Source organism: Copadichromis virginalis, linkage group LG16 (assembly GCF_057382275.1).
Source record: "Copadichromis virginalis isolate Kocher_CV1m ecotype Utaka linkage group LG16, C_Virginalis_male_GT1.1, whole genome shotgun sequence".
NCBI classification, from domain to species: domain Eukaryota; kingdom Metazoa; phylum Chordata; class Actinopteri; order Cichliformes; family Cichlidae; genus Copadichromis; species Copadichromis virginalis.
This window is the reverse complement of record NC_140633.1, coordinates 11,796,466-11,868,554: the sequence shown is the minus strand read 5'-3', so window position 1 is coordinate 11,868,554 and position 72,089 is coordinate 11,796,466. Positions and strand designations below refer to the sequence as shown.

At 43.8% G+C, this 72,089-nt stretch overlaps 3 protein-coding genes and 1 pseudogene across 3 annotated transcripts; all 4 read right to left on the bottom strand.

Moving 5' to 3' along the window:
* Window positions 1-23,904: 23,904 nt before the first annotated feature.
* LOC146690334 (olfactory receptor 6N2-like) lies at window positions 23,905-24,834 on the bottom strand. The gene has a single exon (XM_085434925.1). It carries the CDS (start codon window positions 24,823-24,825, stop codon window positions 23,905-23,907), a length of 921 nt encoding a protein of 306 aa, XP_085291051.1. The 5' UTR covers window positions 24,826-24,834.
* Window positions 24,835-42,868: 18,034 nt separating this feature from the next.
* Window positions 42,869-43,816, bottom strand: LOC146690333 (olfactory receptor 13C2-like). The gene has a single exon (XM_085435077.1). The coding sequence runs from the start codon at window positions 43,814-43,816 to the stop codon at window positions 42,869-42,871; it is 948 nt and encodes a 315-aa protein (XP_085291203.1).
* Window positions 43,817-52,789: 8,973 nt separating this feature from the next.
* LOC146690332 (olfactory receptor 6N2-like) lies at window positions 52,790-53,678 on the bottom strand. The gene is made up of 2 exons (XM_085435076.1): window positions 53,671-53,678; window positions 52,790-53,594 (listed from the first exon to the last, which is right to left on the bottom strand). Exons 1-2 carry the CDS (start codon window positions 53,676-53,678, stop codon window positions 52,790-52,792), a joined length of 813 nt encoding a protein of 270 aa, XP_085291202.1.
* A 10,651-nt stretch (window positions 53,679-64,329) lies between these two features.
* LOC146690331 (olfactory receptor 11A1-like) lies at window positions 64,330-67,452 on the bottom strand (annotated as a pseudogene).
* Window positions 67,453-72,089: the final 4,637 nt, after the last annotated feature.

Below are 72,089 nucleotides of genomic sequence, written 5' to 3'. Positions count from 1 at the left end.
ATGGCCTACTTCCCGCCGGAGATAGAGGACTCGGTGATCGCCATGACCAACCTGGAAGCGGGCAGGCGCAGGCCCGCCATCGACGGATGGAAGCCCATGGGCCGCGGTCTCTCTCTCTCTCTCTCTCTCTCTCCATCTCTCTCTCTCTCTCTCCATCTCTCTCTCTCTCTCTCTCTCTCTCCATCTCCATCCCCATCTCCATCTCTCTCTCTCTCTCTCTCTCTCTCTCTCTCTCTCTCCATCCATCAGGACGGTGTCCGTTCAGACAGTACATGCCCAGCAAGCCGGCCAGGTACGGGATCAAGATATGGGTGGCGTGCGACGTGCGTTCCAGCTACGCGTGGAAGATGCAAGTCTACACCGGCAAGCCCGACAAGCGCGGCCCTCCCGAAAAGCACCTGGCCACTCGAGTGGTCATGGACCTCACCGAGGGACTGACTCCGGGACGCAACGTCACGTGCGACAACTTTTTCACCTCGCGCGAGCTCGCCGACAGGCTCTATCGCGAGAGAGGCCACACCGTGCTGGGCACTCTGCGGTCGAACAGACCCGAGATCCCCAGAGAGCTGCGCTGCGTCAAGGGCAGGGCCGTGGGCTCCGTGGAATCCGTGGTACTCGGCGGCTCCGCGGGACGAGGGGGAGGAAGAGGAGGACGACGAGAAGGAGGAGGAGGAAGAGGACGAGAAGGAGGAGGAGGAGGAGGAGGAGGGCCCGACACGATCATCCTCTCCTACGTGGCCAAGAAGAACAAGAACGTGCTGCTCCTCACCACAGCTCCTCGTTACCACCATCGCTCCGGCCCCGAGCCCCGGCCTAGCCGCCGCATCAGCAACAGCAGCGGCAGCGGCAGCAACAGAAGCGGCGCGAAACCGCCCTTGGTGCTGCATTACAACCGCACCAAGGGAGGAGTGGACAACCTGGACAAGGTTGTGAGCACGTACAGCTGCAGGAGAAAGACCCGCAGGTGGCCCGTGGCCCTTTTCCACAACATGGTCGACGTGGCGGCCTACAACGCGTTCGTGCTGTGGAGGGAAATTCACCCCGACTGGATGCCGGGCAAGCTCAACAGACGACGGCTCTTCCTCGAGCGACTGGGCAAAGCGCTCGCGCGCCCCATGCTCGAAGCCAGGGCGGCTTTAGCGCGAGGACCGGGAGGAGGAGGAGGAGGAGGAGGAGGACCAGGAGGAGGAGGAGGAGGAGGAGGAGGCAGAGTCGCGGCCCGAGGCGCTACCGCCGAGGCAGCCTCTAACAACGCTACGCCACGCGACTCCTCTCCGGTCAAGAGGAGAAGGTGCCGCGTGTGTCCCAGGAGCAAAGACGTCAAGACCAAGATCCTGTGCCGCGAGTGCCGAGCGCACGTGTGTACAAACTGCGCCGTCACGTACTGTCCCAACTGCGCCGCTTCTTCTTCTTCCCGCGCCGCCGCTCCCCGGACGCCACCGACGCCGTGATAACACAAGCGCCCCAACGGTGGTCCCCTAGCGACCCCCCCCACCCCACCCCACCCTATCATCATCATCATCATCATCCTGATCATCATCCTCATCATCATCATAACACAATATATGCCCCCCGGGGGGGTCCTAGCGACCCCAAACCTATCATCATCATCATCATCATCATCACATATGCCCCCCCGGGGGGGGTCCTAGTGACCCCAAACCTATCATCATCATCATCATCATCATCACCACATATGCCCCCCCGGGGGGGTCCTAGCGACCCCAAACCTATCATCATCATCATCATCATCATCACATATGCCCCCCCGGGGGGGGGTCCTAGTGACCCCAAACCTATCATCATCATCATCATCATCATCATCATCACCACATATGCCCCCCCGGGGGGGTCCTAGCGACCCCAAACCTATCATCATCATCATCATCACCATCACCATCATCATCATCATCACATATGCCCCGAGGGGGTCCTAGCGACCCCCCACCCTAATCATCATAAAACACACATATCCCCCCCCCCCCAGGGGGTTACCAAGACCCCCCATCGCCACCACCACCATCATCAGGATCATCATCATCATCAATACCATCCTAATAACAACACACACACACACACACACACTCATCATCATCATCATCACACACACACACACACACACACTCACACACACACACACACACACACACACTCATCATCATCATCATCAATACCATCCTAATAACAACACACACACACACACACACCTTGGGGGGTCACCACGACCCACGCCCCGAGAACAGGTGGGCGCACAAGGGTTAACAAAACTCCGGATTTGTAAGTAGCGAAAAAAGTGACTTTTTGGAAGGCCAAATTTCAATGAGAGCTGTTCAAAGGAGGCAAATGTATTCTGAATATACAGATCAGAAAAAGACCTGATACCCAAGGAGGCCCACAAATAAAAAGCACCATCAACTAACGAAGGCTGAAAAGAGGGATTTTTCAAAATGAGTGACTCAAGGGAAAAAAAGGTAAACTTAAAATAACGACAAACTTGATACCATATTTTCAAGGTAACTTTGCCAATAGAGTTATTATAAAAACCTGCACTCGAAGGCTGCGTTTGGGCATAAATCAGGGCCGGTAAAGAAGATAAGGCACAAGAAGAAATCTCCAAGCTCAGCCACGCCGGGGCATTATTCATGTCCCCCTCACCCCTGAAGCCAGTACCTGAGAATACGAATATTACATGCCCAATAATAGAACATAAGGTTTGGTAAAGGCATTCCCCCCATCTTTTTCGGTCTTTGAAGATATGTCTTGCGTATTCTAGGGTTTTTTTTTGTTCCAAATGAACCCAGAGAGAATCTTGTCTAATTTAACAAAAAAGGAAATTGGGATAAATACAGGGACACACTGAAAAATAACATAAAATCTTGGGAGGATGTTCATTTTAATTGTATTTATGCACCCTGCTACAGACAGATGGAGTAGAGACCATCTGTCCAAATCCTGCCTAACTTTCTCCACAAGTGGAGAAAATTAAGGTTGTGTTTTTACAAGAAACACACCGAAATTAAGCTTGAAAAGAGTATGAAATTGACTTGTAATTTTAACCCCTAAATATGTAAAGTTGTCCGATACAACTCGAAAAGGCAGTGCTGTACACTGATATTTCTGTGCAGCAGCATTCAGAGGGAACAGTTCACTCTTGGCGAGATTCAGCTTATAGCCAGAAATAAGGCTAAACTGTTCAAGTATTGAGAGCACCAAAGGAAATGAGGATGCTGGTTTTGAGATATAAAGAAGCAAATCATCTGCGTATAAGGAGACTCTTTGTTCCATAACATTTCTCGTAACCCTGGTGATACCTGGGTTTGATCTCAGCGATATGGCCAGGGGCTCAATTGCAATTGCAAAGAGCAACGGCGACATGGGACAGCCCTGCCTAGTCCCCCTAAACAGAGGAAAAAAGTCAGAACATGTGCCATTTGTTTTGACGGCGCCAAGTGGGGAAGTATAAAGAAGTTTCCAGAGGTGTGGACTCGAGTCACATGACTTGGACTCGAGTCAGACTCGAGTCATTAATTTTATGACTTTAGACTTGACTTGAAAAAATGTTCTAAGACTTGTGACTTGACTTGGACTTTTACACCAATGACCTGGGACTTGAATTGGACTTGAACCGGTTCACTTGAAAAGACTTGATATTTCACCCCAAATATAAAATTTAACATGCATATTATATAGAGATTGAAAATGTGACATCATTCACGGGTAGAACCGCAAAGGATTCTGGGAACTCGTGGCAAGCGGTACTAGCGCACGCAGGCTTTCAATTGAAATCAGTTATTAACTGCAATAGCCGGTCGCATGACAGCCACGGGAAGCCGACGGGTAAAGAGATCGGTTGTTATCGGATTACGTCGTTGAAGAGAAATTGTTCGAGCCATGTTTCCGAAGTAACAAAGAGGCGACGGGTGGCCTGGATTGCAGCCATTCAAAGATCAAATATAACGTCCCAGAACACTCCAGCTCACAGGTTAGTCTGCTCCAAGCATTTCCACAAAGGTCAGTCTGCTGTAGTAGTTAATACGTCATTTTCATAATATAATTGGTGATATAGGTTACAAGCAAGTCTGGCGCTGAACAGAAATTGTCGCGCTATGCTCCTTTGTTTATTGTGCATAAATAGTAAATTGTCCTGACACAATATTGTGTTTCGCTTCTGTTATTATGGTACATTGACAAAAACATATACTTTTATTCACAGGGTAAAACAGTTGTTTTGTATCACTAATTGCCCAGTACGATTACAGCATACAATATTATTGTCACTGCTACATTTCTGTGATGGGTACCAGAAATTATTTCCACTGCTAATTAATTACCCTTGAGCTCAAAGGTCCTATTAATAAACGGTTAACGAATGTGTATTTATGAAGACAATTTGTGAGACTGGTAAACTTATGATAGGTACGATGGTCTTTCGTTCTACACGGTGCATTTCAAGGTCCTGCACCCATCCGTCGGTAAACTGTACCTGGGCTTGTTGCAGTGGCCTGAAGTTACTAAACTTCACGAGTGTGTGCACTCACTCCAAGAACCGTATAATTATAAATATGCATATAAATATGCTACGATGAGATAGCTGACTTCATCTAACTAGCAAATGTTGTCCAGGCTACGTTGGTGATGCAGTTTTTTTTTTAATGTGTATGATATTTTTGTCATGCGATTTTAAAGCCGGTCCTACAAGCGCATCCAAGAATAACATGCAGCTTATCTCAGAACTGTCGGTGAAAATTATTCTTGGAGCTAGGTTTAATTGAGCTGCATTTTAAAGAGGTGCAATTTCACAATTTGTGTATATTTTCTAAGTTCACTATTTTGTCATGTGTTGAGAAAAACACAGATTTAAAAATTACATGGTCTAATATTTACATTTAGCATATAACTGCAACATGCTTTTTTTTCGTTTTTTTTTTTAATGACTCGAAAGGACTTGAAATTCAAAATTTCAGACTTGTGACTTTACTTGGACCTTTACACCAGTGACTTGAGACTCGACTCTGACTTGCCTGACATTACTTGAGACTTGACTTGAGACTTGAGGATAAAGACTTGAGACTTACTTGAGACTTGCAAAACAATGACTTGGTCCCACCTCTGGAAGTTTCAACCAGGAGATGATTATTTTACCAAAGCCAAATTTCTCCAAAACATAAAAAAGGTATCCCCACTCGACCCTGTCAAAAGCCTTCTCAGCATCTAAACTGATCACAAACTCAGGGCTGTTGGAGTCTGAGGGATTGTAAAGAACATTAAACAAACGTCTAAGGTTAGAGAAGGCATATCTCCCTTTAATAAATCCTGTTTGATCCGGGTTAATTACAGATGGCAAGACTGCTTCCACATGCATCGCTAAAAGTTTAGCATGGATTTTATAGTCCACATTTAACAAAGAAATGGGACGGTATGAGCCACATTGTAATGGATCCTTATCCTTTTTTAAGATCAAGGATATAGATGCCTGCAGTAGAGAGGGTGGGAGGGATCCAATTTCCAGTGAATGCTTATACATATTTATCATGAGCGGGGCCAGTTTAGGCATAAATTTACGATAGAACGCAGGAAACCCATCCTGTCCGGGAGACTTAGAACACTGCAATTTGCTGATAGCTTGCAGGATCTCTTCTACAGTTATTGGTCCCTCCAGCCGAAGACTGTGTGTTTGATCAATTGCTGGGAGCTTAAGATGATTGAAAAAGGAGTCCAAAGCCTCAGTGCTAAATGCACACTCAGACGCATAAAGAGATGAATAAAAGTCCAGAAATTGGTCATTAATTATTTTAGGATCCGTAGAAACACTGCTTGATGTCTGAATCCGAGGAATGGAATACAAAGCTGATGGGAAAGCAGTTTACTGGCCTTATCCCCATACTCATACTGGGAGTACTGACACTTCAGCAGCATCTCTTCAGCCCGAGCAGAGGACAGATGATCAAACTCAGACTGCAAAGACAGCCTGTCATAATAGACCTCTGGTGCCGGGCAGACAGCATACAACTCATCTAATTGTGATATGCGTGTTATGAGCTCGGGCAACTTTGCTTTCCTTTGATTTGCCTCAAAACCAGCATAAGATATAATATGTCCCCTGATAAAAGCCTTAAACGTTTCCCACAAAATGGAGGGTGATATTCCTGGTGTAATGTTTGTCTCTATAAATAAGTCTATCTTGGAAGTCACAAATGTGATAAACATATCGTGTGACAGCAAGCGTGTGTTCAAACGCCATGGAGCTGGTGGAGAACTTTGGCCCACTGCCAAATCTAGAGTCAACGGAGCATGATCTGAAATGACAATGGCACTATGAGAGCAAGAGCGAATCTGTGAAGTAAGTCGACTGTCCAATAGAAAGTAATCAATACGAGTGTACGTATGATGAACAGGGGAGAAAAAGGTGTACTCTTTACGCGTGGGGTTGAGAAAATGCCAGGCATTAATAACAGAAAATTCTTCAAGGAACATATTAATAATTTTGGAAGAGTTGGATTGCCTACCTGGCCTATTTGAGGATCAATCCAGCGGCCCGAGCCAACAATTAAAATCGCCACTAAGAACTAAATAGTGGGAAGACAAGTCAGGAATTTTAGTGAAAAAAGTGCAAAAAAAATTTTGATCGTCCCAATTGGGAGCATAGATGTTGGCAAAAATGAATTTAGTGTTCAAAATATGACAAATATGATTTGTGTATTAAAATAGCAGCTCCACGAGCTTTGGATTTAAATGTAGAGTAGAGCTGGGCGATATAAGATTTTTTCATATCACGATATGTTTTTTTCATTTCAGGCGATAACGATATCTATCACGATATAAGCCAAATAACTATATTTGTAAGATTTAAATGTGCCGTTGCTCACAAGTAAAATGTGAAATAATCAGCAGCTTGTTTTTATTTAAATATTTATTTCCCATAATAAGTTCATCCATTAAGCATTTACAAATGGATGGAATGGATGAATGATGCGAATGGATGGATGAAGTTCAACAGGGTAGATGTACTTAAGGAACATGAGACTTTTTCAGATAAATAAAGGCAAATATTGCAAACTACACAAAAGGCAGCCGCTAAAGCGTTTAAGTTTCAAAATAGAACAAACGAAACAGACTAAATTGTCAATTCCACTTAGAAACAAAATATTAATTCTAAAAATAAATCTTAGTTTGTTTTACAGAAGAACAGACAAAACTAACTTTTGTCAATATCAAATAAACTGAGAACTAAAAGGAAATTCTCAATCTCTCCTTGTTGTATAGCTTAGCTTTTCAAACAGTTTTAACAGTTACTTTAGTCTGACAAAAGCCGAATGACGAATTAGCGCTTCCAGTCAGAGACTGAGGCTACGTCCACACGTACACGGGTATTTTTGAAATCGGAGATTTTCCGTTTTCGTTTTAAAAAATAATCCCGTCCACACATAAAGGCAGAAATGAAGGAAAACGCTGCTATGAACATGCCAAAGCAGCAGGTGGAGCTAGATTCCTAACCGTGCAGAAATGTTGGCCAATCAGAAGTCTAGAAGCCTCGGTGGGAAAAAGTAAACAAAGCTGGGGCATAGAAGCAGAACCGAGTCGTATGTGTGGAGGGACAGTAACTGTGTGTATATGTAAGCATTTAAACACTGCAGAGAGGAGAATTAACAGTAACAGTATTGTAGAAATTCATTTCACCGAAACAATAACGTGGTGCACAGTGTGACGCATGCACCAGTTTATTGTATTTCCAGACTTGCTTTCGGCACAATTTACAGTGCACGCTACTCTGTTTTTTGTCAGACTTGAAATAGCCGAAATACCTTCACACTACGGAACTTCTCTGGCTCTTCCGTTCGACAATCTCTCCGGCATTGGAACCATCATCTGATTTCTCTTCGGTAACCTTCGGTCACGCTCGGTTGATTTTTCTAGTCGGCACACTCATTTCCTCCATTACCCGGGCGGTACGGTGGCTGGCTGCTTCCCAAACAAATACACATGTGCGCCTTGGCACTTGTGCTGTACGTAACAAGTCACGCGACGTGACGTGACGTGACGTTTTTTGTTTTTTTTTAAGAGGACAAGAGCGGCGAGGTCTATCGCGATAGTTTAATTTCTCTATCGAGTAAAAGTTATATCGCGATACATATCGTTATCATTCTATCGCCCAGCTCTAATGTAGAGTGATAGAGTTGGCCCACCCACCCCTTACGAAGTCTAAAATGATCTGAAATTTTTAGGTGTGTTTCTTGTAAAAACACAACCTGGGCGCCCAAGAATTGCGAATGATGGAGGACCTTACTCCTTTTAATAGGTTGGTTCAGACCTTTATAATTCCAGCTACAGAACTTAAACGAGTGACCTGCTTGTTGATTATTAATATTTAATTGCGATACCATATTAGAACATAGATTGAAAAAAACAAAAGCTGACCAATGAAAAACACAGGAAAAACAAAGTCAGCGTACAGAACAGTACAACATAAAAAACAAAGAACACCCAAACTTCCCCCTAAATGCTGAAGCATCTTCCCAAACAAGATGCACACCCCCCCCCCCACCAAACACACCCCTGAGCACTTCCTCCCAACTATTCGAAGTCCCAGTTGAGTTCAAGCTCCATGCAATACAAGACAGAGACAAATCAACGATTGAATTAAAACATATTAGAACAAGACACATCCTATAAATCAAGCTCACCTCAAATAAGCATAAGTATGTTACTTAAAAAAACTACAATAAGATACAATAAAAAAAAAAAACAGTGAAGAAAGAGAAAAACAAATAGAATAAAATATTTCACAGAAATTAACCAAGATGGACATATCAGCCCAATGGGCTAAGACACTTATGTGCCCTGAGAGGCAGGACCCCCAGGATCTTATTGGCAAAGTCCGTGGCAGATGCAGGATCAGTAAACTTACGTACAACTCCATCTGGAAATGTCACCCTCAGTTCCGCAGGATAGAACAGGCCGAACTTGATCCCAGGACAAGAGTGCAGAAGGCGCTTGACACCAGTAAACTGTGAACCTTTTTTAGCCACTGCAGGTGTGAAGTCTGGAAAGATGGAGATCCTTCTGCCCTGGTAAAGTAGAGGAGAGTTTGCCCCTGCAAGACGTAGCAGCTGTTCCTTGACATGGAAGTAGTGGACTCTAATGAGCAGTGGGCGAGGAGGCGCTCCCTCTCCGGGCTTTGGTCCAAGGGATCTGTGAACCCGATCCAACAGAGGTGCTTCATTCAGTTTCAGAAGATCTTGCAGGAGATGGGAAATAAACTCCCTAGGGTTAGAAGTCTCCAAACCTTCGGGGATGCCAATAAGGTGAATATTATTGCGCCTTGACCTTCCTTCTAGATCCTCACATTTATCTTGCAGTTGTCTGAGCTCCTCCGTTAGGACACTTACAGCAGATTGAAGAGAAGTCAGGTCGTCACTGCAGGTTGTAGCTGAAAGCTCCAAATCTTTAATGGTGGTCCCTTGAGCATTAACGGTGACCTGTAGGGTGGTTATTGCAGCTTTAAACTCAGCCTTCACAGATGATATTTCTGACCACAGTGTATGGGTAACTGTATCAATCTTGCAGTCAAGCTTGTTGCAGATGTCCCGTTTCAGAACCTCCAATGCTCTGGTAAATGTGACTTCGCCGAGCGGTGCGCCTGCACCCTGCTCGTAGATGCGCTCCGTGATAGCCGCGTCACGTTGAGAGTCATGACCCAGCTCCAGGCTCTGTGAACCACCCGCACCGGCCTGGCCCCGTTTTCGACGTTGCTCCCTCTTATCTGCCATCATGCAAGAAAAGAAGAAAGGGCAAATGGTGGGACTTTTAGTGAAAGAACTTGATTGTCCGGACGCAACCGCTAAGGTCACCACAGCCAACCAGGAAGGAAACTCCGAGGCCTCAGATGCGGCCTTTCTCAGAAGTTGTCAAAAGCAGGTTTCCCGACCTCAAAGAGTGAAAAAGTGTTTCCCAACCATAGCTGGTGCACCATCAGTTGTCACAGCAAAAATCTTTGTAATGTTAATGCCTCGCTCATCAAAACACTCCTTAAAAACTTTGGCAATATCCTCACCTCGCGTTGTTTCAGGCATTGGGGTTAAATAGAAGAGTTCCTCTTGTACTGCCACATCACAGTATCTTACCATGACAGCCAAAAGTGGACCGTCATTGATATCAACGCTTTCGTCCAAAGCTATACTAAACACCTGGGCTTCTTTCAAACCAGCTGTTTGTTGGGCTCTGACATTGTCACCCATTTCCTGGATGCGTCGTTCCACAGTTCTGGCTGATGCAGGTATGTCTTGTATCCTTGCTTTAATTGCATCTTTCTTTGGAAGCCCATTAAATAACACTTCTGAGCTTGAGAGAAAAGCCTCCTTAACAAATTTTCTGTCTGTAAACGGCTTTCCATGTTTAGCAATACAGTGTGCAATACGATAACTTGCTTCAGTTCCATGATGTTTTGCAGCTGCAAAAAAAAAAAAAAAAAAGAGTACTTGCTTGCTTCTCATATCTTGACACAGACGTGTAATTGATTCAACTTTCTCTGCCTCATCCTTGAAGGTTTTTTGATGTTTCGTCTCAAAATGTCGTTTAACACTGGAAGTCCGGCAAACAACACTCTCAAGGCAAAGGGCACATACAGCACGATCTTTCTGTTGCACAAAACCCCAGTCTTCTGTCCAAATTGGCATAAAAGACCGGGGATCATCTTTTTTTGCTCGCTTCGAGGCTATAATTCACAGGACTGGCTAGCTAGCTACATCCCTCTCGTCTGTGTAATTTTTAGCCAGTTACAAGTAAAACAAGGAGGTGAGGCTATTAGCTAAGATACTGTCATTAAGGCGCGCTGTCATTAGCTGTATTGTCATTAGCTCTGTGTGAGATAATTTGTGATGTGTATTGGTGGCCCAGCCGTAGATATTAATTTTAAATACACCTTTTCAGATTATTTCACTACATGCCGCGCCATCACTTAACCCTTCGCGTGCCAGCTGTGGCACGCGTGCCCAGGGTTGCTGGCCCCTGGTGTAGCTGAAGGAAGTCATCTAGCAATTGGTCATGTGGTCAGCTGTAGACTAGTACATGTAAACAAGCCACAATGTGAGTGTGTGTTACTGATCCACTACAAATACTACAACCACATTTCATGCTGAGAGACAGCAAATGGGTGGATAAATGAAAGGCTTTGAAATGCGCTTTACAATTCCACTATTCATTCATTCACACACTGGTGGAGGCAAGCTACAGTTGTAGCCACAGCTGCCCTGGGGCAGACTGACAGAAGCAAGGCTGCCATATCGCGCCATTGGCCCCTCTGGCCAACAGGTGAAGTCTTGCCCAAGGACACAACAACCAAGACAGACAGAGCTGGGGATTGAACCGGCAACCTTCCAGTTACAAAATGAGCTTCCCAACCCCCTGAACCATGGTCGCCCATAACTCACCCAAGTGACAAGAAGTCACTTGGATGAGTGTCAAAACGTTTCTCCCACTGAAAACGCTACCTCGAGATTAATGGAATCAACTTTTGGAGATGTACTTACCTGAATGATTGAGAATGCAACAAGATGCTTTCCATTTGACGTGTATTCAGCTGTAATCTCAGCCAAACCAATTTACTCACGAACAAATAAAACACTGAAACAAGCCAAAGAATAACATTTTTAAGTTATGTAAGTGACATATATCATGTATAACCTGACCAGTGAAAGACCGCGGGGGGTTTGAAAACGATGTGCCAGGAGTTCGCTATTCTCGCCCCGACTAACTATCGAGCTGGTGGGTAACAGACGTCTCAGAAAACTTCAGAGCACTTTTCAAGCATGTGATGTCATGATAAACCGAGCAGATATTTGAAGTTTACACACCTACATTCTCACCTGAAAATATCTTAAAAGTTTATTTTGTGACCCACAAAGATTAATAAGAGTAATATTAAAGTAGCTGCTGACATTGTTGGAAACTGGAATTGGCTGGGCCACGCTATGAATTCTGAGATATGGTGGTCCACGAAGGATACACCTGACCCATCCTTCAGATCCCGGGAAAAGGAAACGCATTTATTGGCTGCATTTGGAGAAGTCTACAATTTTGGACAGCCTTTGGTGCGTCGCTGTGATGTAATCGGCCTTCAAATGTGGCGTCGGGAGAATGCAGCCTATGAATTTAGACACCCCATTGTAAGGTTTGCAGAAGCCTACAACAATAAAGAGAAACGCGAACAATCAAATGATACCCTTTGAGCAAGCGTTTGGCGATGCTCCCTGAAAGAAATCTCCGTCCCGGGTTTCTCCGTGGATCGGGTTTCCTCCGAGGCGTGGGCACCTATAAGCAGAGTTTTGTCTTTACCCTATAAGATTCAAAATCATTCAAAGTAACACTCAGGTATGCCGTTCAGCAGGTTAGTTACAGCGCCGGGAGTAGCTTGGGAGAACAAGGAAACACAGACTGCTTCAGGTTGCTTTCCCAAAATCAACTCCAAGGTTTATTCATCAGACAACAGTTTATATAGAGGAAAAAGGTTCGTGTGTCAACAGATTCTCAGTTCAAACCGGTACAGACCAAATAAGGAAGCGTCTTCCTGCCCTCTGAGCAAAGAAGTATCCTTTGTATAGTTTATCAGTTCAGCTACAATTTATGATTATCCCAGCAAAATACACTCCTAGACATAGAATACAGAGTTCTTTCATTAGTGAATTCTGAAACAAACCACCTGGCCTTTAACAAGCTCTTTTCTAGGAGATAAAGAAGGGAGGATGGGAATAAGGAAGTGATCTCTGTGGTATTTTCGATCTTGGTACCAGCCTGTGATTCTTACACATTAATTCTTGGGTCACAGAGAAAGAGAAAAACAACTAGTAAATGGGCCTTATTGAGTAACAGTTTTCCTGTATAATATCACTATAAAACAATATCCTGTAAATGCTACCATGGTATCAAAATATCACAACACTCCCTTTTATCAGGAAGAAACCTCTGGCAGAACTAGGTTCTGCTGTGACTGGTTGTGGGTGAATTTTGGATTGAAAATCAAGCAAAAAGTTGAAATTGTTGAGTATATGTTTTACTTCATAAACTGTATTTAAAACACCATTCAAATAAAAAATCTATTTATTCTCTAGTGGGGTTTTTTTGTATTTACCTTTCTATAAAAATCCCCACTCGCCCCTGCAGAACCCTCTTCAAGCTCGAGTCCTCTACCAGAGGCCTGGGAGCTTGAAAGTCCTGTGCAGTATCTTAGCTGTCCCTAGGACTGTGCTCTTCTGGACAGAGATCTCGGATGTTGTTCCTGGGATCTGCTGGAGCCACACGCCCTACTTAGGGGTCACTGCACCTAGTGCTCCAAATACCATTGGGACCACTGTTACCTTCACCCTCCACATCTTCTCCAGCTTATCTCTGAGCCCTTGGTGCTTCTTGTGTTCCTTCTTCCTGATGTTGCTGTCATTTGGTATCGCTACGTCTATCACAATGGCCATCTTCTTCTACTTGTCTACCACTACTATGTCCAGCTGGTTAGCCACCATCATTTTGTCCATCTGTTTCTGGAAGTCCCACAGGATCTTAGTTTGCTCATTCACTACCACCCTAGGGGGCGTTTCCCATTTTGAACTTGGCACTTCCAGGTCGTAATCGGCACAGATGTACACAGCAAAATCTCCAGTGTTAAATTAACACTAGAGAGTGTCTATATGGGTCCACACCTCTGAGTGTTAAATACAACACTGTTGAGTGTTAAATTAACACTTTTGACAGTGTTATATGTTTAAAAGTAACCTAGTCAGTTTTGAAGATTAACCCTTTAAGACCTACCATAGGACAAGTCCGTCAGACCTTATGTTTACATTTTTACATACTGTAGGCCCATTTTTTGAGTATTTTAACTTACTATATATACATCAATACAACCCTTAAAGCCCACATTTTAATAATACGTGTGTAACAAATCCATACTAACTATAGAAATTGCTAAAAAAAAGTGCAATAAACCACAAAAAAATTGCAAAACGTTTTTTGTTTTTCACATATTTTTGTTGATACAAATATATCAAAGCTATATAGCTCAAAATTGTAAATGAAAAAAAGTTGCACAAAGTCCTTTCAAACTACACAAAATTTATTTGGAGTTTTTTCATCAATTCATTTTTGAGATATAATCATTTTTATAAACAGTAGTAAAAAACGAAAATCAATAAAATGCATATTGGGCACAATTTAACAACATGACAATAAAAATACAACATCAAAATGAACTATTTATAATAGTACAATACAATAATAGTACTTATAAGTGTCACAGGAATTTATATACAGAAAGGCACAGTCAAATATTGCTGTTCAGTAGTCCCGGTGGAGCATAACCAAAACATAAATTAATTAATATTTTGCACAATTTGGCAACATGACAATAATTTTAAAAAAAGTTTACAATAGTGCAGTAAAAGTTCTAAGTGTCACATTACTTTTAGAGAGAGAAAAAAGTCAAATATCATTCTTCAGCAGCAGTAGTGGAGGTGTGATAGGCCCTGTGACAGTTCCTGTCCACAATGACGCACAGAGCCACTTTGCATGCCTCACACTTGAAGGGTGTGCACTTCCCACACAGCCTGCACTTCCGGCGCCCCTTTGTGGCTTTGTTTTGACCAGATGCCCCTTCAACAATGGCAACTGGGATGTGTTGGTAGCTCTTCGCTCCTGATTGTGAGGACACCCCACAGAGTTCAGCGATCAACTGCTCCTGGAAATCCTGGTGCGTCATTGGCCGCTGCTCCAGTCTGCCACAGAGCTCCTTGCTGACCAAGTAGCTGTTTGTGACAGCAATGTCTATAAAGTGGTGCAGCACTGTCACATACCACTTCCTGCTCTTTCTCCATGAAGAATAGGAGCCAATCAGCTGGTCTGACAGATCAACTCCTCCCATAAAGCGGTTGTAGTCCTTTACAGCTGATGGCACTGGCACCTCAATTGCTCTGTGTTGTCCTTCAGCCTTGCACATCCTTTTCACGGTGTCTCCTGAGAAGGCACTGTGCAGAGTTGAGCACACACTCACCTCCCTTGTGTCCATCCACTTAATAAAAATGAGAGGGCCCTCTCTGATCCACCTGATTGTCCCTCGTGGAGATTTTTTTGTCAGGGCGTTAAGTTTGGTTTTTGGGACTCCAACTCTACTGTCCCGAAATGTCCCACATGCTCCAAACCCCAGATCATGAAGGTGGTGAAAAAGTGCTGGGCTTGTATAAAAGTTATCACAATAAATGTGATATCCTGTTCCCAGGTAGTTTTTGTTTATAAGTGCCATCACAGCATCAAATGACAGCCCCTTCCCAGTTACCAGAGTTGACCTCCCTGTATAAATGTTAAAATCCACTGTGTAGCCTGTGTTGTCAGATAGCACAAAAAGTTTTATCCCCCACTTTGTTGGCTTGCTTTTTATGTATTGCTTCAGGGCAACTCTGGCTTTAGTGGAAACCATGCGCTCATCCACAGAGAGGTTTTGCTGTGGGTGGTATACAGCTTTGCAGGATACACGTAAACTGTCATACAGGGGACGTAGTCTGTGCAGGCAGTCATAATCTGTAGTTCCTTTTTTTCTGTCATTGAGAGTGTCTTCCGCAGGGTCACTCATATGAATATTCCAAGTGATGGTGAGGAACCGGTCTCTGGTCATGACCTCAGAGGAATATTGCACATGAAAAATCGAATTCACGCGCCAAAAATCTCTCATTTTAGGCAGCTTTAGAACCCCCATGTAGAGTGTTATGCCAATGTAATGGTACAGTTCAGCCTCTGTGAGATCAGTCCATGTGAATTTTTTGCCTGCAGCAATATTTTTAGCTGCATTTTTGTTTGTGTTGACACACAGTGTTCTTATAGCAGCATGGTCAAAGTATATCTTGAATAGTTCAGATTGTCATGGTCCTGGGTCGGTGACCCAGCGCTTTTAGTTTGTTATCATTTTCTAGATGATGATTGTTTAAGTTCTGTGTTATTTTCGATCTGCCTCTAAGTCTGCGTCTGTACCTGTCTGTCTATGGTGTCTCCCCATCTGTTTGTGAATCTGTCTGTTTAGTTCAATGTCTTGTCTGGTTCCATGTATCTGAGTTTCCTGTTTTATTGTGAAGGTCCGTGTCGTATGTGAGTGTGATCAGTTTACGTTTCCCCTGTCCCGTCAGCCCAGATTCCTCCCAGCTGTGTTGCCCTCCTGTCTCTCATCCCCTGATTACTGGTGTGTGTGTATTTAAGCCCTGTGTGTTCTCCTGCCTGTTGCCGGTTCGTCTGTATTACTCAGTGTCAGTCTGTGTATCCACCGTGTCTTCTCCCTGCTGTTCATCGTCATCCTCCTCTGCTCGTTTTCATTCAGGTTTGTGCTCTGTAGTTTAGTTGTTTCCCAGTTTAGTTTAGTTCGAGCCCCGTTTGCTGTTTGTCCACATTCTTTTGTGTTCAATAAATCACCTTCACTCCTCTACGACTGCCTGCGCTTGGATCCTCATTTATTCCACACGGCTCGCCTCGGCAGCCGTGACACAGATGGCGATGGACGGTCCACACATTCTGAAAATGGCAGCTGCACACCTGGCTTTCTTTTTGGACAGAAATTCGGTAGAGAATGAGGCAAGCTGTCAGGGTCCTTTTCACTCATCCAGACAGCTGCATCACCGGAAAGTGACCTGGAGCGCTTGCCTCTTTTTGCCGGAGGACAAGTCATCCGACTCCTTCCCCTCCCTCTGCTTCCCTCCAGAGTAGGGGCTGCTTCAGTTGAGCAGGAGACTTCAGTTCCCTCCTCTTCAACATTATCAACACTATACACAAAAGAAATTATACCATCTGTTCAATTTGTATAGCACGAGAGTTATATAATGGTGCGTAATTTGGGCAAAATTGTGTCGCGGTGCGAAATTCCTCTTTTGCACTGCAAACGTAATTTTTCCCACGTTTCTCTTCCATAAAAAACATTATTTTATTTCAAACAATATACATACTTGTCTTGGCAAGGGTCAATCCCTTCAACGAAGTCGGCCTCATCCTCTTCTGTTCAAACAAGCCTTTTGTTGATCTACTTATTTTATTTTTTTTACATTATTTACATTTGATCTTTTACATTGTATATAATGTCTATTGATTTTATTGTTTATTTTAATATTTTAATATTTGTGTACAGCGCTTTGTGATTGCCTGTCTGCGAAAAGCGCTTAATAAATAAAGTTTACTTACTTACTTACTTACTTACTTACTGTCGGCAGAATCAGGATCCGACAAATGGCCAGAAGCTCCGTATTCAGGAGGGGCGGTAATCAGATCCAAAGCTTCGCGCAATGTGAAGTATTTGGTGTGTCTGGATTGTTGCTGCATAATAATGTAATGGGTGGATGTGTTTGAGTGTGTAAAAAGTGTGTATTCTGTGTTTTGTACGAGTGTATGTTTCTAGAAAAAGCGACAATATACACGAGCGAGAGAAAAAACTAAATTTCCCGGGGAAAATGACGTCACTTCCTGTTGTTGTTGTACAGGTCCACGTGATAGGTCACGGTGACAACGTGACGAGACATAATCAAAGTAGGAAGTGATGTGAACAGCTGATCAGATCGATAAAGAGTCTGGTTGAGGATTATGGTTTTTTTTATTTGTTCGCTTTTTACATGATTTCTGCAAACATATTAGAGGAAGGAAACATCTCTCTGGGAAAATCTGCATGTGTGATATGTAAGTACAACTTCTCCAGTTTCATATGCAAAAAAAATTATTGCGCTAGCTTACGTGGTTGCAGTTCTACTGGGATTTAAAAATAGTTAGGCAAATCGGAGCGGGGCCGCTCTGCTCGGTTCTAAAGGGTTAACAATGGCTAACACTGAGCAGTGCTGATTTTCTAACACTGGAATATTTCTAACATTTTGAGTTATTTTCCAGTGTTAGAAAATCAGCACTGCTCAGTGTTAGCCATTGTTAATCTTCAAAACTGACTAGGTTACTTTTAAATATATAACACTGTCAAAAGTGTTAATTTAACACTCAACAGTGTTGTATTTAACACTCAGAGGTGTGGACCCATATAGACACTCTCTAGTGTTAATTTAACACTGGAGATTTTGCTGTGTAGCTGTATACTATGCTGGCCACTTGGTTATTGCGCTCCATGTATGCCCTGCCTGCCAGCCTCTTACACCCTGCTGTTATGTGCTGGATTGTTTCAGGGCATCTTTACACAGCCTGCACATGGGGTCTTGCCTGGTGTGATAGACCCAAGCCTCTATCAATCTTGTGCACAGAGCTTGTTCCTGTGATGCCATGATTCATGCCTCTTTGCTGTCTCTCATTCTAGCTTTGTCCAGCAACTGGTAGGATTTTTGGATGTCACCCACTTCCTCTATCTGCCGGTGGTACATACTGTAGAGGGGCCTATCCTTCCATGATGGTTCTTCTTCCTCCTCTTTCTTGGGTTTCTGCCACCTGAAGTATTCCCTGAGAAGGTGATTTGTCATGGCCATCTTTCTGATGTATTTGTGGATGTTTGTTGTCTCATCCTGGACTGTAGTACTGAAACTCACTAGTCTCTGCCTCCTTCCTTCCGCTTAGCATACAGCCTCAGGGTGCTGGACTTGGGGTGAAACCCTCCATGCATGGTAAGGAGCTTCCTCGTCTTGATGTTAGTGGCTTCTATCGTCTCCTTTGGCCAGCTTCTTATCTCAGCAGGGTACCTGATCACGGTGTAGGTGTTGATAGATCTTGTTCTTAACTGTCAGATGACTCCTCAGAACTTGCCTGACCCTCTGTAGATACTTGTTGGCTGCAGCTTTCCTAGCGGGCTCTTCAGGTTCGCATTTGCCTGTGGGATTTGGCAGTTACTTTTAGCTCTCCTCAATGTTTGCAATGTTGCCTTCTAATAGTGCGATTCCCTTGCTTCTGGCTACCTTCCCTCCCTTTGTTAGAATAGAATAGAATAGAATAGAATAGAATAGAATAGAATTCAACTTTATTGTCATTGCACATGCACAGGTACAGGGTAACGAAATGCAGTTTGCATCCATCCAGAAGTGCTTTAGTGATATAGATATATTACAATATATATTAGCAATAATATAGATATGTGAGTATATTACAGAAATGGGTCTATTATGGTATGTTATAATGTACACGATATGAAGTATGTTGTGAATATCCTATAACTATAAGTATGTACAGGCTGTAGTGAGTACAAGCTATGTACAGGCTATGAACAGGATATAAATATGAAAAACTATACAGAATATGAAATAAATAACTTTACAGAATCTGAGATATACAGAAATGGGAACTATGCAAGTTGTAAAAAGTTGTAGGATTAAAGATTATCGAATGTACAGAATGATTATTTACACAGAGCTATACAGTAGTGCAGTTAAGATAAGTGAGTGTCATGGTCGGCTGTGTGGCAGGCAGGCAGGAGTGGTGGACCCAAAATGCAGGATTCTCAGGACACGAGGTTTAGACAGAAAATGCAGCTTTATTGCTGGAGCAGAACATCAAGATAAAATAAAACTCACAAAAGCAAACAAAACTCTAAACAGAGATGCAGGAGGACTGGAAATCCTAAACACGCAGCAAGTGAGGGTGAACAGACGTTAACGATGCGACACCGAGTAGGGGAAGACACAGACACTAAATACAAGAGGTGAACGGAGCAAAGAGGAAACAGCTGGGAGACACGGCTGACGTTGATTACACTGACGAGACAGGGAGAGCACAAAGCTGAACACACGCCAGACAGAGACAGACTCGTAAACAGGCATAATGACGTCATGGACAAACAGAGGGACATACGGGCAGAGAAGACCAAGCACAGGCAACCTAAACCAAACATAAGGGCAAGATAACAAAACCTAAACCAGACATAATCATCATCGTCATCAACATCATCATCAGATAACTAAAGAATCAGAATATAATTGTAATCAAAACAGTATCACCAGAGAATAACCAATCCATAATGCAAAAATAAACCAAAACATAAGAAACTCAAAATGCTGGGTCGACCCGACCCAGGACCGTGACAGTGAGGGTGTAGATAGTTTCTACAGAGGCTATATAAAGTGCTGGTGGTTGTGAGTGGTGGTTCAGTCCATGTTATTATTGTGTGTTTGAGGGTACAGTTGTCCATTGTGGGTGTGTGTATGTTCAGTCCATGAGTTTAACGTGGGTCAGATGTCAGGAAGCAGAGTTCAGGAGTCTGACAGCTGTGGCGCCTCCCAGAGGGCAGGAGGGTGAAGAGTCCATGTGATGGGTGACTGGGGTCTTTGATGATTTTCCCAGCCCTTTTCAGACACCGCTTTCTGTAGATGTCTTTTATGGCAGGAAGTGGTGCTCCGGCGATGCGCTGGGCAGTTTTCACGACCCTCTGCAACGCCTTCCGGTCCGAGGCAGAGCAGTTCCCATACCAGACTGTTATACAGTTGGTCAGGATGCTCTCGATGGTGCAACGATAGAAGTTCACCAGGATTTTTTTTTTTTTTTTTTAACTTAAAAAAAAAAAAAAAAAAAAGTTCACCAGGATGTCTGAGGACAGGTGGTTCTTCCTCAGAGTCCTCAAGAAGAAGAGGCGCTGGTGAGCCTTCTTGACCAGCTTGGAGCAGTTGGTCGTCCAGGTGAGATCCTCGGAGATGTGGACTCCCAGAAACTTGAAGCTGCTCACACGCTCCACAGCCGTCCCCTTAATGTGGATGGTGGATGTGGGTCAGCATTCCTCCTGTAGTCCACGATGAGCTCCTTGGTCTTCTCGGTGTTAAGCAGCAGGTTGTTTCTGTCGCACCACTCAGCCAGACGATCCACCTCCTCCCTGTAGGCGGCCTCATCGTTGTCACTGATGAGGCCAATCACCGTGGTGTCATCTGCAAACTTAATGATGGTGTTGGAACCATCAGCAGGTCTGCAGTCGTGGATGAAGAGGGAGTAGAGGAAAGGGCTCATCACACAGCCTTGTGGTACACCAGTGTTCATCGTGATTGTAGATGAGCATCGGTTATCCAGCCGGACATGTTGGGGGCGGTTGGTCAGGAAGTCCAGTAACCATTTGCAGATGAGGGAACTGATGCCCAGGTCTGTCAGTTTCCTGATGAGTTGTGAGGGGTGGATTGTATTGAATGCTGAACTGAAGTCTATAAACAGCATTCTGGCGTAGGTGTTGTTGTTGTCCAGGTGTGAGAGGAGAGAGTGCAGTGCGATGGAGACTGCATCCTCTGTGCTCCTGTTCTGGCGGTATGCGAATTGGTGGGGGTCCAGGGTGGGGGGGAGACAGGATTTGAAGTGTGCTAGGACCAGCTGCTCTAAGCACTTAGTGATGATGGGGGTGAGTGCTACTGGGCGGTAATCATTGAGGCAAGATGGGTTGGAGTTTTTGGGTATCGGGACGATGGAGGTGGATTTGAAGCAGGGCGGTACCACAGCGTGGGCCAAGGACAGATTGAATATGTCTGTGAGCACTCCTGCAAGCTCCCCAGAACACGCTCTGAGAACACGCCCGGGGATGCCATCAGGGCCTGCAGCCTTGTGGACATTGATCCTGCTCAGCACCGCTCCTACATCAGTGGGGGAGAGAGTCAGAGGTTGGTGGTCTGGCGTCATGTCTGCTTTGGTTGCGGTTGTGGGGTTCCCTCGCTCAAAACGAGCATAAAAGTTGTTGAGCTCGTTGAGGAAGGAGACATCAGAGGATGCGGGGGAGGGTTTGGTGGTCCTGTAGTCTGTGATGGTCTGGAGTCCTTGCCACATGCGTCGGGGGTTGGAGTTGGAGAAGTGTTCTTCTACCTTCTTTTTGTAATGGTGTTTGGCTTTTTTGATGCCCTTCTTTAGATTAGCCCTGGCTGTGCTGTAGGCGTGTGCATCTCCTGACCTAAAGGCGGTGTTGCGGGCCTTCAGGAGGAGATGAACATCCTGGTTCATCCAAGGCTTCTGGTTGGGGTACATGGTAATCCGTTTCTGGGTGGTGACACTGTCTGTGGTTTTGGAGATGTAATCCAGTACAGATGAGGCGTACTGGTCCAGGTCTGTGTGGGTGAACATATTCCAGTCTGTGTTTTTAAATCTGTCCTGGAGCACTGCGTCTGTCCCCTCTGGCCACACTTTAATTGTCCTCACAGCAGGTTTCACACGTTGGATGAGTGGTGAATACCTAGGTGTGAGGAACAGGGAGAGATGGTCCGATTGTCCAATGTGGGGGAGGGGTGTGGCTTTGTAGGCTCCAGCCAAGTTGGAATACACATGGTCTAAAGTCTTGTCTCCTCTGGTGTGGCAGGAGACATGTTGGTGGAATCTGGGGAGGACTGTCTTTAAGTTGGTGTGGTTGAAGTCGCCAGCAACAATAAAAGCAGCCTCGGGGTGTTTATTCTGGTGTTTGTTAATGGCTGCAGAAAGTTCTTTCATGGCCAACCTAGCATTAGCGTCGGGGGGTATATACACGGCAGTGAGTATGATCGAAGTGAGTTCTCTGGGGAGATAATAAGGTCTGCATTTGACCATTAAAAACTCCGCATTAGGTGAGCAGTGACTCTCAGTAGTAGTGGAGTTCATGCACCAAGCATTGTTAATATAAATGCACAAACCTCCACCTCTGGTCTTGCCGGAGTCATCTGCTAGCCTGTCGGCTCGGTGTGTGTGGCGTCCTGCTAACTCGATAGCATTGTCCGGGCAGCTGTTGTTCAACCATGTTTTGGTGAAAAACATGACATTTGAGTCCATAATCCGTCTGTTGTTAGTGATGGAGAGCCGTATCTCATCCATTTTGTTTGCCAGAGAACGGACATTAGCAAGAAAAATACTGGGTAAACCATCCGACTACACTTCTCTAGTCTGAACAACATTCCAATGTATATCCTGATGGTGTGGATTAGTGAATCAATGACTCTTGGAATACAAGGGGTGGCTGTGGTTCAGATGGTAGAGCAGATCAGCTACTGATTGGAAGGTTGGTGGTTCGATCCTTGGCTTCCCCAGTCTGCATGTCAAATATCCTTGGGCAAGATACTAACCCCAAGTTGCCCTCTGATGCGTTTATTGGGAGTGTGAATGTAGGTTAGTTTGCACTTGTGTTTAGAAGAGCTTGTACGAGTGGGTGTGAATGAGGCATGTTGTATACGGTGCTTTGAGTACTCCGAGGGAGTAGAAAAGTGCTATATAAGAATCAGTCCATTTACAGCTTGATGTCATCTTGTAGAGGAGATGGCTGATTATTGCTTGAAGTTGGCCTCAAGTGTTGTACGCCACATCCCCATTGAGTTTGAGTTCTTGATGAAGGCTCTTAGCATCCAGTTGATCTGCATATGGGCATTGAGTCATGGGCCTTCTTGTATTAATCCAAGCGGTGCACAGATTAACCAATCTGGCCTTGCAGTCTGGGGTGACTACACGGTCTACCAGGAGATAGTGTTTTGTGCTTCTGGTATTCTTGCCAATTCTTTTCTGTGCCCCGCGCATGTGCCTGTTCATCTTTGCGGATATGATGCTTGATATTAAGTGGTTATTACTTCGGTAATTGCATAGAAAGTGCTACCATAATTTGAATTTGAAAAAAAAAGAATTTTTTTCTCCCTTTCATTGACATTGATATGTCAGTGACAATACTAAAGAGGGCGTTCTGCATCACTGAGAGACTGGTAGAATTTGATTTATTTTAATAAACTGTTTTTGAGCATTTACAACCAACAATAGTAAATAATAATCTCTAACCAAAAAAAAGGAAAATGTGAAATGCAGGCAAATAAGCTGTTTAGACATCAAATTTTACCAGCAACAGTTTAAGAAAATGTTTATCTTTGCTTTATGACCATCACTTATGTCATCGCTAGAATAGCAGGCATTAACATTTATATAAATGCCATGGCATAATTATCCATTATCTAACTTGCATTACAATTGCCGATGAAATCTCATACATTTGATAATAGGGCAGCAATACCAGTGTTATTTAACATGACAAAACAATATCTTGAGGTTTTTAAAAATTTCATTCATTTTGAGTCCATATATAATTGGATTTAAAAGAGGATGGAATAAAATTGACTGAAAAGTCAGTATTAAGCGAAGAGTTTTTGATAGATCAGATTCCAGTCGAACTATAATTACATCAAAAACAATAAAACAGGAAAAGTTGATTAACACCAGCAAGTGGGGTAAACATGTCTTTACAGCTTTTTTCCTCACTTCTCTGCAACTTTGGTAAGATACTCTAACAATCCTGATGTATGTAAAAAGTATGAAAAGCAAAGGTAGAAGGGCAATATTTATCAACATGACCACACCATATACAGATATTGCCACTGAGGTCACACACTGAAGCTTGTATCCTGAATTGTTACAAAAAATTCCTGTCAGAGTAAAGCTACAGAGTTTTACTTCAGAATACAACACAACTGACACTGCTGTCTCAAAAGCAGGTATAAGCCAAGCTAAAACTAGAGAGACATATATAGTTATTCTATTCATTATAACTGGATATTGCAGGGGTTTGCATATAGACACATACCTGTCATATGCCATTGCTGCCAACAGTAAAAACTCTGACCCAGCTGAGGTGTAATATAAAAATCCTTGGAAAAGACAAAGCGTATACGATATAATCTGTTTTTCAGACAAAACATCAGATAAAAGCTTCGGATAGATAATCATGCTGTAAAGAACAGAGTTGATTAACAAAGCTGCAATAAAAATGTACATTGGCTCGTGAAGGTTTTTGCAAGTCCAAATAAGGCACACTATAGTCGAATTAAAGCAGAGTATCAGAATATAAAGTGTGAATATAACCACAAAATAGAGATACCTGTATTTGTGCAATTCTGCAAACCCACCAAGAGTTAACAATGTTACATTTAATTCAACATCCATTGAATGAACAAAAATGTTATTGACCATGGAACTAGATTACATAAACTGTATTCATGAATAACAAATGAAAAGACAAGTGTTGGAGTAATATATTTCTAACATTAAACTAAGAAGGTAAGTGACTATGTGGCTTTGTTTTATCAGAAAACCTTCCATCCTCTGTGGGACTCATTAAGTTCTCCACTAACATGTAAACGACTTCAGGAAATCTAACCAGTTGTCATGATTGGTTGTGTGGCAGGCAGGCAAGCAGGAGTGGTGGACCCAAAATGCAGGACTCAGACACAGAAGTGAAAATTAAAGCGCAGCTTTATTGCTGGGAAAAACCTTGTACTAACTAAACTCACCAAAAGACCAACAAAAGTCTGAACAGAGGAACTGAGGACGGAAACACTGGAAAAGAAATACTAAACTGGAGCAGATGACTAAACACTAGAAACACGGAAGCAGAACACACAGCTAGTTGAGGGTACGATGCGACAGGGAACACAGGAAAACACAGGGCTTATATACACAGGGGAGTAATCAGGGAATGGAAAACAGGAGGGAGACACAGCTGGGAGGGTTCGTGCTAATAATACATGGGGAGCAAAGCTAGACACACTGAGATGAGGAAAAACCTTTCACAATAAAATGGGAAACAAGAAATGTCTGTGAAGGTTCTCAGTCATCCAGGTCATCGTAGTCAAAGGAGCTTGCAAAGAAAAGTGTCTTGACTTCTTTAAGTTACTTGAAGACGTTTCACCTCTCATCCAAGAAGCTTCTTCAGTTCTAAGGTCACCTTCACATGATAAGGTGGGGCCAGGTTTCACAATGAACTCACCCGAAACTCTGACTGATTGGGACCCACACCCAGTTTCACACCTTGGCTCAGGCGATTAGAGGATCATCAGGGGGTCCTTTTGTCCCTCTGTAGGGGGATACTCCCACTAGGTTTATATCTGGGACTCCCCACCATTTGACCTTAGAACTGAAGAAGCTTCTTGGATGAGAGAAACAAAACAAAACACAAGGAGCCCAAGAACAGAGATACAGGAATAACTCAAAACAAATCCTACTGGGTCAATCATGAGTCCACTAATCAAAAAGTTCAGGAAGCCGACCCGGAGGCCGACAGCACAAAAGTCAAACACAGGGTACTCAGGGGGCCGGCCACGTGAAAGGCAGTGGCAGCGGCGACGCAGACGATGGAGGTCCAGAGGCCGGCCGCGCGGAAGGCAGCGGCGGCGACGACAGAGCTGGTCCGGAGGCCGGCCGTGCGGAAGGCAGTGGCGGCGACAACAGAGCTGGACCGGAGGCCGCCCACGACGGCGGCGACACCCAGCCAGTGGCCTGGAAGGTGGCCGGCGATGTTGAGGGGCTGGACGTACATTGGATGGTGGCGTAGCAACCGCAGGCCCAGGCGAGGCAGGACCAGGCAAGGCAGGGCCAGGCGAGGAGGGACCAGGCGAAGCTGAAGCTGAAGCTGGACCAGGCGAAGCTGAAGCTGGACCAGGTCCTGGTCAAAATGACCCAGGACCATGACACCAGTTGACAGTTATAGTCCTATGTCCTTCATTGTGTTTTCTCACACATTTTTTTTCAATCTATGGGACTAGTAAAGGCTTAGTAGCATAGGCAAAAGGTCGGCATTATGACAAAAAGGCTAAAGAAACACCTTGAATAAGAAGGTCTTTTTTTTTCTTGTTTCGATATGTGAATGAGGATAATCAAAGTCTTATAGCTGCGGGTTGGACCTCTAACTCTATTCAACCTGCGAGTCCCCTCAAGCTGAGACCTGGGAACTTAAGGGTACCATGCAGTATTTCTGATCATCACAGAAACAACTGTGGCTTTCAACCGCTACATCTTCTCAAGTTACTTTCTCAGTTTTTTACTCTCAAGCTTATCATGTTTCTTCTTCCTGATATTGTTATCACTTTGTATAGAGAAATCTATCACTACAGCTGTTCATGTATATTATGTCTGCCATCTGGTTATGGCATTCCATGTATGCCCTGCCTGCTAGCATCTTGCACCAAGCTGTTATGTGCTGAATTGTCTCAGGGGCATCTTTGCACAGTCTGCACATGGGGTCTCTCCTGGGTTGGTAGACCCAAGCCTCTATGAATTTTGTGCTCAGAGCTTGTTCCTGTGATGCCATGATTCATGACTCAGTGCTGTCTCTCAGTCCAGCTTTGTCCAGCTACTGGTTGGATTGTTTTGAATGTTAGCCAAGTCTATCTGCTACTGGTACATACCATGCAGGGGCCTATCCTTCCATGATGGTTCTTCTCCTTGCTCCTCTTCTTTCTTGGGTTTCTGCTGCCTGAAATACTCACTAAGGAATTAACAACCCTAGTCTGTAACAAAGTCAGCAAAGAAGGACGTAAAGCTATAAAACTCCACTGTATTATTCACCAACAAGCACTCTATGCTAAACATTTAAAATATGGCCATGTTATGTAACCGGTGATAAAGGCTATTAATTATATTCGCTCCAAAGCCTTGTGCCACCGCCAGTTTGAACAGCTTCTACTCAACATCCAGAATACGGAGATGTTGTGTAATACAATGATGTAAGATGGCTCAGTTGGAGGTCTGCACTGCAGCGGTTCTACTCTCTTATGCAGGAAATCAGACAATTATTTTTTTGAATTTCACCTGTCGTATCCCCTGATGTAAAATGTTCTGTTCTTATTTAAACAGCTGACTTTGAATTAAGTATAATATTAAAAAATAGTTAAATTCAGGAGGAAACATTTTCATAATCTGACAGGTGAAATTCAAAATATACTGACAGCTCTCCAAGTAAGACTTCAGTATTAAATAAAACGGTCTAGTTATGAAGTTTTACTCAGGAACAAATCAAACACTGAAATAAACCAAACATTGACATTTAGAAGTTATCTAAGTGACTTATATATCATGTTTAACCCGAGTAGCAAAAGACTGCAAAGGGGTTGGGGGGGGGTCAAAAACGATGTGCCTTGAGTCTGCACCTTGACCACCTGGTCAGCTGGAGTGGGAGAAAAAAGTCAGTCTGGGCATTTTGACTAGAGACAAGCCCACCAGGTATTATAGGAGAAACCATAAAGCCTTTGGATGATAACAAACGCTGTTGTGACAGTGATGTACACTGTCTTGTTGGTATATATGCATAAGTTCTAAACAGTTTACATCATATGACCACTTAAGGACATCTCTTGATTTCACCTTCGTGTTTCCCTCTCACCAGATATCCAAACCGACATCATGACAAACAGCTTTTACGGCTGTGGCTCCAGTAAACATCAGCTGATACTAGAAAGTAATATTAAATTAATTCTAACAACAGCTTGTCAAGTAGTACGGTCCCTGGTGGTGGAGATGAAGAGTGCTTGAATGGAAAAGTGGGAGTGATAAAAACTAGATTTAGCTGGCAGCACCTGGGAATGCACAGATATGAATATTCACCTATATCTTGTCGTGGAATTTAAAAAAAAAAAAAATACAAACACTTGATGAGTGTTTTTGAAGTGAGTTTTATTTACGCTGCAGTCAGGCACACAGACACACAACTCTCATAACTTGTAGCACAACTTCTCATTTCCATATAAGGTGTTGGTGGTTTATACCTCAGTTCTTCCCTGGAACACACACAGCCTCTACTCCCTGAAAGCAGTAAAGCAGTAACAGTTATAGCTAAAGAGGGATATGTTTTGCAGATTATCATGTCTTATTAGTGCTATATATTTCATCCTGTGCAACAAATAAACCCAAGGATGTTTGTATCTTGCTGAAGAGGAAATTTGACTTGGCCATCAGGTATAGCACAAATGATGAAAATGGCTGGCTGGCACTTATCACTGGCAGTATTTTAAATCACAAACTAGCATTTGTATCCGAATACTTTCCAAATGAGCCAGACAGAGAGAAAGGGGAGACAGGAGGAGGAGAGACCAGAGGCGGTCGCTGGTCCGAGTGTCAGGTGAACTTCAGGTAAGAAGGAAGGATTCAGGCCTGTTGAGGCCTGAAGTTTGAAGGCGCTCGTGCATCGAAAAGTTTTGGAAGCTTGGTTTTGCCTTTGCTGGATACTGATCTGAAACTCTTTTCTTGCTGCGTCACGACTGACTTTTTAGCTAACGTAAGCTAAAGTGGCAGTTTCTATTTTTGTTTTTGACGCTGTCGCCGGTACGAGATTCCGGAATGGCACCACTTACCTCAACATCCAGCTGTGAAAGCTGCATCAACCTGAGCCAAAAAGTGATCGAGCTGGAACAAAGGATATCCACGCTATACCAAATCCAGGGGGCTGAATGCGAACTTGACACGATCCTCCTTGGCAAAGCTCAAACCACCGCTACTAGCGCTGACACAGTGCACCATCCAGCTGCTGTGTCCCAAGATCCCGCCAACAGTCAACACAGGCTCTCAACTTGCGTCGCTGGTGCTTCTGCCAAGGACGAGAACTCCTGGTTTCAGCTAGGGGCCAGACACAAGGCTCTGGTCAGCTCCACTCCACTCCAACCAGCGCCATGGACCGTGGTTGAGACGCGTGGTGGCTGCAGAGGGGGCAGGAGGATCCGTCTCTCGCACCCTCACCCCTCTGGAGAATAAATTCAATGTCCTGGATCCTGTGGACTTTCCTCCTCTGACCGCTAGCCCTCGCCATCCCGCTGTGTCGCTGAGGTCTGCGCCATCTCCACCACTACGCCCCCGGAGCCGCGGCGGGCAACCCGACGCTGTGGTGCAAACTCACCGCGGAGAGCTGTGCTTTACCCCGGCTCCTCGGAGAAGAGGACCCACGGAGCGGCTACCTGGGAGTCACTCACGCAGTCCGGCTGGCGCATCTCCATCTGAACACCCCCAGTGTCGCGGCGCGGGCGTCTCAGATGGCCAACAGCCCCCGGTGGCACCTCCTCTCTCCACGCTGGTCCTCGGGGATTCCATCGTCAGGAACGTGCGGATGAGGGGGGCGCTCACGCTGTCGTTCCCGGGAGCCACTGTTGTTGACATAGTGGACAGAATTCCCAACATTCTGGCATCCCACCCACAGGTTAACCGGCTCATCATCCACATCGGCACCAATGACATCCCCAAACAGCAATCTGAGCTGCTGAAGAGTTGGACTTCCTCCAACTCTTCAGCCTCCTTGGTCAGTTGCAGGTGAGTGCTTTTATCTCTGGGCCCACCCCCACCTGTGGCAGAGGGATAGGCCGTTTCAGCCGGCTGCTCAGCCTTAACACCTGGCTTTCCTCCGCCTGTGTCTCCCACGGCTTGGGTTTTATTAACAACTTTGATGCCTTCTGGGAGAGGAGGCATCTTTTTGGGGCAGACGGGCTCCACCTCAACGCCTGGGGACGCCGTTTGCTGTCCGCCAATTTGGCATTTGGCATACAGCACTCCCGCACATCGCCCTGTCACTACCCCAAACTGACATTACCTGCTGATCCGTCTGCCACTGACTGATGTTCCCATGGTCCCAGCTCCTATATTCTACTTTTAACAGTAATACACAAAACTCTGGACTAGGACCTCTCTCTCCCACAGTCAACACAATACCCGTCATAATCACAAACAGAGAGCAACAGAATTATCATAAATCCAGTAACTCCAAAAACATTAATAACCTCCGGCCTCTTCAAAAATATCAACATCCATTCAACTCTATTGTCAAAAATCCACCAGTCTCAATCAGTATGGCACTTTTAAATGTACGCTCTCTGTCGAACAAGTCTTTTATTATTAATGATTTAATTTTAGATAATAAACTTGACTGTTTATTTTTAACTGAAACATGGCTGGGTTCGGATGCACGAGTTGTTCTCACTGAGGCCTCCCCACCAAATTTTAATTTCTCTTTTTCTATTAGAAGTGGTAAGAGAGGTGGTGGGACTGAATCTTTAGCCAACAACACAATCACCACCAAACAAATTTTATTTGATCATTTTACCACTTTTGAATTCCATGCTATTGTTTTCAGCAGCCCTCCAGTTTTATCTGTCACAATTTATAGACCACCTAAAGACAGCGCTGCTTTTATCAAGGAATTCTCAGAATTTTTAACAAACATACATTCAAACTATAATATGATAATTTTAACCGGTGATTTTAACCTGCACATAGATAATCCTTCTGATCCTGCAGCAAAAGAATTCTTAAACATTCTTCACTGTTTGGATTTTATCCAGCACGTCACGCAGCCGACTCACAACAGAGGACACATTCTGGACCTGGTCATCACCCATGGGCTGTCCACCAGCGTGTCCTCTGTTGTTGACTTGGCTGTCTCTGACCACTACTGTGTGTTTTTTAACATCACCGGTTTTATTCAGCGGGAGACCTCGGTGCGAACTGTGAGGAGGCGCTATCTAACCTCTGAAGTGGCTGCAAATTTTACCAGGGTTTTAGACGAATGCCCCCCTGTGATTTTACCTGCACCCTGCGATTTGATTTTTAATCATTTCAACAGCAAACTGAAGAAAAGCCTTGACTCCGTTGCTCCACTCACCACCAAAAAGATTAACGTAAAACATGCATCACCCTGGAGAAACGAAGAAGTCAAAAAACTCAAAAGAAATTGCAGGGCAGCAGAAAGGAGATGGAGGAAAAATAAAAATAATATCAACCATCAAATATTTTCCGAGCAACTTAAAATGTACAATAATACATTAAGGAACTCAAGAAATTCATACTTCGCCAAAATAATCAGTAATAACAAAAATAATCCCAAGGTCCTCTTTTCCACCATAGATCATTTATTTAACCCTGATTTTAACAGCTCCCAAAGAACCCCCACAGACTCACTCTGTGAGCAGTTTGCAGACCACTTCAGGGGAAAGATCAGCGCCATCAGATCTGATATTTTATCTAATCGCGATATGTTTGTAAACACATCTGAGGGCTCGATTGTACCTGAGGAGACACTGGACAGCTTTGTCCTGGTAAATGCTGAGAACCTTCAGAAAGTTTTCTCCACAGTGAGACCCACCACATGTCTTTTAGATCCAATCCCTTCTTCACTCTTTAAAACACTTTATGGATTTTTTGAGGCTGAGCTTTTATACATGATGAATTGCTCTCTGCAGTTGGGTGTCTTCCCTGCTGCCTTTAAAACGGCGGTGGTGAGGCCCCTTCTGAAGAAGAGCAATTTGGATTGTAATGATTTTAATAACTACAGACCTGTATCCAACTTACCATTTTTAAGTAAAATCTTAGAAAAACTTGTTTTTACTCAGATTACTGATTTCCTCAATGATAGACAGATCCTGGAGATATTCCAGTCTGGATTTAGGGTGAACCACAGCACAGAGACGGCTCTCCTAAAGGTTTTAAATGATCTTAGATGTAACTGGGACTCCCAAAAGCTCTCAGTCCTGGTGCTACTGGATCTAAGCGCAGCCTTTGATACAGTAGACCATGCTATTCTTTTAAACAGACTGAAACACATGGTGGGCCTCTCTGGTGCTGTACATAACTGGTTCACTTCCTATCTCTCTGACAGAACTTTTATGGTGAGTATGGATACATGCTCCTCTAAGATCCATAAAATGACATGTGGTGTGCCTCAAGGGTCGGTTCTAGGCCCTGTACTTTTTAATTTGTATATGCTCCCTCTCGGCAGTATCATCAGGAGGCATGGAGTGAACTTCCACAGTTACGCTGATGACACGCAGCTGTACATCTCCGTGTCTCCTGATGACACCAGACCAATGGATGCCCTTTTTAACTGTATCTTAGATATACGATCTTGGATGGCAGAAAACTTTTTACAGCTTAACCAGGACAAGACTGAAGTTTTAATCTTCGGTCCTGAGGCTCAGAGAGAGAAACTCTTGTCTAAATTAGAGGCATTTACACTATGTCCTTCGCTACAAGTGAAAAACCTGGGTGTTATTTTTGACTCTGAGCTTGGTTTTATCCCACATGTTAAACATGTAACCAAAATTGGATTTTATCATCTAAAAAATATAGCCAGAGTCCGCCCAATTCTCTCTCGGGCCAACACGGAGATGCTGATGCATGCTTTTATTACCAGTCGCATTGATTACTGTAATGCCCTGCTCTCTGGTCTTCCTAAGAAGAATATTTCAACTTTACAACTCTTGCAAAACTCGGCAGCTCGTGTGCTGACGAAGACCAGAGGGCGGGCCCACATTACACCGGTTTTAGAATCGCTGCACTGGCTCCCCATGTGTTTCAGGATCTTTTATTGGTTTTTAAATGTCTTAATGGTCTTGGGCCTTCTTATCTCTCAGATCTGCTTTTACCATACGAACCCTCGCGGACCCTGAGGTCCTCTGGTACTGGCCTTTTGAATTTCCCTAAAGTCAGGACACATACTCACGGAGAGGCAGCTTTTCAGTGGTATGGTCCTCGTCTGTGGAACAGCCTGCCGGAGGAGCTCAGGGCCGCAGAGAACGTACATGTTTTTAAGAACAGGCTCAAGACCCACCTTTTTAATTTAGCTTTCACCTAACGTTTATTTATTTTATGCTTATTTATTCTATCCTGTTATTCTATTATTAATTTAGACTTTACCTAATATTTATTGATTTTATTCTTATTCATTTTTTAATCTTCTTACTCTATTTATATTTATATTTATATTGTATCCTGTTCTTATTTATTTTATCATTTTACCCTGTATATATCCTATTGTGTCATATCTCCAGTGTTTCCTCAGAGGGCGCTCTCTGCACCGGGGCTGTGATCGACTGTGGCTGCTGGGTTTCTGGGGGTCCTCTCAGCCTGGCTGGGGGGCTCCTTGGCCTCCCTCCTCCTGCTCCTGCCCAGCCTGGAGGCTGCGGTCTGTGACCGGCTCCCGGTGCAGACGGCTCCCTGTTATAGTGTTTCCTCACTTGGCTCATGCGAGCCCAGCCCAATTTTTACTCTTTAAGTGTGCGCATGTGCGTATGTGTGTGTGTGTGTGTGTGTGTGGGGGGGGGGGGGGGGGGGGGCGCGATATGTGTGTATTCACATCATTTATGTTAATGAGAGTGTGGGGAGTGATTTGGAGGGTGGGGTGGGCTGCTTTTAACTATGTAAAGCACTTTGTGCTACATTTTTTTTGTATGAAAAGTGCTTTATAAATAAAGATTGATTGATTGATTGAAGAAGTTATGACCTGCAGTCTATCAGGGGCAGGTATAAACCAAGTTTAGGTGTAGTTTATTTTCATTGTGGTGAATTTTTACCGTCAGTTACTATAACTCAAACCTCACAAAATTTCAACAACCACCAAACAGTTAAGACAGTAAATGAGAGCAGAAACACAGATTCTGCACAAAGACGTAAACACACAGCGCAGAATCAGTGAGATGTCGCCTTTCTCACCCGACGGCACGGACACGGTCGGGGCTGAAAGCCGACAGCTCGCTGATTCTGATCTGTCGGCGGGTCCGCACTTTGCGTTCACACCCCTTTTGCGCTGATTCTAAAGCTGTTAGTTTCATCTCTCTCCAAACAATATTGACCGAACCAGCAGCAAAAGAAGATCCAAACTGTGCTTCAAATTAACATCGTCATGAATTTCCTCTGACTTTTCCTGTTTTGCTTCCACCTCGATAAAAATCACACTTCATACACAGCTCTCTCTCTCTCTCTCTCTCTCTGTACTTCAAGAACAGTTTCCCGTCTAAAAATCTGTTTTCTGCATTATTCACTTGCTTGTTACGCACAAGTCTACCGTTGTTTACAGCCTGTCGGACGCTGTTTGTTTCCTTTCACTTACTTCCGAAAAGAAAGCCTCATTTCTGCTGTTCAATACTGAACAAATTTAAACTTTTTAAAATTATGCAAAATGCAAAACGCTTAGCCGTGTCTCTAATAAAACCTCTGTAACTTCAGAGGTGATTTTCATATGTTGATTAATGGTTTTCTTTCGTTTTTGATGTACTGCAGAATATTTTTATAAAATCCCCGGCCAGGAAAAATCACCTTCATGTTTTTCTGTGTTTTAGTTTCAGCTACTTTGACACAAAGGCATCTGCTGTGATGCTCACACCTTTGATAAAGTCTTGCCTGTGTCAGCTTCCTTTTTATAGATACAAAAATATGTAAATGTACTGATCTGAATTATAATATTTCTGACTGTCAAAATTTCCCAGATTCAAATCGAATCGAATCGTGGATCGAATCGATTCGGGACCATGGGAATCGGAATTGAATCGATTCTAGAAATCAGTGACGATACCCAGCCCTAGTTTCAGGCAGGCCTGGTGGGTGTGTCCCGTCTAGAGGCTGGCCACACCTGAGGAAATGATCACACCTGCAGCTGATCAAGCCTAGTCAGAGGAGCTACTTAGGAGTATGGTGGAGCTCTCTCTGAAGCTGGATCATTGCATAAGACTTCCCATCATTTCTCCAGCTTGTCAGTTTGTGAGTGTGAGCTTACCAGTGAAATTAATGGTACTAACGGCTGCCTCTGTTTTCCCAGGAGGGCTGCAGGAATGAGAGAGCGGCAGGCACGGAGTACACAGGCATGAGGGAGCGGTTTGCCAGCGCGAACTGTGATAGGCATGTCCCACTAGGAGGAGGAGGCCCTGTGGTAGACCCAGGACATGCTGGAGTGATTTTGTCTCTTGGCTGTCCAGGGAACGCCTTGTGGTTTCTCTGGACAAGCTGGAGGACGTGGCCGGGTAGAAGGAGCTCTGGGCTTCTTTGCTTAGGCTGCTTTCCCCATGACCCAGCTAATTGGAAGAAGATGAATGAATGAATGAATGGATGGATTGAAAAGCAAACTGTATCAGCATATAACATAACTTTTTACCTAAGTGTTCCTTTAAGATGTAAATATACCAATAAATAACTGGAAATAGTGACGCACATTTTTCAGAAAGCTTCTTTGTTTTAACATCAAGGTTTTAGCATTGTAGTAATGCAGGCTAGAAAATTACTTTACATTTATGTTCAGTGTTGAGAAGGTTACTTTTAAAATGTATTCCACTACGTATTACAGAATACATGCCCCAAAATGTAGTTTGTAACTGTTACGATCCGGCTCAAGGCCGCAACATAAAAAAGGAGACGAATACCAGAGTGTAAATAGTAAGAGGTTTTAATCTTACAATGGCATCACAGGCCGGCCAAAATGGCTGGTGCCACCCAGGCAAAGACAAGTTAGCTTCTTGGAAGCTTGCTTTCAGGTCCTTTTATCCACACCTGACTAGGTGTGGCCAATTAGCACCAGCTGAACACATTGAGATGATTAGGGGCTGCAGAGGGACGTAACACCTCCTCCCTCAAAAGGGTTCCTCTAGGACCCCTAAATTTATTAAAAGCCTCTCTGAAACCTTCAGGTCCTTGACCCACAAACCTGAAAAAAAAAGTAAAAGCCAACAGAAGCACGGTGTTCACATTATAGTTGGCATCTTTAAGCATGGATGCCCCTACATGAGGATTTTGAAGTTGCCACACTGAACACACAAAAAGTAACATGTAACCAACACTGTACAACAGTACAACTCAAAATGATTACTTGACCTGCTACAACACAAAACCAAAAATAGTAGCAAATAACCACAACCAAGTGATCAGTTGTCTCCACCACACAAATGGTCACATACAAGTGGCCTCATACCACAACAAGTTACTTTAAACTCCAAAGTTCAGTAAAGCAAGCATGCTAGTGACCAACCACAAACGGAGAGCTATGGCCACACAATGATCACAACAAGGGTGGCTCATCACTAGGGATGGGTATCGTTAGGTTTTATCCAATACCCGTGCCAAACCGGTACTTTTGAAACGGTGCCGGTGCTTAAACGGTGCTCAAACCGGTGCTTAAAGAATGGAGAACACCAACTTTGTCCAAAAACCTCTCATGTTCAGCTGGTTTCTTTGTAAAAAGATAACAATGTTAGCCTTTTCTGCAGCTATGGGGCATATATGGTATCACTCTTGGCTGGAAGCAGTGCTTAAACAATGGAAAAAACACAAACTTTGTCCAAGGGAGTATCTGCCATCAAACAAGAAGACAGCCGCATGTAACTACGACGGTGTTTGCTAGTTCACCTTACATGCATTAGTGTAATAGTGTGGTTAGCCTACTCAACGTAAATTACACACGAATAACATTAAGCTACTCACACAGAGAAGAACGGCTGCTGCTGCCATCATCAGCCGTCATCATTTCTGCTAAACTGGCAGGGCTAGGGGCCAGGACTCTCCTCTTCAGGTTTTTGGGGGATGTTGCTAACTCCGGGTCCAATAACAGGCACCATACCCGCAGTAGATGTGCACGGTGTGAGGTGTTGCAGCATCAAATACGGCGCATTTCTCAGCTTTTAAAAAAACGCTATGAGTCGCCAGGTGTTTCATCGGATTTGAGGTGTTACCTCCTTTGCACAGTATCACAGTATCAGCTTAAAGCACTTGTTGCAGGCTGCTGAGTTTGCATCTTTTGCTGTGAAGTACAGCCAGACTTTTGACCGCTTCGCCTTGGGCATTTTTAATCTGTAGCTCTGCTCTAAAAGAACGTATGTACCTGGACCCGCCTACTATCCTCGGAAATGTAAAATGATTGGCTAGAATCTAAAGTGTATCACAGCACAGGACAGGAAAAAAAGCACTGAAATAAAGCACCGAAATAAAGCACCGAAATGTGCGTTGCTTTTCGGTCTGGTTACTACCGTTTATGTCAGAACCGGTGCCATGATGGCACCGGATACCGGTACCCATCCCTACTCATCACCTCACAGTGTTATTGCCATCACCTGGCCAACAACACTCACAAGTGATCCAACAAAAGTAGCCATATTCCCCACAACACTAAAGGTCACAGCACAAAAAACTCACCAGACAATGATCTCAAGGCAACTTTAAACGCAATCTCAAGGGTAGGCAGCAGACCAGGGATATAATCTCCTACCAAACTCTGAAGCGTACCCCCACCCAGGATAACCACCAAACACAATAAACTAAAACAATAAAGCAAAACAACAACCAAGTGCTTCGATGGAGGGGCAGCACAGCCACCCAGCTGAAACACACTTACTAAAGGGACGTTGCTCAATCACAGTGAACACCTTCACTCACCCACTTAAAAGTAAAACAAACTAATATTCAGTTTCCACTAAAATGTCCAAAGATCCTGGACTATAGTGATGTGACGTTCTGTATCGAGGCTTCGAAGCTTGTGTCGAGTAATTGAGGGGCGTTTCCGCGATGCGCGTATCGAGGCTTGCTTCATTTATGGGAAGAGCTGAAAATGATGACGTCCGAAGCCTCGCTGCCCGGCTCTGCCACGTGACTGGTTCATGAAGTGGTTCGAACTTTGCCGCGAGCTATGACAGCAATATAAACCCCTCAGACTTCATTCAAAAATGTGGGTGTTTGATGGAGAGTTGCAGTTAGTGAGAGTTTGGAGACAGTTTGGAGACAGTTTGGAGGTTTATGAGAGTGAGGAGAGAAAGTCAGGAGAGAATGGAGCCAGCTAAGAAGAGGAGTATGTCCTCCCCTGTGTGTGAACATTTTGATTTTATTCCTCCCAACAAGGTATGTAAATTTCTACAGAAGATGTATTTTCATAATACTGATGATGCAATACAATTTATGTTAAGCTGTCTTTACTTTTGTACAAGGTGAAGTGTTTGCTATGTGCCAGGGAGCTGGGATATAACAACAACACCTCATCCATGCTTAGGCACTACAGAGCTTTGCATGAGAATAGGGGGAACACCGATTGTGGAGCAAGACCAGGTGAGCCATCAAATGCCATGATAATATAGCATGCAGTAATGTTACTACATGATATAACAATATTATACAGCTGTTATAAGTTACGTGTGTGATATTTATATTTGTGCTTTGTTTTTGTTGTCTTTCCTCAGGAGAATAATCTCAAATAGATGAAGACCTGGTTAGCATGGTGATTGAGGACTCCCAGCCATTTAGCATTGTGGAGGACAAAGGATTTAAAAGATTTGTTAAATCGTTAAATCCTAGCTATGTTCTCCCCACTACAAAGGTCATAAAAGCAGTCAAAATTTAATTTTTACAGAATACAATGTGGGCAGGACTGAGGCTCAAAGCCTCAGTGTGTAGCTGTCCATACCTCAACGTTAGTCATCAGAAAACTTCTGAAGATGGCAGGTCTCTGTGCAGTGGCTGAAGTCTGTGGTGTAGAGGGTGAAGAGGAAGGGGGAGAGGACAGTCCTCTGTGGTGCCCCTGTGTTGCTGATTACTTTGTCAGACACACACTGTCGGAGACGTACATATTGTGGTCTTCCTGTCAGGTAATTAACAATCCAGGACACCAGAGAAGCATCCACCTGCATCGCTGCTAACTTAGCACCCAGGAGGGTCGGCCTGATGGTATTGAAAGCACTAGAAAAGTCAAAAAACATGACCCTCACAGTGCTCGCCGGCTGGTCCAGATGGGTGTAGACACGATTGAGCAGGTAGATGATGGCGTCCTCAGTTCCGAGACGAGGCTGATAAGTGAACTGAAGGGGATCCAGATGTGGTCTTACTATGGGTCGCAGCTGGTCCAGGATGAGCCTTTCCAGGGTCTTCATGATGTGGGAGGTCAGTGCCACGGGCCTGTAATCCTGGGGGCCACTGGGACGTGGCATCTTTGGTACAGGGACGAAGCATGATGTCTTCCACATCACTGGTACCCTCTGCAGACTCAGACTCAGCATAAACAGTTTATGAAAGACTCCACACAGCTGGGGGGCACAGGTCTTGAGGATGAGGGGACTCACTCCGTCTGGTCCAGCAGACTTGCTTGAGTGAAGTCTCCTCATTTGCATCTCAATCTGGTATTGAGTGAAGGTGATGGGTGGGGGAGGGGTGTCAGGAAAAATACAGGAGGCAACAGCGCCATGTGAAGAGAGAGGCTGGCACAGTGGTGTGGCTCTGGATTCCAGGCTGACTACAGGTGAGGTTGTGGGGGTGGGAGCAGACACTGTAGTGTCGAATCTATTGAAAAACAGATTCAACTCGTTAGCTCTATCCTCACCTCCCTCAGCTCCACTGCTGTTGGTTGGCCTGAATCCAGTGATGGTCTTCATGCCCCTCCACACCTCTCATGTGTGGAGGGGTGTTCTGCTGGAGTTTCCACTCCAGCTTCCTCCTGTAATTGTCCTTAGCCTCTCTGATTTTGTCAGTTAGTAACACCTGGACCTTCCTCACCTCCTCTTCATTGCCCCCTCTGAAAGCCCTCTTCTTGTTGTTGAGGAGGGCTTTGATGTCCTTTGATGTCCTTTGATGTTCTTCCTCTACACCCCCCCCCCAATTTTTGCACATGTTGAGGAGCGTGTCAGGCTACATTTCACTGTGTGTTATACTTGTATAACTATGCATGTGACAAATAATAAAGAACCTTGAAAGAACCTAGAACCTTGAACCTTGAACCTTGATGACCCATGGCTTGTTATTTGGGTAACAATGAACAGTCTGAGCTGGAACAATGGAGTCGGTGCAGAAAGTTATGTAGTCTGTGATACACTCAGTAAGCCCATTGATGTCCTCGGCGTGAGGCTCACGGAGTGTTTCTCAGTTGGTCACCTCAAAAAAGCCCTGTAGTTCCGCTAAGGCCTCCTCTGACCACCTCCTAATGCTCCTCGTGGTCACAGGTTCCCTCCTCACAATTGGCACATAGCGGGGAGTGAGGTGAATCAGGTTATGATCTGACCTACCAAGTGGGGGGAGGGAGGAGGAGCTGTATGCATCCTTGACATTAGCATACAGTAGGTCTAGAATTTTTTCTCTCCTGGTCGGACAGTCCACATATTGTATCACATATGAATGTTGGTAGCGTATTGTCCAGTGATACATGGTTGAAGTCACCCGAAATTACAATAAAGGCACTCGGGTGCTGAGTCTCTAACTGGGCTATGACAGAGTGGATAGTGTCACATGCAGCTGTGGGGTTAGCAGAAGGAGGAACATAAACAGCCACCATGATGACATGAGAGAATTCCCTGGGTAAATAATACGGCCTGAGTCCAACAGCACACAGTTCAATGTCGCAGGAGCGACTGTAACAGGCTGCACGCTGGTTGGCGCATGCGCACTGAAGCTTCATCTGCCCAGCTTCATCTGCCCATCACTACTGGACGAGCCCCCACTTATGTTACAACCAGGCTCAAAAGCCACAACATAAAATAAAAGATGAATACCAGAGTGTTAGTGAGAAGAGGTTTTGTCTTAAAATGGAATACCAGGTTGGCTAAAATGGCTGGTGCCACCCAGGCAAAGACAAGTGAGCTCCCCGGGAAGCTCGCCTCAGGTATGCTTTTATCCACACCTGACTAGGTGTGGCCAATTAGCACCAGCTGAAAACATTGAGATGATTAGGGGCTGCAGAGGGACGTAACAGTAGCGTATTCCATTAACCCTTTAAGACCTACCATAGAACCAAGTCCGCCAGAGCTTATATTATATTTTTACATGCTGTGGAGCCATTTTTGGGAGCATTTCAAGTTGCTATACATCAATACAACCATTATAGCCCAGATTTTAATAATATGTATTCATTAAGTGCATAGTAATTACATAAATTGCAAAAAAGTGCAATAAACTACAAAAAAATTGAAAATCGTTTTTGATTTTTTAACATATATTTGTAGTTAGAGAAATTTAAGAGGCTTATCCCTCAAAACTGTAAATACAAAAAAGTTGCACAAAATAGTTTCCCACCACAGGAAATTTATTTTGAGTGTCTTCATAGTTTTATTTTTGAAATACACCAATTTTTATACACTGCAGGAAAAACGAAAATAAATATTATACTGCAAATTTGCAAAAAAGCAGCATATGCATCAAAATAAACTATTTCCAGCAGTGCAATATGAGTCCTAAGCATCCCAGAAACGACACAGAAAGTCATAAAGTCAAAGATAACTTTTAAAAAGAGCAGTATAGGCCCTGAGGCCCTGATCGCAAAAAAGACTACATTTCCGCGAAAATGACGTCACTTCCGGTTTCGGCCAGGTAATGGCGGAAATGCAAAAGTTCGCGCTGACGTCTATTCCAACGTAGGAAGTGTTTTGAACAGCTGATCGGACCGGCAAAGCGTGTTTCTGGAATATTATGTTTTTGTTCCTGCAAGCGCTTTTTATGCAGTTTTTGCAAAGCTTTATGTGGAAGGAAACCGTGACCTAGGACAAGCTGATGGCACAATATGTAAGTACAACTCCTCCGGTTTCATATGCAAAAAAATCTTTTGCGCTAGCTTACGTGGTTGCAGTGCTACCGGGATTTAAAAATAGTTACGCATAACAGAGCGTTCCCGCTCCGATCGGCTCTAAAGGGTTAAGTTACACAATGTGTGTGCATTCTGAATACTTTGGATTACTTAATATATTGTCATGCTTTTTACAACTACATACTATTGTTGTGTGATTTATTACTATTACTGAAGACTGCTCACCACTGAGCTAACATTGTTAGCTGGTGTTAGCTGAGGTTAGTCCTTACAGAACTGCAAATAATTATTTGCAGCTAGCAGGTTGTTCATGCTATAACAACTAAAACAAAGTAACTGTAGTAGGCTAACTTTAGTTTTTAAAAATGAACTTACTTCCTGATATTTCTTTAGGTTGGAGGTGGAGTCTTTTGATGCTGAGAGCAGCTTGGTTGCTGGCAAACAGAGTTTGTGTTAAACAATCAGATTTCGCCCATCCCTTTCTTCTTTAAATATCAAGAGGTGTCTGAATTTCTAAGTAAGAAATGAATTCCTGCCCGTGCACTGCTGGCTCTGTTATGTTGGCTATGGGTCCATCGTGTAACTGACGCCATGAACATTAACAGTACACTTACATCTACACCAGAGACTGCACCCCCTGACATCCCTGCAACATCACCATCAAATTTGCAGATTATACCACTCTGATGGGGCTCATCACCGACGATGACGACACTGCCTACAGAGATGAGGTCCACTGTCTGAAAGAATGGTGTAACTACAATACCCTTCTTCAAAAACACAACAGTGATATGTTTTAAACTTTACATTTTCTTGCATTTCTTGTTCATACATAAAATATATAAACATGATAGTTTGGATGATTTCATGTTGTCATATGAAAAGTCTTTTAAGTAACTGCAGCCAAAAAATAACAGCAATGTTGTACTAGGCATTTACTTTTAATACAAGGATTGATTGTGGCCTGGAAAAGAACCTTTTCAGGTGTTTTGAAATTTTTTTCATTTTGAGTCCATAGATGAATGGATTAAAAATAGGATGATACAGAACTACTTGTAATGTCATTACTATCCGTACAGTTTTTGGAAAATTTGTTTCCACCCGAGCTATGCTTACATCATACACAAAAAACACAGAAGCACTGATTAAAACTAAAAGATGGGGTAAACAAGTCTCTGCAGCTTTCTTCTGAATTTCTTTACATCTTTGATAAGAGACTATAAATATTTTTGTATAAGTGAAAACTATAAAGAGCATAGGAAGTACTGCAAGATCTAGTAAAGCAACCACACCAAAGATGGTAATTAATCTTGATCTTTCACACAGAAGAGTGTAAACTGCATTGTTACAAAATATTCCCTTTATATTAAAGTCACACAGTTTAATGTTAGCACTCCCTATTGCTTGGACTGCAATATGACAAGCAGGTACAAGCCAAGCTATGATCAGAAAAATACTCACAGTGGTTTTTCTCATGATAATATGATATTGCAGAGGTTTACATATTGCCACATATCTGTCATAGGCCATGGCAGCCAAGAGAAAGAACTCTGAACCACCTAGAGTGTAAAACATAAAAAACTGAAAGAGACAGGCTGAATATGTTGTGGCTTGTTTTTCAGATAAAAAGTCAATCAGGAGTTTTGGGTAAATAGTTGTACTGTAAAGAACAGAGTTCAGTAATAAAGCTGCAATGAAAATGTACATAGGCTCATGAAGGTTTTTATGAATGCAGATTATGTACATAATAGTAGAATTAGTGCAGATTATTAGACTATATAATGCAAACATAATAAAAAAGAAAACATATCTGTACTTGTTAATGTCCACATACCAGTCCAGAGTTACATATGTAAAATTTAACTCTTGATCCATTATTGTCTTCAAAAACTATTTAATAAAAAAAATAAACTGAATAACCAGACTACATAAAACAATTTAAAAAACCAAACCAAACTAAACAAAATTACAGTAACATAAACCCTGTGTTGTGTGTCCTGTTCATAAAGATATCTGAACTTGAATTATATCTTTATCATTCATGAACCACATATACATAATGAATCATGTGAGTCTTGAGAAGGTTTTTATCAGGTTGATTCATTCTCCAGAGAGGAGGAGGTCTAAAATGGCATTGCTCAGCCTCTTATAGTTGACTGTACACGGTGTGTACAATTAATGTGTCCAGCCAATGAGTTCACTGTGGGCATTTAGGATTATCTGCTCTACCTTGTGTTTTATTTCAGTGCTGTACTGACCACACATACCTTGGAAATGCATCAGCTACTTTTATGTTTTTTGTCACAGTGAAGAGTTCCATACTCAGCACTTTTGCTTGTACTGGCTGCATCTGACTCTGGTCCACAAATGTCCAATGTGTGTTGCTTTTACACAGGTAAACCCACATTTTGTTAAGTTAATGGCCAGTCAGTCTACAAAGAGATGTTCAATAAAAGAATGATTGTGCAAGTACATTGTCCACCTAAACAGCATGACGTTCCAGATCACTAACTACAATTTTCAAAATCTTTTACAAAGTTTTGAATTCACTGTGGAGGACTATTCTCTTGCGTGCCTAAGTTACTGATCAATGCAATTAGTCCACTATTAGTCTTGTACATTGCCAAGCATTCCAGTATCCAGTATGTTTGGGAAATTGAGCCATAGGCTTTCTTGTAGCCTGTCTCTGCTTTGCTGGAGTTTCTCTTCACCCTAGCAGAACGAGCTGTGAACCATTATTTGGTGGTTTCAAGAGACTCAGTTATGAACATCTTGTTGTACCTCTTTTTGATCCCGGATCTGTCTCTCATGACCTGCTTTCTGCACCTGAGTTAACTAGTGAACATCCATCTAGGATTCCCTGATTTTAGCTTACAGCCTTCTTCTCCATGGGGGGCTTACTCTACGTGCATGCTTGACCCGAGTGCTTCTAGGATTACTGTGAAAGTGACGAATATGAGCTCATTGGTTTAGTGACACTGGCAGTAGAGATGATACATAGAGCACTTTTCACATCTGCAAAGGTGGGAAAATAGCATCTTGGTTTATCGTTATCTTGAGTCTAGGCACAGTCTTCATCCTCAGCTCAGAAAGTGCACTTGCTATTATAGGTCACTAGGCGTAATCTAGTTCAGTTTCACTGCTCTTTTCTGCCAGGGTTGGCTCATTGTTTAAAATGCTGCTTACTACTGTTCCCATTGCACTCTAGCCTGTGGAGCTCCAGCTTTTATAATAGCTGCTTTCACTCTCCCTATCTTTTCCAGCTCTGCCTTTAGTATTTCTCAAGCTTTAGTCTTCCTTTTTCCTGATGTTGATATCACTTGGTATAGCTACATCTGTCACTAAAGGCTTTTTACTTTGCCTTTCCACCCTCCGGTCATGTTCACCTCCTGCCCCTTACTTTAGTGTTCCCGGTCAAAATCGACTGGTCCGTTTTAGCTGCTCTTAAATTAACACAAAAAACATTTTTAACCACCAAATTCAGTTCAGTGGGTCGCTCACTGGGTTGTTCAGTGGGTTCCTTAGTAGTCGTTCAGTGGTTGTTTAGTGGGTAATTCAGTGGGTTGTTCAGTGGGTTGTTCAGTGGGTCTTTCATTTGGTTGTTCGGTGGGTCACTCAGTGGGTCGTTCAGTCAGTGAGTGAGTGAATGCATGCATTCCCATTCATATTCTATGGTGGTCACGTTTGACTGGGAACACCACAGGTGTAACAAGGTTGAATAAAACACTCAAAATTCAGTGAAAGAGGTATTCATCACTTTTATATGTTCAAGTGCATAGTGTGGAGGATATCATAAAGCTTTGAGACAATAAGGCCTTGAGACAATATTTATGAGTGTGTTAAGTCTTAAATTGGTCAGGTTTGACCCGAACACAACGAGAAGATTACTATGTCCGTTGGTTAAAAGCCAATAGTTTGTCTGTTTCTATTTGCAGTTCCTTCAGGATCTTAGCTTGGACATTCTCAATAACCTCTGGGGATGTACAGCGTGGGCCATTTATATGGATACACCGTAATAACATGGGTTATATGGTTGGTGATATTAAGGTTCTGTTTGTGGCACATTAGTATATGTGAGGGGGCAAACTCCTCAAGATGGATGGTGACGATGGTGGCCGTTTAGAAGCCGGCCATCTTGAATACAACTTTTGTTTTTTTTCAATAGGAAGAGGGCCATGTGACACATCAAACTTATTGGTAATGTCACAAGAAAAACAACGGTGTGCTTGGTTTCAACGTAACTTTATTCTTTCATGAGTTATTTACAAGTTTCTGACCACTTATAAAATGTGTTCAATGTGCTGCCTATTGTGTTGGATTGTCAATGCAAACCTCTTCTCCCACTCTTCACATACTTATAGCAACACCGCAGGAGAAATGCCAGCACAGGCATCCAGTATCCGTAGTTTCAGGTGCTGCACATTTCGTATCTTCACACCATAGACAACTGCCTTCAGATGACCCCAAAGACAAAAGTCTAAGGGGGTCAGATCGGGAGACCTTGGGGGCCATTCAACTGGCCTATGACGACCAATCTACTTTCCAGGAAACTGTTCATCTAGGAATGCTCGGACCTGGCACCCATAATGTGGTGGTGCGCCATCTTGCTGGAAAAACTCAGGGAACGTGCCAGCTTCAGTGCATAAAGAGGGAAACACATCATCATGTAGCAATTTCAAATATCCAGTGGCCTTGAGGTTACCATTGATGAAGAATGGACCCACTATCGTTGTATTCCATATACCACACCAAACCATCTCTTTTGTTGGTCCAACAGTCTTGGAGGGATCCATCCAATGTGGGTTAGTGTCAGACCAATAGCGGTGGTTTTGTTTGTTAACTTCACCATTCACATAAAAGTTTGCCTCATCACTGAACAAACTCTTCTGCGTGAACTGAGGTTCCTGTTCCAATTTTTGCTTTGCCCATTCTGCAAATTCTGTGCGCCGATCTGGGTCATCCTCGTTGAGATGCTGCAGTAGCTGGAGTTTGTAAGGGTGCCATTTGTGAGTAGCTAATATCCACCGAAGGGATGTTCGACTAATGCCACTCTCCAGTGACATGCGGCGAGTGCTACGCTGTGGGCTCTTGCTAAATGAAGCTAGGACAGCCACTGATGAAATGGCCACCATGGTCACCACCCACCTTGCCGAGTTTCCCCCCTCACATATACTAATGTGCCACAAACAGGACTTTAATATCACCAACCATTCCCATGTTATTATGGTGTATCCATATAAATGGCCCACCCTGTACAATGCCAATTCCAATGAAGTTGGGATGTTGTGTAAAACTTAAATAAAAACAGAATATAATGATTTGCAAATCCTTTTCAACCTCGAGTATATTCAGATGAATACACTACAAAGACTAATTATCTGATGTTCAACCTGATACACTTTATTGTTGTTTTGAAAATCTTCACTCATTTTGAATTTGATGCCTTCAACACATTCCAAAAAAGCTGCGACAGGGGCATGTTTACCACTGTATTATGTTACCTTTCCTTTTAACAACACCAATAAGCGTTTGGGAACAGAGGACACTAATTGTTGAAGCTGCATAGGTGGAATTTTTTCCCATTCTTGCTTGATGTACAATTTCAGTTGCTCAACAGTCCGGGGTCTCAGTTATCGTATTGTAACACATGCAGAATGTCCTTCTGAAGTAAGCAAGGACGTCCCTGAAATAGACCTTACTTGGATGGGAGCATATGTTGGGGAATTAGGGGTTGGGCAGAGTGGCAACCAGTGGCAACCATAGATAATCCTTCTGACCCTGCAACAAAATAATTCTTAAACATTCTTCACTGTTTGGATTTTATCCAGCACGTCACGCAGCCGACTCACAACAGAGGACACATTCTGGACCTGGTCATCACCCATGGGCTGTCCACCAGCGTGTCCTCTGTTGTTGACTTGGCTGTCTCTGACCACTACTGTGTGTTTTTTAACATCACCGGTTTTATTCAGCGGAAGACCTCGGTGCGAACTGTGAGGAGGCGCTATCTAACCTCTGTAGTGGCTGCAAATTTTACCAGGGTTTTAGACGAATGCCCCCCTGTGATTTTACCTGCACCCTGCGATTTGATTTTTAGTTATTTTAACAGCAAACTGAAGAAAAGCCTTGACTCCGTTGCTCCACTCACCACCAAAAAGATTAACGTAAAACATGCATCACCCTGGAGAAACGAAGAAGTCAAAAAACTCAAAAGAAATTGCAGGGCAGCAGAAAGGAGATGGAGGAAAAATAAAAATAATATCAACCATCAAATATTTTCCGAGCAACTTAAAATGTACAATAATACATTAAGGAAGTCAAGAAATTCATACTTCGCCAAAATAATCAGTATTAACAAAAATATTCCCAAGGTCCTCTTTTCCACCATAGATCATTTATTTAACCCTGATTTTAAAAGCTCCAAAAGAACCCCCACAGACTCACTCTGTGAGCAGTTTGCAGACCACTTCAGGGGAAAAATCAGCGCCATCAGATCTGATATTTTATCTAATCGCAATATGATTGTAAACACATCTGAGGGCTCGATTGTAGCTGAGGAGACACTGGACAGCTTTGTCCTGGTTAATGCTGAGAACTTTCAGAAGGTTTTCTCCACAGTGAGACCCACCACATGTCTTTTAGATCCAATTCCTTCTTCACTCTTTAAAACACTTTATGGATTTTTTGAGGCTGAGCTTTTATACATGATGAATTGCTCTCTTCAGTTGGGTGTCTTCCCTGCTGCCTTTAAAACGGCGGTGGTGAGGCCCCTTCTGAAGAAGAGCAATTTGGATTGTAATGATTTTAATAACTACAGACCTGTATCCAACTTACCATTTTTAAGTAAAGTCTTAGAAAAACTTGTTTTTACTCAGATTACTGATTTTCTCAATGATAGACAGATCCTGGAGATATTCCAGTCTGGATTTAGGGTGAACCACAGCACAGAGACTGCTCTCCTAAAGGTTCTAAATGATCTTAGATGTAACTGGGACTCCCAAAAGCTCTCAGTCCTGGTGCTACTGGATCTAAGCGCAGCCTTTGATACAGTAGACCACGCTATTCTTTTAAACAGACTGAAACACATGGTGGGCCTCTCTGGTGCTGTACATAACTGGTTCACTTCCTATCTCTCTGACAGAACTTTTATGGTGAGTATGGATACATGCTCCTCTAAGATCCATAAAATGACATGTGGTGTGCCTCAAGGGTCGGTTCTAGGCCCTGTACTTTTTAATTTGTATATGTTGCCTCTCGGCAGTGTCATCAGGAGGCATGGAGTGAACTTCCACAGTTACGCTGATGACACGCAGCTGTACATCTCCGTGTCTCCTGATGACACCAGACCAATGGATGCCCTTTTTAACTGTATCTTGGATATAAGATCTTGGATGGCAGAAAACTTTTTACAGCTTAACCAGGACAAAACTGAAGTTTTAATTGTCGGTCCTGAGGCTCAGAGAGAGAAACTCTTGTCTAAATTAGAGGCATTTTCACTATGTCCTTCGCTACAAGTGAAAAACCTGGGTGTTATTTTTGACTCTGAGCTTGGTTTTATCCCACATGTTAAACATGTAACCAAAATTGGATTTTATCATCTAAAAAATATAGCCAGAGTCCGCCCAATTCTCTCTCGGGCCAACACGGAGATGCTGATGCATGCTTTTATTACCAGTCGCATTGATTACTGTAATGCCCTGCTCTCTGGTCTTCCTAAGAAGAATATTTCAACTTTACAACTCTTGCAAAACTCGGCAGCTCGTGTGCTGACGAAGACCAGAGGGCGGGCCCACATTACACCGGTTTTAGAATCGCTGCACTGGCTCCCCGTGTGTTTCAGGATCGATTTTAAAGTTCTTTTTTTGGTTTTTAAATGTCTTAATGGTCTTGGGCCTTCTTATCTCTCAGATCTGCTTTTACCATACGAACCCTCGCGGACCCTGAGGTCCTCTGGTACTGGCCTTTTGATTGTCCCTAAAGTCAGGACACATACTCACGGAGAGGCAGCTTTTCAGTGGTATGGTCCTCGTCTGTGGAACAGCCTGCCGGAGGAGCTCAGGGCCGCAGAGAACGTACATGTTTTTAAGAACAGGCTCAAGACCCACCTTTTTAATTTAGCTTTTACTTAGCGTTTATTTATTTTTTATGCTTATTTATTCTATCCTGTTATTCTATTATTAATTTAGGATTTACCTAATATTTCTTGATTTTATTCTTATTCATTTTTTAATCTTCTTACTCTATTTATATTTATATTTATATTGTATCCTGTTCTTATTTATTTTATCATTTTACCCTGTATACATCGTATTGCGTCATATCTCCAGTGTTTCCTCGGAGGGCGCTCTCTGCACCGGGGCTGTTATTGACCGTGGCTGCTGGGTTTCTGGGGGTCCTCTCAGCCTGGTTGGGGGGCTCCTTTGCCTCCCTCCGGCTGTGTGCCCAGCCCGGAGGCTGCGGTCTGTGACCGGCTCCCGGTGCAGACGGCTCTCTGTTATAATGTTTCCTCACTTGGCTCATGCGAGCCCAGCCCAATTTTTACTCTTTAAGTGTGCGCGTGTGTGTGGGTGGGGGTGGGGGGATATATGTGTATTGAGAGTGTGGGGAGTGAGTTGGAGGGTGGGGTGGGCTGCTTTTAACTATGTAAAGCACTTTGTGCTACATTTTTTCTGTATGAAAAGTGCTTTATAAATAAAGATTGATTGATTGATTGATTGTGTATTGTGGTGTGATGTATATGCAAATGCCAGCCGAGAGCTGCAGCCGCGGAATGAATAAGGATGGCTCTGAATAACAACCTGTGGACCTGTCGTGTCTCAACCACACCACAGTGGTGCCAAAATCCCGGGACGCGGTACGATGGGGAACAAACCAGAGCCAGGAAAGGGGGGAGCTGGCCCAAATGGTGGCCGAAATGGCAGCCACCCAGCTGGAGCAGGTGACGGAGGCACGGCGCCAGCAGGAATAGTTGCGGGACCAGGCTGACCGCCATCTGGGGCAAATCGCAGAGCTGCAATGATGCTCCAGGCGTGGTCCACACTGCTGCCGCTAACCCCACAGGTGGAACCTGGTGGTGGGGAAGCGGTGGAGGAGCCGTGTGGGGCACTTCGGCAGCCAGAGGTGGTGGATGAGGCGCATGGGGGTGCACGCTAGCCAGAGGAGGGGGAACAGCCGGCTGAAGGGCTACTTCTGTCGGGAGCAGTGGAGTGGTGGAGGAGAAGCTCCAACCAGAAGTGAACGAGGGGCAAGAGGGCCCGTGCCTGTTGGAGGGGGATGAGCCGCCGTATGAAAGGCTGCTCCAGCCGGGAGCAGTGGAGGAACCGTGTGGGGAGACAGAGGTCCCTGTGCCAGGGGAGCCTGCTCGACCTGGGTCCAAGGTCAAGGCGCGAGCTGCTCCAGAGCGACGGATGACGGCCCCAGCCGGCCATGAGCAGGGTTGTGCCGGCTATATTATAAAGACTCTGGTGTTTCCATGTGCATTGTGTTTAGTTTCACGTCCCCTGTGGTGTTATTATGTTCATTTGTATCAGCTGTTTTCCACGTGTTTCCACTTCCCCTCATCTCCTCCTATGTGTATTTTGTCTGTGCGTTTTCATTCATTCCTTATCTGTTTTTCTGGTTTGTATCCATGTCTTGCCATATTTCCAGGTTTATAAATTCATGGCAGGTTTTCGTGTTTCAAGTTTCTCATGTCAGGTTTCTATGTTCACGTTCACATTGCAGGGGTTTTTTATGTTTAGACTTAGCTCTCCTAGTTTAGGTTATGGTTTAGTTTTGCATTTGCCTTTTTAAAACTGTTTTATCACCCTAGAATAATGTTTACTCTTTCTGTGTCAGCACTTGGGTCCTCCTTCTCACTTCTACACAGTCATCTTCTCCACTAACTGTGAAAGAAGATTTGCAAAACTACAATGAAGTTTATCAGTTTTAACATTAGATATCATGTCTTTGTAGTGTATTCAATCAAATCAGTGCACCTTAGTATTCAGTATTAGGTCATGAAATCATTTTGGCCTTACTACTGGAGGCCTTGGCCTTACTAAGGGAGATTACTCTTTAATTTCTGCATTCCCCTTATTCTACTAGTGTACTTCTAGTGCATTGTTAACACTGTCAAAGCATCAAGATTTTGGTTTCAAACCTACATGAGGCCTGTGTGGCCTGTAAGTCCAAAATACAGTACAAGTTAGGCTAAGTTAAAGGTTAATTCTTAATTGGCTGAAGATGAAGAGGTGGGAGTGAAATGCCAAACTTAGTTTGGCTTATTCACATGGGCCTCTATGGCTAATGCTCTTTACTCTTAAGGAATCTTAAATCAAAATTAACCTGCAACAAAATGTTTGTGCTCTACGGATGCTGAAACTATTGATTACTAAATAGCAGGTAAAAACACTGAAAGTATCATGAAGAAATAACTTTTGTTATTTGTAAATAAAACATAAATAAACATAAAACAGTTCTTATTTAGTGGTAGTATATTTCCTCCACAAAAACATCTTGAAACTCCACACAATGCTTATTTAGTTTGAGTTACAGTAAGAATATTGCTGTATACAGTTAACTGATAAAGAAAATTCTCTTGGAGGTTTAACATAATACCTGTCACTTTAATTTATACTACTGGAGTTAGTAGATTTTTTACTCTTGAGTTCTTGTAATTCAAAATATAAAGCATAACATATTTATGTTACAATAAACATGTACCAGAGAAATCGTGATCAAAAAACAGGGAAAAACAGGTTTAAATTCTGCAGATTAAATTTATAACAATGATGCAAAAAACGCAGAATAAATCAATTTCAAGACTTTAATATTTAACAAAACTATTTTTAAAATAGCTTAAGAATCTTAACAATTCAGAATTAATGCATCAAATTTTTTCTTTTTTTTGGCAGGGGGTGGAGAAAGCAAGCTTTTCAGGTGTTTAAAAATTTCCTTCATTTTAAGCCCATATACAAATGGATTGAACAAAGGATGATACAAAGCTAGTTGTAATGTCATTATTAAGCGTACAGTTTTTGGAAAATCTGATTCCACTCGGGCTATAACGACATCATAGCAACCTAAACAGGAAAAGGTAATTAAAACTGTAAGGTGGGGTAAACAGGTCTCTGCAGCTTTCTTCCTAATTTCTTTACAACTTCGATAAGACATTAAGAATATTTTTGTGTATGTGTAAAGTATGAATAACAGAGGGAGTATTCCAAGATCTAGCAAACAAACCAAAGCAAAGGCAGCAATTAATTCTGATCTTACACACTGAAAAGTATAAATTCTGTTGTTACAAAATGTTTCATTTAAATAAAAGGAACACAATTTAGCTTTAGCACTCCCTATTGCTTGGATTGTCATATAAAAGCAGGCACAAGCAAAGCTATGAACAGGAAAATACTCACAGTCTTTTTTTCTCATGATGGTTGGATATTGAAGAGATTTGCATATAGCCACATATCTGTCATAGGCCATGGCTGCCAAGAGAAAAAACTCTGAGCAAGCTAGACTGTAAAACAGAAAATACTGAAAAAGACATGCCGAATAGGATATGACCTGTTTTTCAGATAAAAAGTCATTGAGATATTTAGGGTAAACAGCTGTAGAGTAAAGAGCACCTTTTTTTGCACCATTTGCGTCTGTTACGCAACCATTACAATCTCTGGAAAAATAGGCCTAAATTCCATCAGTTTATGACTTTCCCCATCAGGGGAAATAAAACATTGGATGACTGCTACAGCAACATCAGAAATCGCTTTTCAGCTGAACCAAAATCCCACTTTGGAAAGTCTGATCACAGTAATCCGGGTCAAACCAGTTTACAACAAAAGGCTAAAGACAAAGCCCTACCTGGGCCCTGTTTCAGGAAGCCGGTTTGGAAAACTCAGAGTGAAAAACGACACTCACGGTTGAGTAACCCCGAACTGTCCAACTCGGAATATTCCGTTTCAGAAAGGCTGATAACAATTAGTTCAGTCAACGCGGAGTTGCTTTAACCCCAAGTGAAGCGCGCGGACGAGGATACATAAAGCCCTGATAAGCGGAGCACAGATTAAGCGAGTCACCATGGAGACGGAGGGAAAGAAGGCGCGGTCAATGTATCTTACAGCGCTTGAGGCCGAAATTCTGATGGCAGCATATGCCGATAACATGCAAATTCCGCGGAAAAAAGTAACACAGCCACAGCTGCAAAAGCATGCATGGCAAAACATAGCCGACAGAGTCAATGCGTGAGTGTTAATATAAACATTGATCGAGGGATTTCCACCCATTTAACACGTTATTTTATCATATGTTATTTTATTTGTTATTTTATACATTTTATTTTGTGATGTGATGTGAGCGCAGGTGCAACCCAACAGGCCCCAAACGTGCCTGGCAGCAAGTAAAAATGAAATATAAAAATATAGTCCAAACAGGTAAGGTGTAATTGTATTATGAGCCATAGTGCTTGGTCTGTTTGTCCCATGTAAATCAATTGCAGTTAGAGGCTACATTAATTTTCTTTCTGTAAGCACTTATTGAAATTATCTGAGCACATTACAAGTACATATTTGCTTACTCTGTATGCTCAAATGTGGCCCGTTATAGCCAACAGAAAAAAAGCGGAGGCCCGAAAAACAGGTGGGGGTCCTCCACCACCACCACTCACAGAGGCTGAGCAGTTGGCCCTCAGCCAAAACAGTGGGCACCCTGTGGCCGAAGGCATCTCTGCGGGGACATCCTCTGAGGCAATAACCCCGCAAGACACAAGTGCCTACATAAGGGGTAAATTCAAAATAATACATGATGTGCATACATCCTTTCTTCACAGTCACCTTTGCAGTGCTACTCATTCATTTGATAAACTCTTTACCATAATGGATTATTTTGTAGTGAAGTTATTTTCCGACTGATCTTGCCTTCCCTCAGTCTTGGTTGTCTTTGAGAGCATAATGACAATGAAGTGTAAGGTGATTGGTATGTTTGTTAATTGCCATTTGGTCCCTTGTAAGTTATAAGTGACCTGTATAAACCTCATATTCTATCAGTTGATGGTGATGGTGTACTGCATCTGGTGCAGCCTCCTGTTGAGCCAGACCAACATGCAGTTGTGAGTAATACTCCACAGATTATATGAGTTTACAGTAGAACAGCAATGTTGTCTATTTCTTTACTACAGGAAAATAATGAAGAAACATTGACAGCTGTTAAGGAGGAGGAAGCAACAGAGACACTTTATGAGGTTTACATCTTTTAATACTTTGTGTACAGGAAATACAGGCGACCAATAAAGCCAGTTGAACAAAAAATCTGTTTATTCTTCTTTCAACATGTTGAGGTGATGGGTCAAAAGAAATGATTGTGACATATGGTGTCTCTGACTGCGCTTCCATCTTGTATGTCCGTGGGAGGGTCAGGATGTTCATGGTTTGGATCACTGCTGATGTTTGGTTCAGAAGGACAGTGTTCTCCTCTAATTGTGGCAATGTTGTGAAGAATCACACATGCCACAATAATGTCACATGCCCTTTCTGGGGTGACCCTGAGTCTTTGCAGGCACTGGAACCGGGCCTTAAGCATTCCGATAGTCATTTCAATTCTGGCTCTTGTCCTGCAATTAGCCAGATTATATCGCTGCTGTGGGCCCGGTTCAGGGTCAGGGTAAGGGGTAAGCAAATAGGGTAAACATGGATACCCCCTATCACCAAGCAAGTAGCCAGTGAACTCTCCTAAGACAGAAGGGTACACTTCAGTTCAAATGTCCCTGAAGCAATTGGTCTTTATATATTTTAAAGTATTCTCAACTCACCATGTCCAAATTTTGTGCTCAGTGTACATTCACGGAATATTTGTGAGTCATGGACAGAGCCTGGCCACTTGGCTTCCACATTTGTGATAATGTTGGCAGCATCACATATGATCTTCACAGTGCAGAGAACACAAATTAGCATCCATTACTATAATGAAATAATTTGTTAGTTTGACATGCTACAGGGAACTATGTACCTGTACATTAATGCTGTGGAAAGACTTCCTGTTCACATAGTCTCCTTCATTTACTGAAGGAGCAATGATTGGAATGTGAGTGCCATCTGTACAGCCAATCACGCCTGGGAACCCTGAAAATAAATGTGCAATTTAAGTAGTAGTCCAAGTATCACCACATCATACATTAAGTTTTGGTCATCCTGATACCTGCAATTTTGTGGCATCCCTCTTTGATAAATCTTGTGGGTCTGTGACCGGGGAACACCACAGACGAGTACAGGAGACGTTTCAGTAACATTCCTGACTGCCCGACAGACGGTAGCCTTGGAAACGTGCTCAGCGTCACCAATATTATACAGAAAGCTCCCGTTTGCAAGAAACCGAAGTGCAATACAAATAATATGTACAGAACTGAGAGCATGTCCGCGATGTGTCACATGCGTAATATATGGCCTGAGGATGTTATCCAAATAAATTATAGATTGTGCTGAGAAACGGTGACGTTCGCACAGAAAATCATCAGGAAATGATAAAATGTCCAAACGCGCTCTGATCACTCTCTCCCGGCGGAGAGCTCTGCGGAGAATTTGGGCTTCACGATCTACTGGCTCTTCAAGGAAGTGGCACGCCATGTCCGACACTTCCTACTGTCAGGTTTCCGACAAAGGGGCGGAGACAGTCAGGGTTAGTTGTAGTAAACCTGCTAGGGGGCAGGTTAGCTTCACGGAGTGTGTCGTCATAGTGACTCACTCAGGCTTCAGCTGAACTCGCTTTGTGAAACCGAAAACCCAGAGTTTTCGTTAACTCAGGGTATACTTACTCAGTTTTTCCACTAAACCGGCTTCCTGAAACAGGGCCCTGAACTGAAAGTGTGAAAGCTAGCCTGCAGGGACGCTTAGAGGCCACAGACTGGAGCACTTTCAAAGAGGCCCCACAGGCAAAAACTATGAATACACAGAGACTGTGAGTGACTACATTAGCTGGTGCATGTCCATAGACGCCCCTCCCAGGACAGTGCATATGTTCCGCAACCGAAAACCCAGGTTTAATTGTGACGTAAAACAGAAAAATCAGGAAGCGAGAAGACAGAATGAAACCCCAACTTTGAGGCAGCAAGCCAAAGGGAAACAAGGATACCGACCCCAGCCTGCCGCCTCTCACCCATGGCAACTGCAGCCTTTGACAGAGTGCAGGTCCTCTTCAGGGGACTGGTTCCAGAGCACAAGCCATGCGTTGAGGTGACCCACACTATATCTAGCCAGTACCTCTCAAACTCATGCACTAAGTCAGGCTCTTTCCCCACCAGAGAGGTGACAGTCCATGTCCCAATTGCTAGTCTAGGTAGCCGGGAATCGGTCCGCAAGGCCCTCTGCTCCTGGCTGCCATCAGGCAGACATTGCACACAACCCCTACAGTGCCTCCTGCCAGTGGTGGGCCTACAGAAAGATGGGCCCATGTCCCTTTTTTGGGCTGTGCCCGGCCGGTCCCCATGGACTAAGGCCCAGCCACGAGATGCTTGCCCTCAGGCATGGGCCAGACATGGCTCCAGAGCAGGGCCCCGGTAACTCTGTCCCGGGCAGGATGAACTGTTGCCTTAATTTTCTACTCATAGGGGTCCTTTGAATTGCTAGTTGTCTGGTCCCTCATCCAGGACCGATTTGCCATGGGAGACCCTACCAGGGGCCAAAAGCCCCCCAACAACATAGCCCCTGGGATCCCTGGGACACACAAACCCCTCCACCAAGATAACGTCTGTAGCCAATTCACGGAAGGGTAGCCCCAGTGTTCAACAGCTAAATTCAGCTGGCTCCAAGTCTTAAAAAAAACCTGTTAAAATATTTAACTGCACTGTCTGAATTTAGTTTTTAGGAACACCATAAATAGGGCTAAAACAAACCAATTTATGTGCAGTGCATAGAGATGTGCTGAAAAATCTCACTTTGGTCATTTTACTGACAAGTTATAAAACATGATATAACTACAATGTTGAATATTGAGGAGACAAACAGGACAAAAAAAGAACAAGACTACAGAGAAGATTAATTTATTTAGTGAAACATGATTTCCTGTGACAACCCCACAGCTGCAATGTATCCAGTGTCACCCTGAAGTTATTGAGGTTAAAGCAGTACTTATGATACAGTTACAATGTCTCCAGTGTAACTCAGCTGTTAACCCATGAGGTCTATTTTAAAGCTTCTTATGCATGATATTATTCTAATATTAAATGTACAGAGTGTGTCTTTCACAAATCCAAACTGGAAGCTGGATCCATACAAGATGGGCCATAGAACTGAAGACTTGGCCTCCTATTCTACTTTTAAAGACTCCAGGAACCACATGTAAGCCTGCAGTCTGAAAGGGAAGTGCTCAGAGTTTGTATGTGAAGGAAATTATTTTAAATTAAATTCTGGATTTGACTGGGAGCCAGTTAAGAAGAACTAATAGCAGAGAAATATGGTCTGCGAACTGGACAGTACGCACTACCAGACTGGATGGTCCCGGATTGATATGTTCACACTATTAACAAAAGCTCTTATCTCTGCTAAATTCTACACACACAGGTTATTGAATTTACAGCATTTACTCACAAGGAATTTAATTGCTCCTGTAAAATTAAATTATTTGCTTGGATTAAGTTTTTTCTAGTGTGTGACTAGAAAAATAATTCCATAATCCTGTTCCTTCTAGTACAATGGAGCAGATACCAGTCCTGCTGGAGGTATTGAACTACATGTGCAACTAGTTTCCAGGTATTGTCTAATGCTACCAGTAGTGATAGTGCCTGTAGGCAAAATCAAAACTAGTGAAAAAATCACCACCTTGTCGTGGTGGAGGTGTTTGTGTGTCCCAGAGATCCCAGGGGCTATGTTGTCTGGAGGCTTTTGTCCCCTGGTACGGTATCCCATGGCAAATTGGTCCTGGATGAGGGACCAGACATAGAGCAATTTAGAAAACCCCTATAACAAGACCATCAAGGGAACAGTTCACCCTGCCCAGGAAAGGGTTACCGGGGCCCCACCCTGGAGCCAGGCCTGGTGAGGGTGCCCGAGGGCGAGCATCTGGTGGCCGGGCCTTAGTCGGGCACCGTGGACTAAAAAAGGGACATGGGCCCATCTTCCTGCAGGCCCACCATCCGCAGGAGGCACCGTAGGGGTCGGGTTCAATGTGAGTCGGGCGGTGGCCAGTAGCGGAGGACCTGGTGGACCGATCCCCGGCTACCAAGACTGGCAATTGGGACATGGAATGTCACCTCTCTGGTGAGGAAGGAGCCTGAGTTAGTGGGTGAGGTTGAGAGGTACCAGCTAGATATAGTCGGGCTCATGTCAAAGCATGGCTTGTGCTCTGGAACAGCCTCCTGGAGAGGGGCTGGACTCTGTCTCAGTCTGGAGTTGCCCCCGGTGAGAGGCGGCAGACTGGGGTGGGTATCTTGGTATCCCCTCAGCTTGATGCTGGTATGTTGGGGTTTCTCCCAGTGGACGAGAGGGTTTGTTCCCGTCGCCTTCGGGTCAGGGAACGGGTTCTGACCGTTGTCTGCGCTGATGTGCCGAGCGGCAATTCAGAGTACCCAGCCTTCTTGGAGTCCCTGGGTGGGGTACTGGAGGGTGCTCATCCTGGGGACTCTGTTGTCCTACTGGGAGACTTCAGTGCTCACGTGGGCAATGACAGCAAGACCTGGAGGGGCGTGAATGGGAGGAACGGCCTCCCGGATCTGAACCCAAGTGGTGTTTTGTTATTGGACTTCTGTGCAAACCACAGTTTGGCCATAACAAACACCATGTTCAAACACAAGAGTGTCCATAAGTGCACGTGGCACCAGGACACTCTAGGCCACGGGTCGATGATCGATTTTGTAAACCCTGAGGCCATTTGTTTTAGACACTCGGGTAAAGATAGGGACTGAGCTGTCAACTGATCACCACCTGGTGGTGAGTTGGATCAGGTGGCGTGGGAGGCGCCTAAAAGTACAGTGAGGGTGTGCTGGGAATGCCTAGCAGAGGCCCCGGTCCGGAAATTCTTCAAATCACACCTCCGGCAGAGCTTCAACAGCATTCCGAGGGAGACTGGGAACATTGAGTCCCAATGGACCATGTTCAGCACCTCCATTGCCGAAGTCGCTGCAGTGAGCTGCGGCCGCAAGCTAGTTGGTGCCTTTTGTGGTGGTAATCCCTGAACCAAATGGTGGACACCAGAGGTGAGGGGAGCCAACAAGCTGAAGGAGTCCTACTGGGCTTGTTTAGCCTGTGGGACTCCGGAGGCAGCTGATAGGTACCGACAGGCCAATGCGGAATGTGGCGCGGGTGGTGGCTGAAGCAAAAACTTGGGTGTTTGAGGAGTTCGGAGAGGCCATAGAAAAAAACTTTTGAACTGCCTCGAAGAGATTCTGGCAAACCGTCAGGCGGCTCAGGAGGGGAAAGCTGTGTTCTACCTGCACTGTGTATAGTGCGGGTGAAGTGCTGCTGACTTCGACTGAGAAAATTGTCGGGCGGTGAAAAGAATACTTCAATGACCTCCTCAATCCCACTGGCACGTCTTCTGTGGCGGAGGCAGAGTCTGGGGACGAAGGGGATGACCCGCCAATCTCTGGGGGCGAGGTCACTGAGGCAGTTCAACAACTCCTTGGTGATAGAGCCCCTGGGGTGGACGAGGTCCGCCCCGAGTTCCTGAAGGCTCTGGATGTTGTAGGGCTGTCTTGGTTGACATGTCTCTACAATGATGCGTGGAGATCAGGGCCAGTACCCCTGGACTGGCAGACCGGGGTGGTGGTCCCCATCTTTAAGAAAGAGGAATGGAGGGTGTGTTCCAACTACAGGGGAATCACACTCTTCAGCCTCCCTGGGAAAGTCTATGCCAGGGTACTGGAGAGGAGAGGCCATCCATTAGTTGAACCTCGGATACAGGAGGAACAATGCGGTTTTCGTCTGGTTGTGGAACACTGGATCAGCTCTTTATCCTCTCAAGGATACTTGTGGGGTGTATGGGTGTTTGCTCAATCAGTCTACAGTACATGTGTCTTGTGGTCTTGGAGAAAGCATTCAACCGTGTCCCTCAAGGGTCCAGTGGGGTGGGGGGTGCTCCGGGAGCATGGGGTATCTGGCTCATTGCTACGGGCGGCCATTCAGTCCATTAAACAACCGTTGCAAGAGCTTGGGCCGCATAGCCAGCAATAAGTCGGACTCGATCCTGGTAGGTGATGGGCTCCGCCAGTGCTGCCCTTTGTCACCGATTCTGTTCATAATTTTTATCGACAGAATTTCTAGGCATAGCCAAGTGGCGGAAGGCTTTCACTTGGGTGGTCCCAGGATCGCATTTATGCTTTTTGCTGATGATGTGGTTCTGTTGGTTTCATCGGGTGATGGCCTCCAGCTCCCCTTGGAACGGTTTGTAGCCGAGTGTGAAGCCGTGGGAATGAGAATCAGCACCTCCAAATCAGAGGCCATGGTCCTCAGCCGGGAAAGGGTGGAGTGCCCACTCCGGGTCAGGGACGAGTTCCTGCCCCAAGTGGAGGAGTGTAGCGAGTGTAACGATAGCAACGGGTCTTGTTCACGAGTGACGGGAGAAGGGGACGGGAGATCGACAGACAGACGGTGCAGCTGCCGCAGTGATGCGGCCCCTGTGATGAAGCGAGAGCTAAGTGTAAAAGCAAAGCTCTCAATTTACCGGTCGATCTACGTCCCTACCTCACTTATGGTCACGAGCTGTGGGTAGTGACCAAAAGAATGAGATCGCAGACACAAGTGGCGGAAATGGGATTCCTCCAAAGGGTGGCTTGCCTCTCCCTTAGAGATAGGGTGAGAAGTTGGGCTATTCAGGAGGGGCTCAGAGTAGACAAGGTGCTTCTCCACATCTAAAGGGGACAGTTGAGGTGGTTCGGGCATCTGACAAGGATGCCTCCTGGGTAAGGATTTCCGGGCATGTCTCACCGAGAGGAGGCTGCGGGGCAGACCCAGGACACACTGGAGAGATTATATCTCTTTCTGGCGTGGGAACACCTTGGTGTTCCCCCGGACAAGCTGAAGGAGGTGGCTGGGGAGAGGGATCTCTGCTTGGGTTGCTGCCCCCGTGAATTTCTGGCTCGTATATACATTGGCAAACCAGACCTCTGCAGATTACAACGCTTCAGAGAATAAACATAGTAAATAGTTACATCCACCTACAACCACAATGCTTGACAGTAAGTCGTATATGGAATGAAATATGGGCTGAACACAAGGCTGCCTGTAGTAGGCCAAAAAAACGCATCTTAGCGATAGCAACGGGACTAGCTTCTTACGTAGCAAAATACACAGATAAAGTCAAACAAGCATCACTCTCATCTTACAATACTCGCATGGTAAGTACGCACACAGTATTAACTCACACAGGAATGCAAGTAAATACGTTACTCCTCTGACACACCTCTCATCTGTGCAGAACTGCGCTGAACACGTTCCCAACCGGAAGTACGGATACCGAGGTGCATCATGGGTAACGTAGTATAAAACAGCTACAGTGAACAAGCGGACTTTTAACACCCTCCTTTATACTTGTCTGCAGGGAGACAGAAAGACATCACAGAAATAAAACATATATATCAGAGGAACCTTCAGTCAAAAAGTAGCACAGACCTTCTCTCTCTCTCTCTCTTTTATAAATGTAGAAGGCGCTCTTTGATTTATCTACAGGAAACTGATTAGATAAAATGTGCCTACTGTCTATGATCGTGTGTGCATGTGTGTGAATGTGAACAGCAATTTTATGCATGGGAGACAAGGAATAGGACAAAAGTAGAGAAGAAAGGAAACCTATTGCACACACACCACTCCTCATTTCTCTAAAGAGCTATAAACACACATCAGTCACTAAGCCTTGGGCCCAGAGGAAACAAAGAAGTAAAAGGAAAGAAAGATTAAAGGGAAAAGAAAGAAGGAAAGATAGAAATAACAGTAACCCACTGACTGCTTAAGTGTGGCCAGCTTGATAGCAGTTTATTTTATTTTGTCTAACATCCATCCATCCATCCATCTTCATCCGCTTTATCCGAGGCCGGGTCGCGGGGGCAGCAGCCTAAGCAAAGAGGCCCAGACCTCCCTCTCCCCAGCCACCTCCTCCAGCTTATCCGGGGGAACACCAAGGCGTTCCCAGGCCAGCCGAGAGATATAATCTCTCCAGCGTGTCCTGGGTCTGCCCCGGGGCCTCCTCCCGGTGGGACATGCCTGGAACACCTCACCCAGGAGGTGCCCAGGGGGCATCCTTGTCAGATGCCCGAACCACCTCAGCTGGCTCCTTTCGATGTGGAGCAGCAGCGGCTCTACTCTGAGCCCCTCCTGGATGGCCGAACTTCTCACCCTATCTCTAAGGGAGAGGCCAGCCACCCTTCGGAGGAAGCTCGTTTCTGCCGCTTGTATCCGCGATCTCGTTCTTTCGGTCACTACCCACAGCTCGTGGCCATAGGTGAGGGTAGGGATTTTGCGCATTTTGTCTAACAGTGTATTCTTGTATTGTTACCATTTTGTGATACTCCCTTTTCAGAACAAAGGGGAGTTTTCTTTTTCTCCACCTTTAGACTTTCTCACAGTTCAGACCATATTGCTTCATAAAACAGTAATTCCAATGTAATCTCTCTAGTTTGTAAGATATTCAGATAAGAATTCATACAATAAGGTCTGATCTAACAGACCTCAAGAACAGTTACATATTCATCGATTTAGTCTTCATCACCTCTCGTACACATATTTGAGAAAAAAAGGAATATTTTTATGAAATGCAATCAGGTCGCCCTCTTCTTTTACACTCCCCTGCATTACTAGTGTACTACTGGTGTAATGTTATCACTGTCACAGCATCAAGGTTCTAGTTTCAAACAGGCCTCAGGCAGGCTTGTTTGATTTGTTTGATTTCTTCACAAAGCTATGTATGTTTAACAATAAAACGGTTTATTTTGTTATTTGTAAATTGTGTCATAGACCACACAACATTTGTCCCTACTCAGTATACAATTTCTAAAAATAAAAGCTCAGAGAGGAAAGATTTAATTTTGTTTTCACAGAAGTACAGCTGTAAATGTTATACATTTTGCAAATTTATTTAAAGAAAAGTAAAAATTAACACTGTATAAAATTAACGGATGAAGAAAACTCTCTGAACATAGTATATGTCAGCATTAGTTTAATTCATTTTGCTGGAATTTGTAAATGTTTTACTCTTGAGTTCTTGTGCTGTGCAGCAGTCTAAAAACCAGTATTTTAACTGTAACTATAACATTTAAACTATAACATTTATGTTACAATAGACATGCACCCTGAGCAATCATAAACAGTAAAAACATTTTAAATTCACTGATTAATTTATTCAAAAAAAGGTGTAAAATATGTGGACCAAATCAATTTCATGAGTTTATAATATTTAATAAGTACATTTTCTGAAATGAGGAATTTATTGACGCATCAAATAATTTTTGTTGGACAAAACAACCTTTTTAGATGTTTAGAAATTTCCTTCATTTTAAGCCCGTATATTAATGGATTAAATAAAGGTTGATACAAAGCTAGTTGTAATGACACTATAAAGCGTGCAGTTTTAGGGAAATCTGATTCCACTCGAGATATGGTTACATCATAGACACCTAAACAGGAAAAGCTCACTAAAACCAGTATGTGGGGTAAACAGGTCTCTGCAGCTTTTTTCTTGATTACTTTACGACTGTTTTAAGAGACCATAAAGATTTTTGTGTATGTGAAAACTATAAAAAGAAGAGGAAGTATCACAAAATCAAAATAACAAATTATACCAAATACAGTAACTAACCTTGATCTTACACACTGAAGAGTGTAAATTGCATTGTTACAAAATATTGATTTTAAATGAAAGGAACACAGTTTACTTTTAGCCATTCCTATTGCTTGGACTGCAATACTGTCAGGGTCCTGGGTCTGAGCGACCCAGGATCCCTGAGCAGTTATGTATTATATTATTATTATTGTATGTATATTTGGTGTTGCTGTCTTTCTCCCTGTTTGCGTGTGTGTATATGTGTTTCGGCGGGCGCCTTCAGGCCTGGTGGGTGTGGCCCTGCTGACGGTCTGGCCACACCTGAAGCCACACACCTGCTGCTGATCAGGCCTCGTCGGGGGAGCTACTTAGGAGAGTCTTGGAGCTCCCACCGACGCGGGATCATTCCGTGAGACTTCATGTTAGTCATCCTGTTGAGCTAGGTTAGTGTGTGTATGCCCGCGGTTATACAGTGGGGCAAAAAAGTATTTAGTCAGCCACCGATTGTGCAAGTTCCCCCACTTAAAATGATGACAGAGGTCAGTAATTTGCACCAGAGGTACACTTCAACTGTGAGAGACAGAATGTGAAAAAAAAATCCATGAATTCACATGGTAGGATTTGTAAAGAATTTATTCGTAAATCAGGGTGGAAAATAAGTATTTGGTCACCTCAAACATGGAAAATCTCTGGCCCTCACAGACCTGTAACGTCTTCTGTAAGAAGCTTTTCTGTCCCCCACTCGTTACCTGTATGAATGGCACCTGTTTGAACTCATCATCTGTATAAAAGACACCTGTCCACAGCCTCAAACAGTCAGACTCCAAACTCCGCCATGGCCAAGACCAAAGAGCTTTCGAAGGACACCAGGAAAAGTATTGTAGACCTGCACCAGACTGGGAAGAGTGAATCTACAATAGGCAAGCAGCTTGGTGTGAAAAAATCAACTGTGGGAGCAATCATCAGAAAATGGAAGACATACAAGACCACTGATAATCTCCCTCGATCTGGGGCTCCACGCAAGATCTCATCCCGTGGGGTCAAAATGATCATGAGAACGGTGAGCAAAGATCCCAGAACCACACGGGGGGACCTGGTGAATGACCTGCAGAGAGCTGGGACCAAAGTAACAAAGGTCACCATCAGTAACACACTACAACGGCAGGGAATCAAATCCCGCAGTGCCAGACGTGTTCCGCTGCTGAAGCCAGTGCATGTCCAGGCCCGTCTGAAGTTTGCCAGAGAGCACATGGATGATACAGCAGAGGATTGGGAGAATGTCATGTGGTCAGATGAAACCAAAGTAGAACTTTTTGGTATAAACTCAACTCGTCGTGTTTGGAGGAAGAAGAATACTGAGTTGCATCCCAAGAACACCATACCTACTGTGAAGCATGGGGGTGGAAACATCATGCTATGGGGCTGTTTTTCTGCCAAGGGGACAGGACGACTGATCCGTGTTAAGGACAGAATGAATGGGGCCATGTATCGTGAGATTTTGAGCCAAAACCTCCTTCCATCAGTGAGAACTTTGAAGATGAAACGAGGCTGGGTCTTCCAACATGACAATGATCCAAAACACACCGCCCGGGCAACAAAGGAGTGGCTCCGTAAGAAGCATTTGAAGGTCCTGGAGTGGCCTAGCCAGTCTCCAGACCTCAACCCCATAGAAAATCTGTGGCGGGAGTTGAAAGTCCGTGTTGCTCGGCGACAGCCCCATAACATCACTGCTCTCGAGAAGATCTGCATGGAGGAATGGGCCAAAATACCAGCTACTGTGTGTGCAAACCTGGTAAAGACCTATAGTAAACGTTTGACCTCTGTTATTGCCAACAAAGGTTATGTTACAAAGTATTGAGTTGTATTTTTGTTATTGACCAAATACTTATTTTCCACCCTGATTTACGAATAAATTCTTTACAAATCCTACCATGTGGATTCATGGATTTTTTTTTTCACATTCTGTCTCTCACAGTTGAAGTGTACCTCTGGTGCAAATTACTGACCTCTGTCATCATTTTAAGTGGGGGAACTTGCACAATCGGTGGCTGACTAAATACTTTTTTGCCCCACTGTATGTGTCCTGACAGCTGCGTCTATTGTGTCCCCAGGAGAAGTGTGGAGCGCCAGACGGCAGCCAGCACGAGGAGTGCTGAGACACGGGAGCGGAGAGCACTGAGGCACGAACTATTCACGGAGAGACACGACACTGGAGTCAGGGAAAGCACGGGGATTTATTGTTGTTTTGTTCCACCACTGTAAATAAACGCACTGCTTGTACATAGAGCATCGCGCCTGGGTCCTCCTTCCCCACACCCCCCACGGTTTGCCATGCCGAACCGTGACAAATACAGGTACAAGCCAAGCTATGACCAGGAAAATACTCACAGTGCTTTTTCTCATGATGGTTGGATATTGTAGAGGTTTGCATATAGCCATATATCTGTCATAGGCAATGGCTGCCAAGAGAACAAACTCTGAAGAACCCAGAGAATAAATTATGGAAAACTGAAAGAGACATGCTGAATATGATATGATTTGTTTTTTAGATAAAAAGTCAATCAGGAGTTTTGGGTAAATAGTTGTGGCGTAAATAACAACGTTCAGTAGCAATGCTGCAATAAAAGTGTACATAGGTTTGTGGAGATTTTTGTGGATCAAAATGAGGTATATAATAATAGAGTTACTGCAAGTTATTAGAATATATAATGTGAACATAATAAAAAAATAAAAATATCTGTATTAATTTCCACATGTCTATCAAAACTTATATAGGTAACATTTAATTCTTCATCCATTAATGTTTTAAAAAACTACAAAATGTTTCATTAAACAAATTGCGCAAGGTGAATAAATGGAAAATATTGAAAAATGCACCATCATGCAAACAGTGAGCAGTTACAGTCTGTGGAAGGTTTTTATCAGACAAATTAAGCCTCAAGGAGCTGAACACTGGAGGTTCATCTCACCCTTTTCATTCTCTTTTGCTTAGCACTGCACAACTTCAACACAATTTTTTTTTAGCTGAGATATGAAATCTTACACAATGGACTAGATTGAACTGGTTTAACTTGAGAAATGGAATTTAGGATGGATGCAAAGAGTGGCAGGTAACTTAAGTGCTGAAGCGCTAATCACAGAGTTGATTTCATAAGATCTGATGTAGGAGCAAGCTTGCAAGACAAGGACTTTACAGGAATTTCTTTATCTGACCGGGGTGTATTCTGTTCAGTGCCCTTGAGCAAGGCCTCATCGCCAATCAAAATTGATGGGTGATATTACAGAAGCCTCAAACAGAGATAAACCTGAGCTTATCTCAGGCTTATCTCTGCTCTGGCTTCTCCAGTCTGCATGTCAAATATCCTTGGGCAAGATACTAACTATGGGCAGAACTTTGTGTCATCAGAAACTGAATTTAAATAAATTAAATTCAAATTGTAGTTTAGTGTCAGGTGCTCCTTAGGCTTGCTAAAGGCTACTGGTGCTTCTGCGGACCAGACAAAGGGGACTCTACTGGAAGTGAGTGGTGTAAAGGGTGCAGTTACCTGGCTATAGTTGTAAATGAACCTATAGTAGAAACTAAGGAAGCCAAGGATGTACTGCAACAGTTGTCGACTAGGCTGGGAGTAGGCCACTGGGTCATAACCCGCACATTCACTGGATCAGTCTTCACTTGCCGTCTTTGCCAGTCCGAGAAAGTGACAGAGGAAGAATGTAATTCACATTTTTCAGCCTTTAAACCCAACCTGTTCTCCAGAAGCTATTGCAGAATACTGCAGACATGGATGACATGCTATTCAGGGAACTTGAAAAAAATATGTCAAGCAGGTAAGCAAAATATTGATAAAAAAAATATAAATTTTTAAGTCTCTTAATACATCATTAATTAGAGCCTTCAAGACATTCGGAGCATTAGGGTGTCACTAATACCTGAAGTGACCTAGGGGTAGTGTTGGGCAAGTTACTTTGAAAAAACAACTAGTTATAGTAACTAGTTACTTCTTGAATAAAGTAATTGAGTTAGTAACTGCATGTCTTGGGACTGTGGGAGAAAGCCGGAGTACCCGGAGGGAACCCACGCAAACACGGGGAGAACATGCAAACTCCACACAGAAAGACCCCGCCTGATGGTGGAATTGAACTCAGAACCATCTTGCTGTGAGGCCACAGTGCTAACCACAGCAGTTTGTGGGGTTAGGGTAATTGATTAATCCAAATTGCCCATAGGTGTGAATGCGGGAGTGAATGTGAGTGCGAATGGTTGTCTGTCTCTGTGTGTTAGCCGTGCGACAGACTGGCGACCTCTCCAGGGTGTACCCCGCCTCTCGCCCTATGACAGCTGGGATAGGCTCCAGCGCCCCCCGCGACCCTGAAAAGGATAAGCATAAGCGAATGGATGGATGGAGTTAGTAACTGAGGTATAATTGGCCATTATTGACTACTTTTGGTTTTACCTCTACATTTCGCCTTGAAAAAACTATTTACCTTGCCTTGTTTGGTATCATTCTTTACAACCTCACATGTTTGAATTGACTTTATTTTTTATTTTAACATACTATATTAAGATAAAATCAAAAATCAGACAAAAAACATAAATCCAGAGTAGAAAAACCCAAGATGGCGACACGTAAACTCTCGGCGTAGCGTCTCCCTCTGGACTGAAATAGGGCTTTGGACAAAGCGGGCCGGTCTAAATACTGACTCTGGGTAGGCAAACCTGAGTCTACCATGTCCGCCTCCACCTGGACTTTGGATTGACGGGCCGGAGCCTGCCGGTGCCTACTGCGTCTACTAGATTCCCGGGAGGGCAGGCTGGGCCCTGCCCTGTCCTCCTTGTCCTCCCCCGCTCGGACTTGGAGCTAGCAGGCCGGGGCCTGTTGCGTCCCCCAGACTCGGAGCTAATCAGGCCGGAGCCCGCTGCATTCCCCGGACTCGGAGCTGGCAGGCCGGAGCCGGCTACATTGTCCGTATTTCGAAGCTAACGAAGCCAGAGTCTGCTACACCGCCCGGACTCGGAGCTAACAGGACGGAGCCTGCTATACTGCCTGGACGCAGAGTTAACAGGCCGGAGACTGCTACACCGTCCGGACACGCAGCTAACAGGCCGGGCTGGAGCCTGCTACGACGCACCTCCATCTGATCCCCGGATTGCTTAGTCCACCTCCGCTCGGATTCGGAGCTAATAGGTTGGAGCCTTTTGTATTCACCCCCATTTTGGACCCTGGGCTATCATTATGAAGACAAGGACACTTATCGAAGCTTTATTGTGTTTATTCGTGGTTTGGGACTTGGGACATTGCGGTGCTCCTTGGGTGAGAACTGCAAAATATGAGCTGAGTATGGGTGAAACTTATTTTAGTGGCACTAGGTCAACTGTAGCAGTGCACCTGGAGTCACCAACGATTCATTTGGCTCTGGTTGTTAGCTTAAATCGATATGAAGTATTACCCAAATTACAAGGTTCCCTTGTTCTGTATAATCTTTCATGTTCACTTAAGAAAAAGCAGTATTTGTCGTTAACATCTGCAAAGTACGAAAATGCTTTTAAATGTAATATGAAACGAAGGTTAATGATGATTGTTTTACTTTTACTTATATCCGGAGATGTGCAACCAAATCCTGGACCTGAGTTGAAAAGTGTCCAGACCCCTGCCGATTTTAAATCTCAGCCAGGGTTAAAATGTGTTCATCTAAACGTACGCAGTTTATTACACAAGATGGACTTGGTCAGAATTTGGGCGAAATCGACAAACGCGGATATTGTGATTATCTCCGAAACTTGGTTGTCCAAATCTATTACAGATGATGACATCAACATAACGGGATACAATCTTTATTGTACAGATAGGCCTAGGAAAGGTGGAGGCGTAGCAATTTATGTTAAATCAAGATATGAAGTATCCATTGTTTTATCTGAATCTATTCCTAAACAAATGGAATTCTTGGCTTTGAATATTAAAATAGTAAAGTCTCTCTCTATAACAGTTGTTGGGTGCTATAGGCCTCCATCTGCTGTAAAGGAAACTTTATTATCTCTAAAGTATCTTCTGTCCAAATTAAATTATAACGAACTTCTATTGGCCGGAGACTTGAACTGGGACTGGCTGAATATAGCTTCTGATGAATTTAAATCCTTCTGTGACTCTGTTAATCTTAGCCAGTTGGTCAACCTACCTACAAGGCCAAATATAAAGAGTCCTGACAAATTTACTTTGATTGACCTAATTCTAACAAATGTCCCTCATAAGTTCCTGTCTCTAGGCGTGTTCTGTAATGATTTAAGTGATCATTGTGTAGTTGCTACCTGTAGGAACACTAAAATCCCTAAATGTAAACCGTGTATCATCTGTAAAAGAAATTTTAAAATATTTAATGAGCAAGCGTTTCATTATGATTTGTCCATGGTAAATTGAGAAAATTTGAGTCTGATACCAGACATCCATCTGGCTTGGGCTTATTTTAAAGAAATTTTTATGAAGATTTTAAATAAGCATGCACCTGCCAGAAAATTTAGGGTCAAGGGACGGGAGAACCCTTGGTTTTCATCGGCATTATCAGAGTCCATCCATCAGCGCAATGTGGCATGGGCAAAAGCTAGGAAAAACGATTCCCTGACTGACTGGTTAGATTTCAGGAAATTAAGAAACAAATGCACGACACTTATCAAGAAGGCTAAGTCAGAATATTATTTATCTGTTACTACAGAAAACCTCAATAACCCTCAGAAATTTTGGAAAGTAATTAAGTCCTTATCTATAAATAAAATATCACAGGCTCTTCCAAAATTCATTTTAAAAGATTCTGTCCCAGTTTATGACCAGTGTTGGTCAAGTTACTTGAAAAAAGTAATCAGTAACTAATTACTGATTACTTCCCCCCAAAAGTAATCCAGTTACTTTACTGATTACTTATTTTCAAAAGTAATTAATTACTTAGTTACTTTTTAAAAACACGATTTACAACCTGAATAGGTGATAAAGCGATAGATCTTTCAGCCCAATTCTATTTTTTCTGCATAATCCATCACACAAAATGTAATCAAATGGAAAAGTCCCTTTTTAAAACTTGTTTTATTAGTTTTAATCTTTTAACTTTATGCATCAAGCTAAAATTTTATTATATGCAACATTCTCTGACTGGAAGAAATTTGTTTAATATTTAAACCTATTTTCTGCACATTCCAGCACATAAAATAATTTTTTTTGTGTGTTTACACTCACTCTTTCAAATAGATGCAAGTAAAACACAACAGAAAATAAATAAAGTCAAAGACTAGCGGTCCTTTTGCTCTATTTTCACCTGTAAAGCAGGAGCGGGGTAGGCGGAGGTTTATCCTGGTGCAGGTGTGCCGCAGCAGTCAGTTAAAGAATCCGCGAGTTTCCCTGTGAGTTTCCCATTACGTCGTAGCGTACTCGGTGCTTGCTTGGACGTTTAG

Excerpts from the sequence above, each read along its gene's own strand:
- LOC146690334 (XM_085434925.1), bottom strand. The coding sequence starts at position 24,825 with ATGGATGTTGAATTAAATGTAACATTGTTAACTCTTGGTGGGTTTGCA.
- LOC146690333 (XM_085435077.1), bottom strand. The coding sequence starts at position 43,816 with ATGGATCAAGAGTTAAATTTTACATATGTAACTCTGGACTGGTATGTG.